The following is a 72,089-nucleotide window of genomic DNA, read 5'->3' on the forward strand; positions in this document are numbered from 1 at the left end:
TTATTAATAATTTCTAGTAAAGTTGATGTAAATTAATGTTTCTTAATTAAAAGGAAATAGTAATAAGTATTTAATCCAAAAATGTGAAATCGCAAATGCACATAGTATTTGGAATCCTTGAATACCAAGAAACTGCTATTTTCTTGTGCGAAATTGGTCATCCTTATAATGGTTGTCTCTTACATCATGAATCAAATTTTTTGTTCCTAGTTGAATTAATTTCTTGTTTTCGGAATAAAGTTTCCTTTTCACCCTTATTTTCCCGCACATACCTGTTGGTTTCCAAGTGTGAATAAAAATATTCAACCCTTTCCAACATTAATTATCAATCCAGGATCAACTGGTTATTGCAAGGCTAATGCACAATGTATATGCAGGGACAATTGTACAACCTAGAGTTGGCCAAGGATTAGTTAACAAATGATGAATGAATGTAACAGTAATGGAAATGAAAACAATGATTAACTGGAATAGAAAATAGAAATGACAATAGCAATTAACTGTAACATCAATTCGATTCACAACATTTACTTCAAACCATCACAATAAGGAAAAGAAATACATACAAGAAAAAGAAGCTAAGCACACACTATCTCAGCAACACGTAATCATGAGAGTGGGCCCAACTCCCTGATCAGGGATGTGATGAACTCACAAACCCATGGAAATATCAAAAAGCTATAAATTTCATTAATATAAAATTCACTGTTACAAAGCTCAACTCTCTTGTCTCCAACCCCCTATTTCAAACTCTCTATCCTTTCTTATACAAAAACAGTTCCTGAGATTAAGGTAATTGTTGCCTGTGATTACATAAAGGTTGTAATAAGCCCAAAACTGAATACAAAAGATAGAAAGAGTAAGTCTAGATTAGTTATGCCGTTATAGCTATAGTTCAATAATAGCTCTGCCAACTCAATGTTTAAACTTATCCATTTGACTTGGAAATTTGCACATAAGATGAAGTTTAGCAAGCGCTTTGGTCATAATCCCCTAGACTATGCTTCAATGATTAATTAATTCATAAAGACATGATTAGAGGTATACCTGCGCGATTTAGGATATGAAATGACTTAGTTAGGAGTGCAAATGTGAAGGAAAATAGGATAAAAGGAAAGTAAAAATGTGAAATTTTAGCTCCCAACATCTCCCCCAAACTGTTCTTTTTGCATGTTCTCATGCAACCGGTCGCCTTCACAGGTCTAGGTTAAATTGACTATGATCAGCATGCAGCTGAGCAAGATCATATTTTTTGGCCATATTTGTCCCTTGGGGTTTATATCCATCTGTCAGTAAGATATCTTTCCACCAATCATTGTTTACATTGTAGGTAAGAATGTATTGATCTTCTGGAAACCAAAGGATGGGAAATTGGAATCTCAAACCCATCCAATGGACCCCTCGAGTAGTGATGCAAGCAATATAACGTGGCAATATTTATAGTTCTCTGGCATAGTTAGGGGCTTCAAAAGGTTCCCACACTCTGACAGCCAATGATGACAACATCCATATCCTCTGACAACTATCAAGAACCTTGTCATGACAAGCAACCACCTGTGTCATGCATAACCTGGTGCACCATCTCTGAGTTACCAATATATGTTTTGGATGCCCCTTAATTCTTAAGAAGGTAGAATACCTATTATAAATAGTGTAAGACTAAAAATTCTCTCTTTAGATAAGAAGAGTCCTAGCAGACTGATTTGCTTCAAATGTATCAGTGACCTTCTTCCACTTGACTTGATTGATGGTGTAGGACGTGAAAGCTCTCAGTTGAATATCCCATACATAGGGGACTGGGTTGAATGATTTTTCATCTTCGAAGAAATAATCATACATATACATTTCACATTTTAAATTTTGGTTCAAGACATCATGAAGTTTTATAATACGGAGAAACTATATAGGGTCTTAGAGTTCATGGCTGATCTCGAGACGAATACTCTCCAGGCAAAAGAGAAGGTATTATTCATGAAGAAACAATGCATAGCTGTGAGCAGGGGGGCGACATGATCCAGATTTAAACAGGAACACAAAAAATTACAGAGATAACCATAAACACAGAGATGCAGTGGAAATAATACTTCATTTCATTCATGTAAAGTACTGAAATATTCTTACAAAGAACGATGGAAATAAACTAGCTACGACGATGGTAGGTTATCTCTGAGAAGAGATGTGGCAGCTACATGCCTTTGAACTATGTTACAATGAGGCTCGAAGGCCTATTTATTGTTGAGAAATAATGGAAAACCCTAAACATCCAAAAACCTAACCCTAGAAGATGAATCACCAAACTGTGGACCCTGTTTGGGTAAATTGGTACATCAACTTCCCGGAGTCATAACTTTGGCATACGATCTCTGTTTGACACGCACAATATCTTGTTATAAAGATCTATCCAAGAACAACAACTTTACGAAGAGAAATATTAGTCCATAGACCCATGTTGCTCCTAATTTTCCCAAAAAACGTCGTTTTGGGCCTCAAAATGGCTCCGGAAGTCTAGGACCTGAAAAATTGCTAAACCACCTGTGTCGTGCATAACCTGGTGCACCATCTCTAAGTTACCAATATATTTTTTGGATGCCCCTTAATTCTTAAGAAGGTAGAATACCTATTATAAATAGTGTAAGACTAAAAATTCTCTCTTTAGATAAGAAGAGTCCTAGCAGACTGATTTGCTTCAAATGTATCAGTGACCTTCTTCCACTTGACTTGATTGATGGTGTAGGACGTGAAAGCTCTCAGTTGAATATCCCATACATAGGGGACTGGGTTGAATGATTTTTCATCTTCGAAGAAATAATCATACATATATATTTCACATATTAAATTTTGGTTCAAGACATCATGAAGTTTTATAATACGGAGAAACTATATAGGGTCTTAGAGTTCATGGCTGATCTCGAGACGAATACTCTCCAGGCAAAAGAGAAGGTATTATTCATGAAGAAACAATGCATAGCTGTGAGCAGGGGGGCGACATCATCCAGATTTAAACAGGAACACAAAAAATTACAGAGATAACCATAAACACAGAGGTGCAGTGGAAATAATACTTCATTTCATTCATGTAAAGTACTGAAATATTCTTACAAAGAACGATGGAAATAAACCAGCTACGACGATGGTAGCTTATCTCTGAGAAGAGATGTGGCAGCTACATGCCTTTGAACTATGTTACAATGAGGCTCGAAGGCCTATTTATTGTTGAGAAACAATGGAAAACCCTAAACATCCAAAAACCTAACCCTAGAAGATGAATCGCCAAACTGTGGACCCTGTTTGGGTAAATTGGTACATCAACTTCCCGGGGTCATAACTTTGGCATACGATCTCTGTTCGACACGCACAATATCTTGTTATAAAGATCTATCCAAGAACTACAACTTTACGAAGAGAAATATTAGTCCATAGACCCATGTTTCTCCTAATTTTCCCAAAAAACGTCGTTTTGGGCCTCAAAATGGCTCCGGAAGTCTAGGACCTGAAAAATTGCTAAAAATAGTAAACTGTGCTACAATTAAGGAAACTGAAAAGTTGAAAGAAAAAATGGTGGGGGTCTAAGTTGACTTGGAAGGTGGCCACTAATATCCACCTGGATCATTTCTCCCTCCTTAGGAAGCAATGGTCCCCATTACATTGAGTTCCTCCATGAGATGAGGAAACTTCTGCTAAACTTGGTCCCTAGTGAGCCACTTGCCCTGGTGAAGGAGTTGGCTTGATTTGACAACTCAATACAGTTGGATATTCTACTAGTGAGTGTGCTTGATTTGTGTGTCCATGATTCGATCAATTGCAGCTTTATCCATGCAATCTAGATTTAACTCTGTGGGTGTTAGTTTTTTGACAATGTCGGATGTGTCTAGTAATGGTGGAAAGTATGGCCGAAGATGGTCCACATTGAACACTAGGTGCAGGCCAAGGAATGGGAGAATGCTGAGCTCAAATGCATTGTATCCCATAGCCTTGGTAATGGTGTAAGGACCATATCGGAGTGGTTTGAGTTTTTGATAGGCTCCGGTAAGGCGTTCCTTTTACAAATGCAATCAGACTATTGGCATTATGAGACAAGTGTTGTCCTTGATGGAAAATCACACTGATGACAAATCATAGTGCAGAAGGATAGCAGCAAGGATTTGATGATCAGACTACAAGTATGAAGAGAAAAAATATATATGCAGGTTCACTATATACCAAGTAGGGTATACACGCAGGTTCCCTATATACCAAGTCACGTATACGCAGGTTTGATATATACCAAGTAGGGTATACACGCAGTTTCATGCAGGGAAAAGAGCGTACATGTCAGAAAGCTTACTTTTGGTCCGTGGTAGTTAGTCCTCGGTATTTGAACCTATGGTTTTGGACCATGGTATCTCGACAAGTGTGTTGATCCCAAGTATTGGGCTCTTGGTATTGATTTATTATGGTTTTGGACCATGGTATTGAGCAAGGCCTAAGAATATAAAAGGAGAAGATCATTAGGCAAGGGTATCGAAAAAGTCTTGAATATCTTATGAAGGATGAGATCCAATATGCAGGTTATGGGTTGATGATGCATTGCTTGATCTGAGTTAAGGAGGGATCTCACTAGTGGATGGAGAACACGATCTAAGGATAGATCGGGATCAAATGGTTTGAAATGAACTATCTCTATATGATTGATTACGTTTATTCTAGATCTGTATACTGATGCATGTAATGATCTGAACTGGGTATAACTTAAGTTTGTAATTGCTGCAAGTCATGATTGAATATTTATAGATCTGTACGCGGGTTGGCTTTGGTGTGAGTGCGTATGTACACAGGTTGAGTTCATTGTAGTAGCATATACCTTTTGAGCTATGATATTTGAAGTTATAGGTGGTTCTGGTTGGTAAAAGGTTCTGATGACAGTTTAAAGGTGTCAATATTCTGCATATCTTGTTTGGTTGATTGTGTTTAGCTTCAGTATTGATGGATGAGAACTAATATTGGATCAGGATCATAATGACTCATAGTTATGAGATCTGATGGACTAGATCTGGGTGCTAACGCATATATTACACTTTTATATGTCATGATCTAATTATGTCTGAAGTCAGGAAGTGCAAAAAAGTTATGAATAACTGATTAATGACATATACGCGGGTTCCCTTGGATGAAGTAGCGTATATGTATCTAAGTATGGAAATGGAAAAGTTATATTGATCTGATAATACTGATTCACCCCCCCCCCCCCCCCCCCCCGCCCTCTCAGTATTATTTCCAACAATTGGTATCAGAGCAGGTCCTTTGGTAGAAGCTTGATCGCTTGAAGGAGATCTGTGGAACTATGGGAAAGAAGCTTAAGAAGAAAGCACTTAAGAAGAAGAAGACATCTCAGAAGAACTATGATAGTGGGAGAATCAATTGGGGATTAGGAATAAGAAGCTCTTCAGATTCAGAATCAGATTCATAATCATTTCATAATGAAGATGAACTATCAGGTATGAATTTGATATCCTCTGATGCTCCAGCTATCTATCCATTTGGAAAAGATGAAAGTGATAGCAAAACAACTGAATTTGCTCTTATGGGTGAACAAGAAAGATATAAAATAGAGGCAGAATTTAAAAGTCTGACAAACAAAATTAGAACTCAAGAAAAACTTTTGAACATAAAGGATGGTGCCTTCAAAGAAGCTGCTACTCGTCTAAAGACTCAACGAGAGTTATTCAAGGACAAATATCAAAAGTTGCAGGATGAAGTAACATCTCTAAGAAATCAAGTCATTGAAAATAATACAACAATCAAGGAGCTCAGAGATCGGTCCAGTTATTATGAAAGTCTTGAATCTACGACCCTCTCGCTAAAAGAAGAACTTGAAGAAACAAAGAAGCAGAATAAAGATCTACTCCAAGCTATTGAAAAACAGGAAAACGAAGTTATCAGCTTAAAATCTCAGCTGGAATGTGCGTTCAAAATTTGTCAAATGCAGCAGGATGTGAATGAAGAACAAGAAAAGGAGATTCTCAAACTGAGGCATCAGTTGGAAGAAGGAAGGAAAGCTGAAGAAGACATGAAGACGCAATGTCTAGAAAAGGAAGAACAACTTCAGGTTGAGGTAAATATCTTGAAAGGTAAATTAGAAGAAAAGGATAAACTGTTGCAATTTCAAAATAGTACTAAAGCCTTGGATGATATTCTTAGTAGTCAAAGGTCTCCTGCTATCAAGATTGGCCTTGGTTTTCATGAATCTGTTGAAGGAGAATCTAGTTCACAAGGTGAGGGAAGGAACTCTAAAGAGAAATCCAAAATGATCAACAAGGAGATGAGAGGTCAACCTCATCAACAATCAAGGAAAGAGATTCTTCAAAGAAAATGTCTTACTCCTAGCTATGGTCGACAATTTACTCAGATGAATAATATTGAATGTTATGAATGTCATAATCTTGGACATGTTGCTGCTAGATGCAGAAGAAGGATGGTTCAAGATCATCACACAGAAAGATCATCACATTCCAGGTACTTTAATGGATATTGTTTCTCTTGCAATATGTTTCGTCACAAAGCTGTTGATTGCTACAGGAGGAATATGAAACATGTAAGATGTTATGCATGTAACAAGCTTGGACATATAACAAAGGAATGCAGGAACAAATGACAGACATCACACCAAAAGGAGAAAACATCATCACACTTGAAGATATGGAAGAAGAAGGAAGTACAGTCAGAAAGATCTGGCACAACAAAATGTACTCAGATACAGCACAGCACAGACATAACAGACTCATAGGGAGCTAAAAGTATAAAACTTCAATATCCTGAATCTCATACGCAAGTTCCATAAATGGAAGTCACGTATATACGCGAGTTAGTCACTGCAAAGTTGCGTATATGTCAGTCTGAGGAAAAGCAGTGGGGACAGGCTCAGAAAAAGTGTCTGATATGATTCAGTCCATTATTTTCTCTATTGGTTAATAGTCACAGTCTGCTGAGGATGTGTGGAAATGTTTTTGATACTTAGAAGTGTTTTGATCCTAAATTGATGATGATGATGTCTTGATGCTTATTGCTGATATATGCATGATCAGATCTAACAGATGGCACAGGTTGAGGGGGAGCATATGCCTTTAATAATTCATTGTTGGCATTATGGTTAATAGTCCTTGGTAATGATGCTTATATGGCTAAATGATATATCTTGCTATGATGTGGTTATGAGTTGTCCATGACAAAATCTCATACGATTATTGGGGTTACATAGTTGATGTTCAGATCATATTTGTGGATTGATTCTTAGATGGTGCATATATGATGCTTACATGGTGATCTTCATAAGGATAAGGAAAAGTACAAAGCTTGAATACACATCTTCCTCACTTGATGATGAGTCACTCATATGCTGCTGTCGTCATATGCATAAAGATCATACAATTATGATGCAAGAACTCTTGTGGATAAGGATTGTTGTTGTTGATGATATCTAGAAGTTTTGTCAAATGAGCTTGAGCTCAAGATACATAGTGCTGATACATGGATGACTACTCAAAGCTGCTTTGTTGGAGACATGATGATGAGTTCTTATCTATATGATGATAGGTTGATATGTACACATGTTGATTGATGCAGATGTTCCCAAGTAATGATACTTGGATCATGTAGATCTTGACATTGATGTAATGGCTATGGTGGTTTCACATATAATGTGAATGATTTCATGATGATGTTTAAAAGGAGGAGTTGACATCTATGATCAGACACACCTTGTTACAGGACTTTTACAGGTTGCTGATATGGAAATGGTTGTACGCGAGTTTCATAAAGACTATCCTCGTATATACGCCTGTTTATGTGGATACAGTCGCGTATATGATAATTTGAAGAAAATCAGTGGGTCAAACTCAGAATGAGAAGATTCTGATATGGGTATGTCAGAGACCATCTGGCACAGGTTCAGGGGGAGCAGATAAACTTCCAATGATGCATTGTTGGCATTATCTTAGAAGCTTTTGGTTCTAGTTCACAGTTGTTGTTGGTTTCAGGTGAAACAAAGGTAGAAGGAGAACAAAAGGATCTCTTGGTTGCTGATCTGAATGGTGATCGACAGATGCTGGCGATATCAGTTATTGGTGACTTTCATAAAATCTTGCTCTAAATATTTCGGTCATATATCTCTTTTATGGTATATCTTTCATGCTGTCAAGGTCATGTAACGGCCTATATTGGTTTCCCCACTATGCCTGGGATGAAGATGTAATGTTCTTACTTTATCATGTGTAAACTTTTGATGCATCCCCACTTGGTTGGGTGGATGAGACAATTCTAGTATATCCCCACATGGTTGGGAAATGGATGTATGTATTGAGTCTTTTGGTGATAGGAAGGTCTCTTATGATGTATAAGTCATGGTTCTTCTTGAAGAACATCTTTTTACAGATCTTGCCTTCAGTCAGGAAGAGCATGAACAGCACACTTCAGCAGTACAGAGACTTGGCATGTACTCAGGGGGAGCATGGATAGATTGGTACACTTTGGCATATACAAAGGGGGAGCACATTTGGAGATTTCAGCAAGTACTCAGGGGGAGTATGGATAACATAATGTTTATCAAGGAAAGAGAATATCTTGGTCAACCCTTTGCCCTTGATGTCAAAGGGGGAGAGTGATTTGGTGTTGTTGCCATCAAGTCCAAAGGGGGAGATTGTTGGCATTATGATGCATGTGTTGTACTTGATGGCAACCCTCTCATAAAAGAACATCTCACTTACATATAACTAGATCAATCTACAGATGTGACTAAATGCATGGGATGCAGGTCAGCTCAAAGGAATAAGAAGATCAAGTTCTAAGTGTGACAAGTTAGCTTTGCCATCAAGTCCAAAGGGGGAGATTGTTGGCATTATGAGACACGTGTTGTCCTTGATGGCAAATCACACTGATGACAAATCATAGTGCAGAAGGATAGCAACAAGGATTTGATGATCAGACTACAAGTATGAAGAGAAAAAATATATACGCAGGTTCACTATATACCAAGTAGGGTATACACGCAGGTTCCCTATATACCAAGTCGCGTATACGCAGGTTCGCTATATACCAAGTAGGGTATACACGTAGTTTCATGCACGGAAAAGCGCGTACATGTCAGAAAGCTTACTTTCCGTCTGTGGTAGTTAGTCCTCGACATTTGAACCTATGGTTTTGGACCATGGTATCTCGACAAGTGTGTTGATCCCAAGTATTGGGCTCTTGGTATTGATTTATTATGGTTTTGGACCATGGTATTGAGCAAGGCCTAAGAATATAAAAGGAGAAGAAGATCATTAGGCAAGGGTATCAAAAAAGTCTTAAATATCTGATGAAGGATGAGATCCAGTATGCAGGTTATGGGTTGATGATGCATTGCTTGATCTGAGCTAAGGAGGGATCTCACTAGTGGATGGAGAACAAGGTCTAAGGATAGATCACGATCAAATGGTTTGAAATGAACTATCTCTATATGATTGATTATGTTTATTCTAGATCTGTATACTGACGCATGCAATGATCTGAACTGGGTATAACTTAAGTTTGTAATCGCTGCAAGTCATGATTGAATATTTATAGATCTGTACATGGGTTGGCTTTGGTGTAAGCGTGTATGTACGCAGGTTGAGTTCATTGTAGTAGTGTATACCTTTTGAGCTATGATATTTGAAGTTACATGTGGTTCTGGTTGTTAAAAGGTTCTAATCACAATTTAAAGGTGTCAGTATTCTGCATATCTTGTTTGGCTGATTGTGTTTAGCTTCAGTATTGATGGATGAGAACTAATATTGGATCAGGATCATAATGACTCATAGTTATGAGATCTGATGGACTAGATCTGGGTGCTAACGCATATATTATCCTTGTATATGTCATGATCTGATTATGTCTGAAGTCAGGAAGTGCAGCAAAGTTATGAATAAGTGATTAATGACATATACGCAGGTTCCCTTGGATGAAGTAGCGTATATGTACCTAAGTATGGAAATGAAAAAGTTTTATTGATCTGATAATACTGATTCACCCCCCCGTCTCAGTATTATTTCCAACATAGTCTTTGTTGCCCACCTGGAACTTGTGTGGCACCCGATGTTGATCATGTCGCTGCTTGTACTTGGCATTTGATTTCTCCAGAATGTCATGGACCCACTGGTGAATATGTTGGATGTGCTCAATGAAGTTGATTTCCATACCTGTTTCGGACTAGACATGAGTTGAATCTGCATGAGTAGCTACAAATGGCATGGTCACATCAATGGGACATAGTGGCTAGAATCCCAAGCCCACCTGAAAAGGGTTGTGGTTAGTCGAGCTGTGGATAACCTAGTTGTAGTTGTGCTGAACATAGGGGAGGCTCTCGTCCCATGTGCGTGGATTCTTTGAGTTGTACATGCGCATAATGTGTACGATCATCCTATTGACAACCTCTATCTGCCCATCAGTTTGAGGATGGAAGGCTATGGACTTAGTGAATTTGGTGTCCAGCATCAACCAGAGACTAGACCAAAATTTACTAAGGAACCTGATGTCCTGATCTGAGATGATAGACTGTGGGATCCCAAAGTGTACCCACACTTGTTCAAATAAGAGTTTAGCAGTGGATTCTACTGTGATATTCTTCCTGTAGGTTGCCATAATGGCCATCCTCAAGAACCTGTTGATGACCACAAAAACATAGTTGTTTCCATGCTTAGTGGAAGGAAGGCCTGACATGTAATCCATGGAGATGGATTCCCAAGGTCGACTAGGGGTAGGCAGCAAGGTATAGAGGCCTAGCTTCTTCATGGTCGGTTTGGTAATGGTGTAGGCAGTGCATGATCTGATGTACTTCCCGACATCCTGCCGAAGATTCAACCAATAGAAATACTTCTGTAGTACTGCCACCATTTTCTCGACCCCAAAATGCCTAGCAGCCTAATTGTAGTGTGCTTCCCAAATCATCTTGGCACACTCGCTTGAAGGAACACAAAGGTGACCCATGTGGCATAACAGGGCATCCTAGAGATGAAAATCTGGAACATATTGACCCTCCAAGAGTGTCTGGTATTTGTGGCCAAATTCTAGGTCGCTTTTGTAGAGAAGTGGCCAATCAAAAGTCTCGTGCCCACAAGAGTTGAGCACGGTGGTTAACACCATGATCGGTGTTCGACTTAGGAAATCTACAACATTATTGGTGTTGCCCTTCTTATACTTGATATTCAAATGGAATTGTTACAGGTATGTAGACCACTTCTGATGGTGATCATTCTGCAATTTCCCTTGGGTCTATATGAACTGCAGGGGTCGGTGGTCTGTGTGGATGACCATTTCCTTCCCCAAAATGTAATGCTTCCATTGTCAGTAGGCCTGCATAATGGAATACATCTCTTTTTCATAAGTGGGATACTTCCAGACTGTGTCTAAAAGTGTCTCACTGTGATATGCCACTGGTTGCCCGTGTTGAGTAAGGACTTCCCCAATAGCATAGTCAAAGGCATTTGTCTCAACCTAAAATGGTTGTTGCAAGTCTGGTAATGCGAGCACTGGTGTCGTGGAGAGGCGATCTTTCAACTTTGTGAATGCCTTTTGTTGAGATTCAAACCAAAATAATTTTGGTTTCACTCCTCCCTTGGTGACTTGACTCAAGGGCCAAGTGATATGAGAAAATCCCAACACGAACCTGCGATAGAAGTTGGCAAGACCTAAAAAGCTATGGAGCTCTATTAGAGTGGTTGGAGATGGCCAATCTTGAATGACTTTGATCTTGGCTAGATCCACATGCACCCCCTATTCATTAATAATGTATCCCAGATAATGAACCTGGGTCATGCCAAAAGTGCATTTCTCCAAATTGGCACATAACTTATGTTGCTGCAATGTTTGGAAAACCTATCGGATGTGGTGGAGGTGCTCTTCCCAACTTTGGCTGAGGATTAGGATGTCATCCAAGTATACCACTACAAATGAGTTGGTGAATGGCCGCAAGGTGTCATCCATTAGCCTCATGAAGGTTGCAGGAGCATTTGTCAATCCGAAAGGCATAACCAACCATTCGAAAAGGCCCTCCTTGGATTTGAAGGCAGTATTCCACACATCGGAGGGTTCGATTGGTACCTGGTGACATCCTAACTTCAAATCGATCTTGCTGAAACATTTTTCCCCCTTCAGTTGGTCCAAGAGGTCATCAATTTGTGGGATCAGGTACCTATTACGGACATTGATCTTATTCAGTGCCTGATAGTCAATACAGAGTCTCCATGTCCCATCCTTCTTTTGCACCAACACGATCAGGCTCCCACAGGGCAATGAACTTGGAAGGATGTGACCTTTCTATAGCAACTCCTGAATCTGCCCCTTGATTTCATCGTTCTCCAAAATGGAGCACTGATAGATTGGTCCATTGGGTAGTGGCGCGCCTGGGGTCAGATCAATGGAGTGCTTGACCTAACAGTGCAGAGGAACCCCTGCGGGGTAGGTGAAGATGTCCTCGTACTCCTCCACGACCTTGTCCATCTGTAGTTGTCATGTGGAGGGGCCCAGTTTGGAGGTCGTGGCCACTGTCTTCTTCTTTCCTTGAGGGCATATCATCAAGAAAACAAATTTCCTAGTTTTGGAAATGAGCTTACTGCATTGTTTTGTAGTAACCAAAGAGATGGCTATAGGCGGTGCTACCTCTGGTATCCTGTACAACTTATTTCCCAAAGTAACTTATGGTTGTCCTAATAATACATCAAAAACTTCAAGGGGAGCAATGTCACACAATACCTCATCCGTGAAGGGCTTGATGTTTTATGGAAGGTGACACTGCTAGCTCACGCGAAGATCCCATCCTTGGTGAAGCCACCTGATGGTGTATGGTTGTGGATGTGTTGTGGTAGGTAAGCCCAGCCACTTCACAACCTCTGTCGAAATGAGGTTCTTTTGGCTCCCGCTTTCGACAATGAACTGTAGCGGGGAGACCTTTACCCACATCTAGCAGTGGAAGAGACACTCCTCCTCTGGATCTTCAGGTTCCTCCTTCTGGATCTTCGTGGTGGAAATGGTAGCGTTGGGCTCTGCATCCACAATCTGCTTCCCTTTGTCATTCCCCTTGTCAAGTTCTGACTTAGAGTTGGAACATGCATCTGATTCTAAAACCTTTAGCTCGGCCACCAGTGACTGCTTGGCTCGACACTCACTTGTGTTGTGAGTGGAGCTCTTATGGAACTCACACCACTTTCCCGTGTCCTTTTTTGTCTTCACGGCATTGTTCTTTACTTATAGCTTTGGTGGGTTGTCTTGGGCCACCCCGCCTTGGATTTGTCCTTTGTTTTGTGGTTTGGGGGCACCTTTCCCTTGCTTTGGATTCGCAAATCCAAAGTCTCACTTCTTCTGTTTAAACTTTTGCTCGACCTTGATGGCATATCAGTATGTTGTGCCAAGCGAGGGGATGTTCAGGAATTCTATTTCTTCCCGGATGTACTTGCATAGGGAGTCATGCTATTTGAGTACCAAATGCTACTCCAAATCCTTGAGACCCAACTTTGTGTGAAGGGTATGGAAAATATTGGTAAACTATGGCACATCTTGGTCCCTTCTCTGCCGTAGCGTGGTCCACTTTATGTATTGATCCTCATAGCTTCCGACAGGGTAGTACTGCTCCTTGATGGCATCCCAGAATGAATCCCAAGTGGGTATGGCTGAAAATAGTGAGCCTATAATTTCATCCTTCTGCTCGCAGTAAGTTTCCCACTAGTCCTTGACATGGGGGGCTGCTTTGAGAAGAGAAAAAATAATCTTTTCCCGACTAGAAAAATCATGAACAAAATAATAACCCTCTGGAATATTTAACCATTTATCGACGGAATTTGCGTCTATCTAACCCTCGAATACGGGGATTTCAAAATTAACTTGTACCTTAAATGGTGTGGCATTTCCAGAGTAGTTGTTGGAAGAAGATGCGTTGCCCCTGGGTAGCCACTGAAGGATCTGGGAAAAGTTGTCCATCATCGTGTTCCTTTGTCGGTCGAGGGCTTCTTCGAGCAGGATTTTGATAGGATTTCCTAGCCCCTCATCTTTCTTTTCGTCTGCCATGGGAGGCTGTCAGGATTTGCGAGGCTGGTCTTGCAAAGGTTCGACCAGTTCAAGCCCTAACTCCTTATATCCCAACCTTGTTGGGGACATGCAAAGAAAAATAGAGAAAAAGCATACCGCTCTAATACCATTGATCCAGATTTAAACAAGAACACAACAAATTATAGAGATAACCATAAACACAAAGATTCAATAGAAATAATACTTCATTTCATTAATGTAAAGTACTGGAATATGCTTACAAACAACAATGCAAATAAACCAGTGAGGGTGATGGTAGCTTATCTCTGAGAAGAGATGTGGCTTCTACATGCCTCTGAACTGTGTTACAATGAGGCTCGAAGGCCTATTTATTGTTGAGAAACAATGGAAAACCCTAAACATCCAAAAACCTAACCCTAGAAGATGAAACGCCAGACTGTGGGCCCCATTTGGGTAAATTGGTACATCAACTTCTCGGGTTCGTAACTTTGGCATACGATATTCGTTTGATGTGCACAATATCTCGTTAGAAATAATTATCCGAGAACTACAACTTTGGGAAGAGGAACATGGGTCCATGGACCATGTTGCTCCCAATTTTCCCAAAAAAATGTTGTTTAGGGCCTCAAAACGGCGTCGAAAGTTCAGGACCCAAAAAGCTGCTAAAAATAGTAAATTGTGCTACAATTAAGGAAACTAAAAAGTTGAAAGAAACAATGGTGGGGATCCAAGTGGACTTGGTAGGTGGCTACCAATATCCACCTGGATCACAACAAGCCATTACCTGCTACGTTAAGGTAAACATTTCCTCCTTATAGACTTTCACCGTTCACACCTGCTCTTCTAGCTACTCGACCTTCTTCTGTTGTTTTTCTCGTTTCTCCCTCTACTTATCCAACTAGTCCACATAACCAGTAATGATTTCTGTAGCCTAGTTGTGCACTCTGTTTACCTGTGCTTGATGATCTTTCATATCAATTGTTCCCCGTTGAAGACGAATAGCCATAGCCTACCATTTCTGAATCCGGTAGTAAAATTAATTCCTGAGCCTCCCATAAATGGCCTATACGTTTTGTTTGCACCGCAACAGAAATAGTGGGATTTTATTCGATCTGATTTGCTGAGGGAGTAGCTCCAGTCTTAAGTATTGCAATTTTTATCCTGTAACTTCTTGCTCCCCTTTTCAAGCGCAACACCCTTTTCCTTAATCTCAGATTATATATTTTTAATTTCAAAAGTTCATTAAACTGAGATTGATACTTTCCTTAAGGGGCGTTCTCCGTCATGCACACTGTTCAATGAATTCTGTATTGATAGTGACCTCCTCCACTAGCCTTGTAGCTAGTGTCGGGGCTAGTGGGTCATCAGAACAGGTGTCGACCAGCTCCACCTTCACTCTCACTTCTTCTCTCTTCTTATCACCTTGAGTGGTGTCCCCTTCATTTCCTTCTAGAATTACCACGGTCGGGGGTTCATGATTCTCCACTTCTTTTTCTCTTGCTTGTTCTTCCATACGTTCCAAAATTGACTCTCGCTTCGATGGGTCAGTTTCAGCAGGAAGTAATTCTTGATTTATCTTAACAACCTGTGGAATACCATCCTCAACATTTTTCTCATGTGCTTGCTCTTCCACCTGGTCATCCATTCTCTATACGAAAGTTGACTCAAACCCTTATGGGGTGGTGTCAACAGGAATGCCTTCACCACTTCTTCAATCCATTCCCCGGTCAGCACTAGCTTTTGTGTAGCAGTGCTGACTCCCATGTTTTCAAATTGTTCCATTTGTCCAATGACGAGTGTCGACACTTGAGTGGCAACCTCAACCAGTGCATCGAATCTTGTACCAAAAAATTTTAAAATTGGGGAAATGACTTTTTCCTCCTTCAAGCATTGAGGAGTCTGAGATTTCCTCACCCCTCTTGGTAGAGTTGAAGGAAGGGAGGAATGAATAACATCGTCTCCCATTTCCATATGGACCGTGCTCCCTAAATCATGCCCCTCAACTCCTGCATTTTTTGCGGGAGCCAATTCTCCCTGTGGTTCCTGAAGAACCGTGTCAGTTGTAGGTTATTTTTCTTTTGCCAATTCTAGGGTTTCTTTTGTCATTGGCACTGGTTCTTGTGTGACATCACCACTTACAGTTTCTACTTTGGACCCCAAGTTTTCTTGGATGGGTGGTGTTGGTTCTTGTGTAACAGAACCAACTTCACTCTCTTCTTCAGCCGTCAAATTCATTTTTCAAGTGGTGGTGGTGGTAGTTCTCCTCGAGAATTATCAACTGATGTTGAGGTAGCATCAACCATGTCCTCAATTTCCATCCTTTCCACTTCAACCAGAGCCAATAGGTGATGATAGTTCTTTTGCATCAACATCGGTTGTAACATCTTCCATCTCGACTGAGCCAATATGAAATGTTGGTTCTTGTGGAGTAGCGTTTCCTATTTTGACTGAGCCAATAGGAGATGCTAGTTCTTGGGGAGTAGCATCGGTTGTGGCATCTTTCATTTTGGCTGAGCCTTCGTCATTCCCCTCCCTATAGGTATAATTCCCTTGAGTTCTTCTTCCGATAATTCAACGAATTGTTGCAAGTTTGAGCCAATGCTTGAATTACCAATAGTCGAACCAACCCGTGATTTGTGAGGACTGCTAATACTTGTCAAGAGCGGCTGGTGGATTGCACCATCAGTTGAATAGTTTTCCAAAGGAAGAAAGGCATATTCAACAAATGAATTTGAAGGATACTTGAACAGCACTATAAAACACCCTTCGCAAATAATGTATCTTAACACTAAGTATGAAACTTCACCCCAGGGATAAGGTAGTGACTTACGATCATATCCCATCCCTTTTTTAATTGTTGTTTCCCTAGTTTGTAAAAATACTTATGGGAACTCTAGCAAGGGAGCCTTCTGTGAAAACCACTTTTGCCCTTCCTGTGGCATTCCACTAACAGCCGAGATGGCTTCCTTTCTGACAAGGATATTGAGACCCCGAACTCTGGATTGATCTTCTTCCAAGTTCAATACAAATATAGGTGTAACAGTCTCATCAAACTCTTGTAATCTCTCAAAATATCTATCCCAGCCTGCATTTACAAAGAATTTCCTTACATCTACATTACTGCGGACCAAAATTGTGCTCTCTCATTTGTGTCTCATAACCGCTCCACCCATTCTACCATTCAGAGTAGCAGAAAAACTGTTATGAGGGAGTATCGACAAGTAATTTTTTGCAGAAAGGCATAGGAAATGGTGATATTGGGGTGTATGAATGGTGATTTTTAGAAAGATGGGAAAAATCCACGACATGTTATGGAAATATTGGCACGCCATTATGGTAATTACTCCGTAGACTCCAAAAGGATTGGTTCATCAAGTCCAATATCTATTGATAAATGTGCAGAGTAAGGTAAGAATCGTGGAGTGGACGTATTGGCACAATATTTTATGATGACGTCAGCAAATCATTTTTAAAATTGATTACGCCGGAATTTTTAAAAATAGTTGTACATCCCTCTAATTGCAAAATGACCATCCGCAATCACCTCAAGTCATGTCAAAAGAATTACTAATCAAAGCCTTAAAGTCTACTTGGGGCATACCTGGAACTTACCTAGCGGAGTGACATCCGTAGAGGAGTGACCACATTGATGGTGTAATGACATCAGGGGAGTAACAACATCAAGTACTTAGAAAAATTCTCATCACAGAGTAGCAGCACCAGAGGAGTAACAACACCGAAGGAGTAACAACTTTGGGTACTTAGAAAAAATTTCACCACGGAGTAGCAGCACCGGAGGAGTAATAGCATCAGAAGAGTAACAACACCGAAGGAGTAGCAACACCGAAGGAGTAACAGCACCGAGTACTTAGAAAAAATTTCACCACAGAGTAGCAGCACTAGAGGAGTAACAACATTGGAGGAGTAATAGCACCGAAGGAGTAACAACATCAGGTACTTAGAAAAAACAACATCAGAGGAGTAACAACACCGAAGGAGTAATAGCACCAGGTACTTAGAAAAATTTTCACCATGGAGTAGCAACACCAGAGGAGTAAAAGCATTAGAGAAGTATTAGTACTAAAGGAGTAACAACATCGGGTACTTAGAAAAAAATTTCTTGCCTCCATAGGACATAAGCACTAGTGGTAGTACCTGTAAGAAAACAATTGAGTGGTAAAAATATTTATTTATATGTATATATATATATATGTGTGTGTGTGTGTGTGTGTATAATCAGAGGATGCAGAGGAGGAATTCTCTGCATTAACAACATTCAAACCAGATTTATCAGAGAAATGTTTGATGAAGGCATCTTTAGAAGTCATGCGATGATACAGTCTGAGATGATGTCCATTTACAATAAAAGAATCATGTGTATCATCAATTGTGACAGGTCTAACAGTTCCATTATCAAATACCTCATCAACCTCGTAAGGCCCCATCCGGCGAGAGAAAATATTTCCCTTAAATTAATTAAAGTGAGAATCATACAATAATTCCCAATCCCCTTTATGAAACACCTTATTCTTAATAAATTTATCATGCCATCTGCTGCTGAATCATAGTATTTCTTTGGACATCCATTAAACGAATTTCATCTAGTTCATTTAGCTGTTCCAACCGATGTTTCTGGGCTTCTGAAAGGTCCAATCCAACTGTGAGAGTTTTTCTAAGCGTATTGATCTCAAATTCTATAGGAAAAAATGAATATTTACTGTATTCAAGTTCAAACAGTGAAAACCCTATTGTATCCCGCCATGATGTTTTTCATGCCCAAAGAGATTTGGGAAGTTTTTTAGCCCAATCTTGACGATGCTTTGCCACATTCTTTGTGAGAATGTTTTCTAATACCTTGTTCGTGCTTTCCACTTGACCGTTTGCCTGAGGATGGTATGGAGATGTTATTATGTTCTTGATCTCATACTTGTTCATAATCCTTGCTATCAAATGTGATGTAAACTATGTTTCCCCATTTGAAACTCTCTCTATCAGGTGCCATATCGAGCAAAAATCTCTTCAAACAAAAGGTCTAAGACAACCTATTCTATGGCTTTTTCATAGGCCTAGCCTCAACCCACTTTGTCAAATAATCTGTGTAGACTAAAGTATAAACTTTCTGATGCGAAGACGGATTAAATGGGCCAATGAAATCAATAGCCCATTTCTCAAAAGGTTCAAGGAGTACTTGAGGCTGTAACAACATTTCATCTAATCAACTAGGCTGATCCATCTGCTGGAAGCTACCACATCTTCAGACATAATCTCTCACATTATAAAATTTGGAGGGCCAATAATATCCCATTTGTAACACCTTATGTCCAATCCGTTTGTCTGCAAAATTTCCCCCACATGGGATATCATGAGTAGCCTTCAAGACATCATAGATGTCATCTTCTTCTACAGGGCATCAGATTTGTTTTTCGATTCTTATATAAAATAGATATCCTTCGATCCATGAATAACGGGTACTATGACGAATGATCTTCCGGTGTTCCCTGTATGAGAAATGCTTGGGTACCTTCCCTGTAGCAAAATAATTAGCAATATCTACATACACGGAGTGTGAGTAAAAATTGCAAAAAGATATTCATTTGGAAAGTTATCTTCTACGGGTGTACCTTCATCATTAGTATCTAATCTAGACAAAAAATCAGAAACTACATGTTCCCTGCCTGGTTTATCTATGATGGTAATGTCAAATTCTTAAAGTAATAATAACCACCTTGTGACACGCCTAGGGGTTACAGGTTTATTCATCAAGTACCTGATTTCTACATGATCAATATGCACAAAAGTAGGATATCCAGTAATGTAATATCGAAATTTATTAATAGCATAAATAACATCCAAAAACTCCTTTTATGTTACCATATAGTTTAATTCAACAGGTATCAAATTCTTGCTGACATAGTATACCGCATACAGCTTCTTGTCCTCTTGTTGTCCCAAAACTGCCCCTATTGTTGTTTGAGAGGCATAAGTGTGGATGTGAAATGGAAGTTCCCAATTAGGACCTCGCAAGATCATAGCTTGGCATATTAGTTCCTTATTTTTTGCAAAATCCTCATCACACTCATTTGTCAACAAAAATTCTGCATCTTTAATTAACAACTAAAAAAGTGGAAAAGCTATTCTAGAAAAAAATCTATAAAATGTCTATAATAGCCAGTGCAACAATAAAACTACAGACATCCATCGGTGTCTTTGGTACAAGAAAATGAAATATTACCTCTACCTTTCCTGTATCAACTTGAATACCAACAGCTGAAAGCAAGTGTCCCAGCACTAGACCCTCTTGTCTCATCATATGACACTTAAGTGTACTTACATAAACACGAATTTGTATGCATCTTTTAAGCACCTTCTCCAAGTTTTTCAACCCTTCCTCAAATGATCCCCCATATGGTGTAAAATCATCCATATAAATCTCGACACTATCATCGACTATATCAGATAAAATCCCTAATATTTCCCTCTGGAGGACAGCAGACACATTACAAAGACCAAATGGGGGGACCTAGTATGCGAAATTCCCCAAAGGGCATGTAAAAGTGATTTTATCCTGAACCTCAAGAGCTATTCAGATTTGGTTATGCCCACTAAACCCATCCAAGAAGGAAAAAAACTTCTTCCCATATAAGGTATCAAGGACTTGGTCAATGAAGGGTAAGGGAAAATGATCCTTCAATGTTGCTTTGTTCAACTCCCTATAGTCCACATAAATCTGCCACTTACCATTATTTTTAGGAAAAATAACTAGCGGAGACACCCATTGACAATCTGAGATAGAGTAAATAAATCCTACATCCAGTAACTTCTGAAGTTCGTCTTTGACAATGTTTTTTAGGGCAGGGTTCATTCTTCTCTAGGTTGTCTCACAGGCCAACAATATTATTTAATGTATATATGATGAGTGCATAAATCAACAGGGATACCCTTCATATCTGTATAATCCCATGTGAATGATTCCTTATGTTCATGAAGGACTTTCAGGAGTTGTTCGGTCTAGGATGGTGAAAGGTTTGGGTTAATATTCAATGTATTCCCTGGCTCAGTTTCTATAGGGATACTATCACAGGGTGCAATTACAAGAATATATTCATCTTCAATTCCTGATTCAATAATTTCCTATGTTTCACAGCTCATAACAGATTCTAGAAATTGATGAGTTGTATCAGAAATTACATGGGGGCTACTGATAAAAATATTAATAGTATCATATTCTATTTGATTTTTAAAATAGAGGGCTTGACTAATAGTAAGGACTGGTCTAGTTTCCTCACTTTCAGCTTCAGGCCCTTCCAAAGGTAGGGAATTTTGTTTAAATGTTGTTTTACCTGATGAACTTGGTTCTGCAGGGGGGTAAAGAATAAGGTTCTTTGTATTTTCCCCATTAGATATCACCATATTTCCTGATCGGCATCTAATATAGGCATCTGCAGTTGCTAGCCAAGGCCTTCCTAAAATCATAGGGTGACCACCAGTTGGGGATTGTGTATGTAATACCAGAAGATCAATGAGATAATGCCATGAGTCTACTGAAATGGTTATGTCTTCCAATTTTCCTATCGGCCTTACTATAGATCTATCTACTAATTCCAAGACAGTAGGAGTTGGTTTCAGATTTCGTAGACCTAATGTGAGCATAGTTTCATATGTGATAACATTAATTTCAGCCCCCAAATCTACCAGCACATTCGGGATGTCAACGCCGTTAATCTACACTGTCAGAATTGGGTGTAACAACCCACCTAAACTAATCCACTAATATAAAGTTTTAAACTTTATATTAAAAACAGATATAATAAACATTAAAACAAATATAAATCAAAGTTTAAAATAAATATGATTAAACTTTATAAATATAAATTTTAAACTTTATAAAATATATAAATTGAACTTTATAAAATTAAACCTTATGATAAAAATAAAATTAAAAAAAAAAAAAAAAGAAAACACCCTTATATAAGGGGCGCATAAACCAAATGGGATACATAAGAAAAGACATAAGACAGCAGGGGAAAAATATCTGAGAGCCGCAAAATGCATGGAAGGCGTGTCAGGAGGAGGGAAGGCGGTGGCTATAGGTAGGAGGGCGGCCACCGCCAAGCCCGCAGATAAAAACCAGAGGTCTGAACTGAGAAAGGGGTCTGGAAGAACAGAGTTAGAAACCAGGAGGAAGGATTCAGCAGTGAGAGAGGTCTGCCAGTGAGAGGGGTCTACCATTTGAAGAGCTTTAATCCATCTGAGGTTCTGGGCACGGGGGACAGTGAGCTTCTGTGAGAAGCTTACTAGATTGAGCAGCCAGTCTCTGCTTAGTCTGGCTGGGTGGAATTGGTCTCCCAGGTAATTGGAGCAGAGCAGTAGCAGCATCATCAACTTCACCGGATCAGATAGCAGTCCAGGTAAGTACAAAATCAAAAAAATTCTATGGTTTATGTTTTCCTGTTTTCCAGTTTTGATCTTTACATATGGTATCAGAGCCTGTCGTTCAAACCCTTCGGGACCTCACAGGCCCTACACAGCCGAATATATATATATATATATATATATATTTGCTCTGTTAAAATTCTGCAGCATAGTAAAAAAAAAAAAAGAAAAAAAACCAGGGTTCTCGTTATTCCTGTGTTTCTGCAAGTTTCTTTCCTTATTAACCCACTTTCCTGTGACTGGCTTAGTCTGATACGCTCGAATTTTTTTTTGTGTTGATCAATTTTCCTAGTCAATCCACTATGGAGACTCTATAAAGATATTTGAACCAAGGTTTTAACATTTATGGTTTGCAAACATATAGTTTAAGCTCACTGTCGGGAATGAACCTTGGTAGAAATTGTTGTCACTGGGTTGGGCTTCCACAGGACTGAAATCAGGCCGTAAGAGCTTTCGCTCAAAGAGAAGGTCTTCAGAAAAACGACGACGAGGTTTGTCTCTTAGAAGCAGGTGGCATGGCATCCCAACTTGTCCGTGAGTGGATGGGTATTCAACAGTTTCCTGTTGCTACTCAGATAGCACTGCATCGATTACTTGTCTGAGGCAATGTGACCCTTAATTTTTTCAAGGTCAAGAGTAGGATTTACACTAAATATAATTGACACCCCGGGGCTAATAGAAGGTGGTTTTCTTAACGATCATGCTCTTGATCTTATAAAAAGGTTTCTCATAAACAAGACTATTGATATCTTGCTTTATGTGGACCGGTTGGATGGTTATCGAGTTGATGACTTCGATTTGCAAGTCACAAAGGCCATCTTTAAAAGTTTTGGGCAACAAATATGGCGAAGGGGTATAGTGGTTTTGACACATGCTTAGTTGTCCCCACCAGATGAGCTCAGGTATGCTGACTTTTTTGACAGAAGATCGGCTATATTGCAAGCTGTAGTCCATAAAGATGCTAGATTCAAGAAAAATGATGCTCAGTCTTCAAAAATACGGCTTCTCCGTAGCCTGGCAATTGATGATAGAGATGGAATGGAAGTATGCTTTTTAGTTTTGTCTTTACGATGCCAGTTATGAGCGTTGGTCCCATCCGCTCAGTCGTCTACTATCTAGCTTTTGTCGCCCTCTCCGAATCTCGCCATTGCCATTTGCGAATTGCATATTGCATGAAAATATAATAAAAATGCTTATAAATAGTGCACCGTGGGGATTTGAAACCGCACCACCTCCGCCCAAACTTAGATCACTGCCAACAGCCCAAACTTTTAACAGATAATATATGACGCTTATTTTACTCAGATCCAATGAAAAAATTAGATGGGTCATTAGAAAGTTGTTTAGCTGTAAGTCAATGAGTTAAAATACGGCAGTTCATTAGCGTTGAGATTGGGGGTCCTTCAGTAGGACTCTATACTATGATTGTATATAAATATATGTATCTATGAAAAGAGAACATGTGTGAGTTTCATGTACACATCTTGTATTTACTGCAATCTCTGTGCATTTCTTATTTTATCATGATACAAAGCAGGAAAATGAGTGCTTTTGAGAACTGATCCTTGTAGTTGTACGAGACATAGGGTAGATTAGAGAGAGTAGTGTAGATTGTAGAATGTTTGTGAAGTTGAAATTTTCTGTTAGTTTCTAGCGTGCATAGAGTTTATTGTTGAGTGTGATAGTCCTATGTAGATAGCTGCTTTTGTTGTGCTAATAAATACGTTACCAAAAGAGATGCAGTCATGTGAAGGTTTTCCTGAAGTCAATTGTGTTTGTGAGGATTCACTTACATGAAGCTTCTAGAAGTAGTGCACTCCTCTCCAAAGTAGTAACAACATGTGCGTGAATAGATTTAAAGTGAACTGTTGACTTCTCAACTTAACTGAACTCCAACTGAAGACCATTGTTATTGGAACTGGATTGAAACCAACCATGTTTAACAGTTTGTACCTGTGCACACCCTCCACCCAAAATAACCTTAAAAAAAAAAAAAAAAATTGAGTATGCATTGATTTGACTGTAGACTATAGCAATGATTATATTTCTTTTTTTTGGACTGTGCAAGCCATTTAGAGCCTCAATGTAGTTATATTTTTGTTTAGCAATGTATTGCAATCAGTGCCATTTTTTCATACTCACCCTTACAATGTTATATAGAATATACATGATAAAAACTTTTGTATTTATATCTAATGGTTTGGATTTGAATGGATGTACCTGAATATACATAATTTTAATCAAAACTTGAAGGCTTTATATATTTCTTGGTGACTGGTTTTTGTGTCGTGTATTTTCCTAGTTCTAGTTTTGGGGTCAGCATGATTAGTCACATCCAGCTCTAGTAACATTGTTGAACACAAGTCAACTAAACTAAAGATAAATTGTTTTTACTTAGGTATCAAAACACTGAACTCCTCTTCAAGTAGTTCAGGTAGCTCCAGCTAACAGGTGGCATCCAAATCTCAGGGGAACGAGATCTTCTCAATTGCAAGAGCTACTCATATGGTCAACATAACCAGGAACTGATAATCAGAATGCACAAGTAACTAGGTTGAAACATCAACATGTAAATATGACATATTGTATCCTAGATTAAGTGTTGCTTCTAAGAGTGACAAAAACCTTATTTTGACTTGAGCATCAAGGTTGTCAAGATAACTTTAGACTTGACATCAATGTTGCTCACGATAATAGATACCTACAATATCGTCAAATCTAGAAAAAGCCAAGCCTCAATTTCAACATAATGTCCACAGTGTTTGGTTGCTAAAAAACATTACCCACATGTTGTATTCACTGCTACGTATCCAGTAAATATATATATATATATATATATATATATATATAAATATTGATTATCTCTAAATGCACTAGGCCTTGGAATTTCAAAAAATTCATTTCCATATTCATCTCCCAAAAGGATATCCAGATCTACTGCAAGATTTCTAATAATAATAATAATAATAATAATAATAATAATAATAACTAGGTTGCGGCGTGACGGGTATGTTGTCGATATTCATTATAACAAGGCGTTTAACATCTTCATTTGTGAATGTTATTTAGTAATAAATTTTCAATGATCTACCTTAGGAGCTAATGACCATACACTATTGCATTCTTCATATTAGGATAGAATACCCTGAATTAGGACAAGGAGGTCGCGAGACCACCCTCCTTGACCTCGGTACTAGTAAGATCCACCTAGCGGATAAAAATAGAAAAACTATACCCGTTTATGAATATGATGTTGCAAAAGAAACTATATGTTAAAATTCAACTATCTACCTCAAATTTTTATAAAATTTTGTGATATGTTCAGGAACCATTACAATGGTAGGGACTTATGAGCGACGACAACGTGATTGGGCAGTATCACCACCATTAAGGCCGCCACCGTCACCATCATCATCCCCATCGTCAGCACCATCAACATCAATCGCCCCAGCGCCAGAGTTAACTGTGATAAAGAACTCTTTGGAAGCCTTATTGGAGACATTAAAAGAATCAACTAAGGCTAAAACCAAAGAGGAATTTCAACATTTGGCTGCCAGTTCAGCAGAACCAAAGAATTTTGAGCCCGGAAGATCGAAAGAGGACATTTCTAGGGAGTTTCAGAAAATCAGACTCCCAGAATTCTTAGGAGGTCGAGCAGGTGAAGGCTCTGAAGCATGGTTGGAAGGAATGAACCGATGCTTTAGGTTAAGAGAATATTCGTCTTCAGCAAAAACAAAAATTTCTGTGTTTCAAGTAAAGGAAAGTGCCTTGATTTGGTAGGGAAATCTGGAAAAGCAGCTGCACCTTACATCGGATAATGTTCCTTGGGAACTATTTGAGGAAAGGTTCCGCGCAAAGTATTTACCTCCATAATTTCAACAACAGCAAGCCAAAGCCTTTCATACATTAATTCAAGGAAATAAAATAGTGGAAGAGTATGAGATAAGGTTTATGGAGCTTGTAAAATACATTCACTACTTAGACTCTGATGAACGTCAAGCTGAACGCTTCATATTTGGGTTAAACCCTCGCATTAGGGCATTCGTAAGCATGTGGAAACCGTCATCAGTAGCTGACGCGGTTGAATGTGGTCGTTATGCTGAATAGCACCTAGGAATCAAAAAATATATGGGGCCAGCAGGGCCTTTACAATAAGGATTTCTAGGGAAGGCTCCCCGGAACTTCTTCAGAGGAGGTAGCTCGAGGCCACCTTACGGTAACAGGTTTACCCCAAATGTGGGGACAAGAGCTCCCATGGCAGTAAACACTATAGCCGCAGAATCATCAAACACCAGACCATGGGCATCGCGAGGGACTGCTGGTAGAGGAAGAAGTGCGAGAGGAATCAACATGAGAGGACGAAGCTCGTTCTCTAGAAATTCACACCATGATTCAAGAGGATCAACGTAGCTCAATTGTTTGGGATGTGGGGGACCGCATTTTCAGCGTGACTGCCTAGAAGCTTCATCGAATATATTGCATAGGACTGGAAAGGATCCGATATCAACCAATCGAGGCAATCATAGAATTCATGCAGTAGTCAACCATGACCAAGCAGCCCATCAATCCATTGTAGTGGAATCTTCAGGTATTATCAATGGTGTAAAACTCAAAATTTTATTTGATACAGGTGCCACAGATAGTTTCACTTCGTCATATGCATTAAACAAATGTGGGTTGGCAGCTCGTAGACAAAATGATTTCCATCAAGTGGAAATGGCCTCAGGAGAACTCCAAACCGTGGGCTTGAGTGTGGATCAATGCAAAATTGACCTAGGGGTCTGTTCGACTAAACTAAAAGTTTATGTCACAGCCTTAGGAACGTATGATCTTATCATAGGTATGGATTGGCTAGAAGCTCACCAAGCTTGGGTAGACTATTATGGGAAAAGGATTCTAGGCATAAATGATGAGGGAGAAGTAATCCAAATTCAAGGAATCAAGAGGGAAGTTTCTTTACGCTACATTTCAGCAATGCAGATGAAGCGTTGTTAAGAAAAGGTTGTCAGGCTTATGCAATTCAAGAAGTAAGCCAAGAAAAAGGGTCATCCTTAGAACAATATCCGGTGTTATTCGAATTCTCAGATGTATTTCCAAAGGAACTACCTGGATTACCCCCGATAAGAGAATTGGATCTCACTATTGAATTAAAACCAGGTACCCAACCAATCTCTAAAACGCCTTATAGAATGACAGCTCCAGAACTTCAGGAATTGCAAATCCAATTGAAGGAACTACTCGATATAGGGCATATTCGGCCCAGTACATCACCTTGAGGCACTCCTGTAATTTTTGTGAAGAAGAAAGATAGATCCTTAAGATTATGCATAGATTATCGAGACTTGAATCAAGCTACAGTAAAGAATCAATACCCTATGCCTCGAATCGATGATCTTTTCGATCAAATGAAAGGAGCTGTTGTCTTTTCAAAAATTGATCTTCGATTAGGATATCATCAGCTAAGGATTTCTGAAAATGATATTTCTAAGACTGCATTCCGGACACGTTTTGGACATTATGAATTTACTGTGGTACCATTTGGATTAACAAATGTGCCAACCGTGTTCATGAATCTTATGAACAATGTTTTCCGTGAATATCTTGATCAATTTGTGCAAGTCATTTTAGATGATATTCTCATCTATTCCAAGAATGAGAAAGAGCATGAAGATCATTTGCAGATAGTATTGTCCTGCCTTAGAGAACGTCAGTTATATGGAAAACTATCTAAGTGTTCCTTCTTTCAGGAAAGGATTCATTATTTGGGTCACATCATATCAGGTGAAGGGATTTCAGTAGATCCTGAAAAGGTAAAAGCGATCATGGAATGGCAAATACCGAAATATGCACATGAGATACAAAGCTTTATGGGTTTAGCTGGTTATTACCGGAGATTTGTGGAGGGATTCTCCAAAATCGCAAAGCCAATCACAACCCTTCAGTGTAAAGGTGTTAAGTATGAATGGATGGAGGAATGTAATAAATCATTCTCTGAACTCAAAAGACTAATCACCAGTGCACCAATCCTAAGAGTCCCTGATATGGGCAAAGATTTTACGGTATGTACTGATGCATCCAAGCAAGGGCTGGGTGCAGCGTTGATGCAGGATAGGGGAGTGATAGCATATGCTTCCAGAAAGTTAAAACCTCATGAAGAACTCTATGCTACTCACGATTTAGAATTAGCCGTTGTAGTGCTAGCTTTAAAGATTTGGAGACACTATCTAGTGGGACGAAGTTTTACACTTAAAAGCGACCATCAAAGTCTACAATATTTGTTCACCCAAAGAGACTTAAATGCCAGGCAAAGGCGATGGAGTGAATTCCTAAGTGAATATTACTTCGAAATATCATACATTAAGGGAAAAGAAAATTTAGTAACCGATGCTTTAAGCAGGAGAACTCGGGTATTTTTCTCTCATACCCATTAAAGTGGACTTAAGACAATGAGTACTGGATCATCTTATGAAAGACAGCTGGTATTTAAAAGTGAGAGCAAGTCTTGAGGGTAAAAGGGCAAAAGAACCTAAATTTGAGGGATATGAATTAGAAAACGATGGAATCTTACGATTCCATGGAAGGATGTATATTCCTGATGATAAAAATCTTCGAGATACCGTCCTTGGGGAAGCCCACAGAGCAGTGTATTATGCTCACCCTGGAGTAGGGAAAATGTATGCGGACACCAAGAAACTCTTCTTTTGGTCAGGTATGAAGCGCGATATCACTCAATTTGTTGCAAAATGTTTGGAATGTCAGCAAGTAAAGGAAGATCATTGTCACCCAGCGGGCCTCTTACAACCCCACGACATTCCTATGTCTAAATGGGAGACCATTTCTATGGATTTTATCACTGGACTACCTCTTACTTCTCAAAGACACAATGTCATTTTGGTAGTGGTGGATAAATTAACAAAAAGCGCCCATTTCATTCTCGTAAGAGATACTTACGATGTTGTTGACGTAGCTCGATTATTCATGAATGAAATTATTAGATTTCATGGAGTACCTAAAAAGATTATATCCGATAGATATTCGCGATTCACTTCTAGATTCTGGACGTGCATGCAGATAGCCTTAGGTACTCAACTAAATTTAAGCATTGCTTACCATCCTGAGACTGATGGGAAAACTGAAAGAGTAAATCAAGTTCTTGAAGACATGTTGCGAATGTATGTGATGGATCAAAAGTCACACTGGGAAAAGTAATTACCCTTGGTTGAATTCGCATACAGCAACAGTTACCACAACTCGATTGGAATGCCTCCATTTGAAGCTTTATACGGCCGACCTTGTAGAACATTGTTAAGTTGGGACAGGTTAGAAGATCGAGTGATTATAGGACCCGAATTAATCCATGAAATGGAAGCATAGGTAAGACAAATTAGACAACTATTAAAGGAAGCCCATGATAGACAAAAGAGTTATGCTGATGCTCACAGAATTGATAGGAAGTACGAAGTAGGGGATCAGGTTTTTATCTGAATCAAACCAAATAAAAGTACTATTCGATTTGGAAAAGGGACAAAGTTGTCACCCCGATTTATTGGGCCATTTAAAGTCATGGAAAGAGTGGGACCTGTTGCCTATCGCCTTTCCCTGCCACCTCACCTGCATAGAATTCATAATGTATTTCATGTTTCTGTAGTAAGACATTATATAGCTGATCTATCTCATAACCTCTAGCGGAAGGAATTGCAAGTATCAGACGAGGGAGTCATAACGGTCAAACCGTTACATATACTGGAACATAGAGTTCATCAGCTGAGGAACCGCCTGGTGGACCAAGTTAAGGTCCAATGGGACAAGTATAGTCCTGGATCAACAACTTGGGAAAATACAGAGGACATATGTCTAAGATACCCTAATCTATGTCAATTTTGAAGAACTTTAAACTATGCTTAGTATATATTTACTTCACTGCAATCAGAGACTCAAAAACATTTTGAATGATTATAGATAAATGTGACATTTTGTGACATAATATATGTTTAATTTCTCTGGTACATGGATACCAAAATGATATATGTGGTTCATTTTACTAAATTATAGTTGTCAAGGTAAAGTTAAAAAACCATTGAATGATTTTACTTCTGAAAGAAATTAAGATATTATAGATCTGATTTATTTATACCTGTCAATATGACCAATGGAATAGAAATCGTTGAATGATTTTACTTCTGAAAGAAATTAAGATATTATAGATCTGATTTATTTATACATGTTAATATGACCAATGGGATAGAAATCAGGAAGTAAATACATTCTAGACGAAAGTCAAAAGACATGCATGGAATATGGCAAAATATGTTGTACTGTAGTATCATAGATGAATTCATAAGTGAATAATACGTGAGTTATTTTGAATATGCTGATACACATTTTACAAATGCATAGATAAGTGTATGATTGCAGGTAATAGACAGTTACTGGGATGACCACGTGATGACAGAACCTCAGAACAATTAAAGCTCGAAGTGATTCTATGATAGGGTATTAGCCCTAATTCTACTAGGAGGGGTGGAGGTGTTGCCCACCATTTATTCTATGAATCATGGAGTCATGGGAGGACTGTGTGAATCACACTCCCCTAGACATGTGATGATGACTGCCGGATGCCTACTGGGAATCAGGTCGGTATAACTGACATTGTCACCTTAGAGTTTATGAATGGTTAGGTTAGTAAAACTGACGCCATGGCATACTCCAGTAGAGGACAGATAGGATGGGAGCAGAAGAGATTAGGAAGGATAGGAGGATTTTAGAATAGCTTGGGGACCTGGATAAGGAAAGACGTGACCATTAAAATCTTAAACCTAAAACTCTAACTTCGGGACGAAGTTTTCTGAAGGGGGAGTGTATGTAACAACCCACCTAAACTAATCCACTAATATAAAGTTTTAAACTTTATATTAAAAATAGATATAATAAACCTTAAAACAAATCTGAATCAAAGTTTAAAATAAATATGATTAAACTTTATAAATATAAATTTTAAAACTTTATAAAATATATAAATTGAACTTTATAAAATTAAACCTTATGATAAAAAAAAAAAAAAAAAAAAAAAAAAAAAAAAAAACACCCTTATATAAGGGGCGCATAAACCAAATGGGATACATAAGAAATGACATAAGACAGGAGGGGAAAAATATCTGAGAGCCAAAAAATGCATGTAAGGCGTGTCGAGAGGAGGGAAGGCGATTGCTGCAGGTAGGAGGGCGGCCACCGCCAAGCTCGTAGATAAAAACCGGAGGTCTGAACCGAGAAAGGGGGCTGGAAGAATGGAGTTAGAAAGCAAGAGGAAGGATTCAACAGTGAGAGAGGTCTTCCAGTGAGAGAGGTCTACCATTGGAAGAGGTTTAATCTGTCTGAGGTCCTGGGCATGGGGGACAGTGAGCTTTTGTGAGAAGCTTACTGGATTGAGCAGCCAGTCTCTGCTCAGTCTAGCTGGGTGGAATTGGTCTCCCGGGTAATTGGAGCAGAGCAGTAGCAGCATCATCAACTTCATCGGATCAGATAGTAGTCCATGTAGGTACAAAATCAAAAAAATTCTATGGTTTCTGTTTTCCTGTTTTCCAGTTTTGATCTTTACATAGGGTTCCCTGGATCTCCATATTTCACAGCTACAGATTTTCCCAGCATAATGTATGATAGCTTCCCCATAACATGAATGGTTAGAGGATCCTTTTTTTTCTTTCCAGGCTTCTTGGAACAGTATTCTCTAATTGTCTTAGCATAAATAGGCACATCATTCATAGCTTGGAGTAAGGGAATTTTGACAAATAGATTTTGCAATTCCCCTAAAAGGTCAAATTCTGGTTAAGGATTTTATTTACTTAAGGCTAATCTATTGAGATAAGGCAGATCAATTGGGCAGCCCTGAGTAGCACCTAAATGAGGAAGGGGGTGTTTGACAGAATTTTGATTTGACCCATTCTCGGCTACTTGGGATTCTGGTTCTGGATCTTCATCACCAATATGTTCAATGATGATTTGTGAAGTCTGAGCATTCACCACTCGACCAAATTGTAGATTTATCTCATTACATTCTATAGTATAAATTCTATATGAAGGAAGGTTGAGAGTGGTATTCTACTAAACACCCTTATTATTAGGGTTTAGATTAGGTTGGATAGGAATCTGAGAACGAGGAGGAGTACTCGAGGGAATGTTGGAAGGCAGTTGTAACTGTTGTTGTTGCATAGGTTGAGGAAATTGACTAGGAGAAGGGGAAGACCCTCACCTATTCTGAGACCATCAAGGGTTTGAACTAGACTGAGGGAACCAAGACTTCCAAGGTGGATATTGATAAAATTAAGACCATGATTGTGGAAAAGGTATTGACTAAGGGCCCATATTTAAATTTCTAAAATACTGAGAAAGGTCCTAAGACATACCTTGATTTGATCTTGGTGGAGGTGGCTTCCATGGTTTTTTGGAACCCAAAAAGAATAGTTTCTTTACTCCTTCATTTGTTCCCTGGAATACTTCCTTTAGCCCAGGAAGAGATGAACATGAACTGGTGGAGTGCGCCTGTTCACATATTGCACAAGTCTCCATAGTATTTAATGGACAGTCCTTTAATGGATGATTCTTCCTGCACTGAGGGAAGAAGATGGCCATGGTCCTTTCTAACTCCATTTTCTTTTGTTTTCCCTATAATGTGTCCATCTAAGAGGAAAGTGTACTCAAGATGTTGGTTTTCAAATTATCCAGCAAGTTCTCATTTTCTGAGTTTTTAATTCCTCCGCTAGATGTTTTAGAGGTCTAAATCCCTTTCTTATTCCTTGCAGCCCCTCGTGAACACTAAATTAATAACTCACAAATAGATTCAAAGAACTCCTTAGATATATCACCCTTTCCTACTATATTCAAAAGCTCCAGAGAGTCCTCCCTTAGGTCTTGGAGAAAAATAATCTTCATGATATCCTTATCCAGGTGACTATGGCCAGATCTCTATAGGGTATATTTGAAATGTTCCACACAATCCTCCTATTCTCATCCACCTTCTACATAAATTTAAAAATTTCCTCCTTTATATCCCATGATTTACAATAATCCTGGTACTTCTCCAGAAAATATTTCTTCATCTCCTCCCATGAGGAGATAGATTTTCCACCCAGACCCAAAAACCATCACAGAGTTATCCCTTTTAGAGTAGCAGGGAATATTTTCAATTTTGGAGCATCAACTACGTAGTCATATCCCCTCCAAATAATATCAAATTCGAACATAAATGTATATGGATATTATGAGGAAATCCCATGGAAGTTAGGCAAAGTGGTCAGTGGAATGGGCTTCATCGATGCATCACCTCTAATGTCTCCAATTGGAAATTCAATTGAGGAGGTTGGCAGTGCCATGAATATCCTCCAATAATCACCAGGAATTTCAACAAGTTCCTGTTGTATGACAATTGATGATTGGGGTTGCTTAAAAACACTTCCCTAATCACGCGGTGAATCAAATCATCCCAAATTTCCTTCTGCATGTGCACTTGAATTGATTTATTTTTCTAACCCTCTACTCACTACTTCCTCTTCTTTTGTTGTTGAAAAGAGTACTTCTACTTTCTTTGATTCTTTGCTCTCTACTTCTTCTCCTTCTGCTATTGAAAGTGGTGTCCTTACTCCTGAGGGTAATATTTGTTGTTCAATAGACTTCCCCTCAGACTGGGTGTGAGTTCTTATCCGAACAGTGGCTCGAGAATATGCTTCAGCTTTAGATTTTGTAATTATTTCCTTAATGTAGGTATTTCTATCTAAATCCTTCATTCCTTTCCTTGGGGATCCTCCTTTACCCCTTTTATTCATATCTTTATTCATGCAATTAAAGCATTAAAAGTTCTCGTAGCTCAAGGCCTGGAGTAGGGTAATATAAATTCCCTCCCCAGGGCGAGAGAATGGTTTGGAACATAAAAGAAAACAAATAAGGGAAACTGTAAGCTCAAGGCCTAGAGAAAGGTAAGAAAACTTCCTTCCCCAAGGTGAGAGAGTGGCCCCTATGCAATCAATTGAAATAAAGACAGAAAAACCAAAAATAATACAGCTCAGAACCTAGAGCAGAGTAACAAAACTTCTCTCCCCATGACACAAGATTGATCCGGTGACCAACGTCGACTATGCTCTTGAAACTTTGATAGCCTCACTGGAAATGGTGCCAAAATGTTGGTGTCCAAGTGTGAATAAAACTATTCAACCCTTTCCCACATTAATTATCAATCTGGGACCTACTGGTTATTGCAAGGCTAAGGCGTAATGTATATGTAGGGAAAATTGTGCAACCCAGAGTTGGACAAGGATTTGTTAACAAAAAATGAACGATTGTAACAGAAATGGAAATGACAACAATGATTAACTAGAACAACAAATATAAATGGCAACAACAATTAACTTGAATAGCAATTCTATTCACAACATTTACATCAAACCATCTTTTATATACATATTTGGCCACTGCAACCCCAATCACATATGTCCATAAACCAAGGGCTTCTAAGTCCCTAAAAGTGTTGTTTCATACCCTAAAGGAGCAAGGTTAGTTGATTATATCATCTCCCAGAAGTTTTCCATGAAAAACCACTCAGAACGGGTCAAAGCAGGACCATACAGACTGCCCAGTGCGAAGGGTGTGATGCATCTCACCTGCCACATGCAAAAAGTGTGATGCATACTGGAAATCCCTTCTATAGGGTGCGATGAGAGAGAGAAGAGAAATGGAACAAGCAGTTTTCTAGGTGGAGACCCTGAGAATCTTCTAGAAGCTACTCATTTGACACTTGCCTCCCTAAATTCACCCAAGGATGAGTAGGAGATCATGAAATCTTCAAATCGAACCAAGAACTATCAGAGATATGACACTAATCAAAATCCCAGAAGCTGACTCACCCCCCTACAAATATCTATAAATGGATCCCTCATCCCAGAGATCCAAAGGTTGGAATTTGGCAATTTGCAAAGAGGTGCTGCTGGTTTCTCTTTGAAGACATTGTTGGGTGATCTTGCTTTGTGTTAGGTGAAGAGGGCTTTCAAGCTACGAGGATGGCGCTGGGTCAGACCAAGTGGTTGTAATCCTCTCTTCTACTACTTTTACTAATAAAGCTACTTGAGTTTTCCTCCATATTCTTGTGTATCTCTGAATATTGTGTTGATATATGCATTTGTATGGTCAATATATATCTGATCCTATATTGTTTACAGTGAAAGATCTCTATGCTTTGATGGTATTATGCTATTGTGAATCTACAGGTGCTCTTTGAAGCGAGATAAATAAGGAAGCAATGGCGAGATTCTGTCAAAGGGGAAAGGAAACAAGCAAGGAACCAAGCGGAAGACTGAAAGGAAAAACAAGTGACTTTAATCTATTTGTTTCTAAGATAGCTACCCGTCTTAGTGGGACTAGCAGTTCTGAATAGACACTAGATTTCCTAATAACAAAATGGTGACTCCACTGGGGAGCGATCAGTTTGATTGCTTGTCTCTATTTGTTTGATTCATAAACCACAGACGAAGCCTGAAGTTAAGCCAGCTAGCCTTCAAACTGCATTTTCTATGCAAGTGCAAAGCATATCAATGCTACTTCAGTCAATCTTTGGGTTTTTTTATGAACTGAACAATTGACTTTTAAACATCCTAAGTGCCCTAGAGGTATCTTGAGTAACCTCATTAGATCAGCCCCTGTACTTTGTAGTTACTTACTATCATTTGCTCGGCCTAAATCCCTGAACTAAGCTACAAACTGTGACCAAAAACCAAGTTAAAGTCTCGTCCCTAGACCATCGCACTTTCTCTTCTTGGCAATCTAGATGCATCACACCTCCCATGTGTAGCAGGTGGGATGCATCCTTGTTTCCCTGTGTTACAGTTGAGATGATTAGACAAGACTAGTTCTGCCTCCAGATTTTGGTTTTTTCTTCACTCTCTTCAGCTTTATTCAGGAGTTTTGTTGTCTGTGATCAGTAGACTGTTGTTGAAACCCCATTCCTTTGCATCATCCAACCTCCATTGTGCAAAGATTTGTGAATGTTTTTATGCATTTTTCGCCATTCACAGTTCTCATTTACAAAATGGTAGCTTAATCGAACTGTCATCTTTGGATTTGAAAGTGTCGCAAGTGTCGTTTTCAGTCAAGGAAACGAATCCTTCTCTTTTTGATAGTCAATTACACTGTTACTCTTGTATTTGATTTGAATTAATAGTACTTCAAGTGTTGAAAGCAGTTTTCAATTCAAAATTGCAAAGAGTTGTTTTGTCTCCCTTTTATTTTTTTTTTGAAAAGAAAATCGTTAGTATTGTCGCTTTGAAAGAAGATATAGTTCAGATTTGTGCTTAGCATTCTTTTTGTCATTCACACATTAAGAAAGTAGAAAACAAATACATGCATGTGCATTTGCATTTAGACTGCTTGTTGATTTTGATTTAGGACAGTGCATCTAGTGTGTGCTCTCTACTCTATGTTGAAAGGATTTCGTTTCTCTTTCCTTAGTAGCTAGGATTTTCATTGCAGAAAGAAGATTAAATGACTGTTTATCATCTTAGATTGCATATTTTAGGAATTTTATATCTACATCACATGGTGAAACTTAAAGGCAAACTTCTTAAGAAAGATCAACTGTAAAATAAATTCAGTGAACATAAAAATGCTTTGAAACCTAACGCACAACATGTAGAAGTCTAGGCTAGAGACGTATTCTGGCGTCGTAAATCCTGGTAACTATCGCTTTCATCATAGGTTGGGTGATTTCTCCTCTTTGAGACAACAAGTGCCAGTACGGACTTGTGCTCCCACGTACCATAGAGTATATATTGGGAGACCTCAATAGGCTATATCCTTTATCCTTAGGACGCCATGTTTTCCGCCCTATCGATCGCAGTGCACTGAACACAACATTCGGGAAGATTGACTACCGTACCGTAAAAAGTATTCTATAGTTTTGCGATTGGTTTGGTAATCCCTCTGTCTAGATTTCCAAAGTAGTCTCTTTCGTTCCTTTTCAGACTCCTTAAAGGAAAAGGTCCATCTGAGCACTTGTCACTTCAGGCTCATTAAAAATCGAAGGCGACTAGAGTCATCTTTAGCTCTTTCTCGACCCTTAAAAATTGAAAAAGAAAGTTGTGTCAAAGCATCTAAAATTCATTTAATTCAGAATAACATTTTCCCCTCTTATTTTGAGTTGATCAAATAATCCACAATCGTGGAATAAAGTCAATCAAAACCCCGTCATTCGTGGAGACTGACGAGTCAACCATCTTTGACTCTGAAAATGAAACCATTTCGGGCCAAGCGAACTCGTTTAACCGGGTCAAAGTCTCCTAGTTTGTTTGAAACTTGTGTTTCAACATCCTCTGAGACTCCAATTACTCCAACCATTTCTGGTATCCCTGCCTCTACAGAAGAAGTTCTGTAGTTACAAGAGGACATTAGAACTGATCTTAGTGTAACAGTAAACACTTCTATTCCTAAACCAGCTCCATCTAGAGTTGATTCGGAAGGTGTTACCCCTCCAGCATCTGTTGTTGTAGAATCTATACCTTCTTCGGCACCAGAAATATTTTACGGCCCTGACGGTCTACCTCTTCCACCTGGATTGATTGCTATAGAAGAGATTACGGAGGATCTTCCATCCAATACTCCATTGCATTTTGTAACCAGGATCCACCTATATCCTTCTGCTTCAGAAGTTAATACCCCTTCATTACAAGTTCCTATAGAATCACTAGGAAGTCTTTTGGTTAGACTCGATATGTCTGGACAACCATCAACATCTAGGACTATGTCATTCGATACAGCGGTAGCAGAACCTCATGCCACCACTCCGACGATGTTTGCTGGCATACCATTTGTCCCAACTAGCTCTCAACCACTAGAGGGGGTCCACTTAGGGACTGTTTTGATAGTATGGTCTGTTCCCGTTTGTTTGTCTGGAATGATATCTGGAATTTCTTATGTTGAGTCTCAACAAATTGGTCCTTCACAACAATATCAATTTGGGCAGTCTGGTCTCCAAAGGTCAATATTTCCTATGAGCACTGGATTGCCGCCATATGGGGGGCAGTATGCCCTTTCATTGTTCCCTTTGGGAGAACAACCATATGAGAGTTCACAACCGAACTCGGGTCAAATTGGAATCACATCTAGCTGTTGGGTGCCAATACTGCCTCAACAACCAAGAGTTGTATACTCAATGCAACCAAGTCTACTTGTGTCGAATATCCCCACTACACCAACTATTGTGATGGTGTCGCAAGTACAAGCGTTGCCCATTGTATGCCAACCTCAAGTTTCTCAGGTCGTAATACAACAACCTCTTGTCTCCACGATGCAACTGCAATCACCGGTTAGTGGCTCCTTAGCTAGAGCGACTTAGGCTCAAACGGGTATTATTACCCCTCATCTTGGTCAAACATCCAATATTGGGAAAAAGCAAATGGTTTCACAACCATGGCTGGTGCAACATCAACAACCGCAATTCTAGCAAGTGTACCAAGGACCTGAGCAACAAAACTTTCCAAGTAATGGGTAGCCATATATTCAAAACAGTTATCATCAGTTATCCCAAATTGGTTATGCCCAACAACCTTATCAAAGTTATCAAAATCAAATGCATTATGCTAGTATGCAAAGACCCAATGCTCAGGAAAATCCCATCTTATCCTGGGTATGCTTCGCCGAACCTGAATCAACAGTTTCCCTTCATGGTGACTTTAGAGTTACCGGATCTAAATTGGCTAACAAACGATCCAATTGCTTATTCCCCTTGGTGGCCAACGATTCCTCATAAACTTCCGTCAGATATTCCTAAATTTAATGGGAATCCGGGTGAATATTTGTCCAATCATGTGATGACCTTTCATCTATGGTGTTCCTCCAACACTCTAAATGATGATTCAATTAGGCTTCACCTTTCTCAGTGAACGTTAACTGGTCCAGTAGCAAAATGGTACATTGAATTTCCTAGAGCTTCGTTTGATAACTTCAGTGCCCTTGCCACCACCTTTTTAACCCATTTTCAGTTACCAATAAGGTATGAAACAGGAACAGAGCTTCTTATCAATTTCAAGCAGACGACAACCACTCATATATCTGATCATATTCATGAGTGGTGACGTCGTCGTTGAATGGTAAAAACATATGTTCCTGATCAGCTACTAGCTGAATGGTTTATTAAGTCATTGTTACCTTCTATTACAGAAGATGTGGCAAAGGGAAGAGTCGTCACCGAAGAGCAAGTCATTTCTCGTGCGCAATATCTAGACTTGATCTATACTCATCTTGGCACACTCTATGACAAAATCCCTGATGCTCCCTGTCAGGCGGAAAGAGTCGATTGTGCGGACACAACCAACCTCCCTAGGAGCCTAAGACTCTCTAGTGACAAACAAGACAAACAAGAGAAATCCTTCTCTAAACATGCATTTACTATACGGGAAATCAAGTGTTTAGATCCTACCTGTAATCCAACGCTGTTGTAGCAGTCCAGCTCCGCTGATCCGGATGAGCTCCTCCTTCACTTTGAAACCTGCATACACTAACAATCAAACGATTAAATAGCACTTGATAATCTCATAGAATAAAACATATTTAACACATAGACCAAGGAGTACATGAAACAACTCATAAATAACAAGTTATTGAGAAGAATGGACTCATTTGCATTAATAGGTAACAAAAGGAACAAATACAACCTGAGCCTTGGTGTTGTGCAAGTCCCTCCCAGGGTCCATCAAGAGTTCTCCTTTACTTTGACAAAGCTCATCCACTTCCAAATAGAACAAGCAAAGATGGCAATCTCTCCTCACAAGCCTCTAAATGGGAGTCCTAATTCCTGCAGCATTTACCCTTAGAAATGTATAGCTTTCAACCCCCTCTCCTTCTGGCCCAATGCCTGTATTTATAGTGCTCAAGAGGAAGTTAATCAGGTCCACCATCAATGGGATAATCCCCTCTTTGGATGGGATAACTCCCCTATTGATGGGATAAGTTCCTCTTTGGTAGGAGTGCATGAACCATTTGGAGGCGCTCAATACACGTCGAACAACCTTCTAGAATGCTCTAGAAATGACCACAAGTGACTTTTTAAAGATGAAACTTGTGCATTTTAACCTTTACAGGGGGACGCACCTGCCCCTTTACATACAGAGCGTCCAAAGACACAGCTTTTGTGAACATTGGGTGCGTACCCGCAGGTAAGGGTGAGAGAACCTGCGTCCCCAGAGATAAATACATTTAGAAAGACTTTCTCTCTTTTTTGGAGTTTGACATGGAGAGCAGAGGCATAAGACTTGCTTAAGAGGGTAGTATGACTGTTGATAGAGCCATACTAACTGTAAATAGTCATGGTGACATTTTTTAGTGTAACAGATTGCCCCCTAAAGTGCGAAGCCTGAAATAGATTAGGATTTTGTATTATCTAGGAAGGGTGAAGCGCTTTATCATTTCAAGGATTATCTCGTGGAGAGCCTGGTTAGAACCTGCAATTTTCAACACAAAATACATGTATAAGATTATATCATCACTGAGGTAGGCATTCCCATACTCAGATTAAAACTTTAACTAACAGACTAACTACTTTGATACAGGAATGATCTTGCAGTACATCATAATCATAGACTTTTGTAGACACAGTATGGGCGCAGCCATCTGTTTATGATTAGTCTACTTAGATAATGAATACAAAACTCCTCGCAGCCTGGATGGTGGAAATTAGATCCAGGGTCTTCATTTCTACTTCTCGAATTGGTACGATTCTAGCCATGCGAATAAATGAGTTGATGTCGAACATGGTAGAAACCACTTGATTACCAGTCGATGATGTAAAATGTTAACAAGCGTGAGAGAGACCACCAGTAATGTCAATGGTTCTCAAAGTACCCAGTACAATCCATGAGATGTGAATGAATGAGTTGATGTCGAACATTTCATGGAATCCTTTGATCGAAAGTCAATGATGTAAACTGACGTCAAAGGCGAGAAACCTGCCATTGATGCATGCAGACTTCAATCACCTGACGATTTCTAAGTCATCTCTCTAGATAATGTGCTGATGTCGATAGAAAGCGACCTGTTGCAGGCAAGCCCGTAACACGAAATCATTGTTCAAGTTGAAGAAATGTTGCTGTAAAGACTGACTCAGGGATGGTCAAATGTATGACAAGTATTTTGCAGATGAAAGTTTTGCTTGCAGACCTCTTGAACACATAACGACACGACAGATGGCTTGGTGCTGAATAACTCAAAGTTAATCCCCGGAACCCGGCTGAAGACTTTCAAAGTGGTTTGATCAACTGTGAGGTAAAGGATTTCCCAACCCAGGTGAATGAAAAGTGTCGTGTTCAAGAGTGGTAATAAAGTTTCTTCTGAGACAAAAGGTAACAAATAGGCTCATTCTTCTATCTTTTCCCCCACCATTTCTGGCAAGTACCTCTTTATTTTTAACAAGCTTGAGGAGGATAACATATGCTTGATTATAAGCTCATCCTTCGGATGAGTCCAACCCAGTTTTGATTCGAACCCTAGGAAGGAGTGGTTCGTTCCTGTTTTTAATTGAACAGGTCCTTTACTGTGAAATGTTTAACGAGCCCAGTATAGGAGAAACTCGGCGTTTTTCAATTTTAGAGAGTCTGAAAAACTTAAGAAGACTCCAAGTTGAACTTTTTCGTAGATTCGTGTCCCTCAAGCCCGAAAAAGTATAAAATAATACCTGGGGGAACTGCTTGACCTTGCGACCAAGGAGTACTTTCATAATTAGTGTCACTGACCTGAAAAGTAAAAAGCGATCAAGGACACGTTGTTTTATTTCCGTATCGAGTTTGAAACGACAAAAACCCGGCAATATTTTCCTGATTCTACGGTCAGAAAAGAGCTATAAGGGGACCGTCTTTTAATTCTATTTTAATGAGTGTAAAAGAAACGCTTGGCAATCTTTTCATTTTTTAGGAGTCAGAAAAGGGCTTAAAAGATGACTCTGATATTTTGGTTCGTGAAAAATGACAATTTTCCCTCTAAGTCCCTTTGTCCTGCACAAAAACAACACATTACTCATACCTGTTTAAGATAGGCAAAAATACATCGAAAAACATCCTTCCATGGTGAAAAATGAACAAATTCATCCAAAAAACCTATAAAAAGACTTTTTACCATGTCATTTTCACCATTTTACTGTTCAGGTTGAAAAAAAGGGCTTTTGGCAAGAAACTTCCCGTGGTCGCTGCGGAAAATCCGACCGTCAGAATCGAACGCCGTCTCTTCCAGGTATTTTACAACATCCTACTCTTCAATTTCATCCGATTAAAATTGTATTTTAGGTTTTAGTTTTGTTTTTTGGGGGGGTTTAGGTTTCAAAATGCGCTCTGCGGTGGACGCAGGTGCCCTTCGGGTGACCTGCGTCCCCCGACTTTTTCCTATACAGGAAAATGGTCGGGGGACGCAGCCCACCTTCAGGCCAGCTGCGTCCGGACGCCCTGTGTTATAAACGTGGGGTGCGTCCTCCGTGGAATGTGGAATTTGAAACCCCAATCCTCACAAACAACCATTCAAATTTCCCCAAATTAATTCTAATCATTGTTTCTTGGTGTGTAGGGCATTCACCATGTTGGATTGGAGAGAAAGAGAGCACGAGGACGTTGATTTAGCTGCAATTGAACATCAACCTTCCATTGATGCCCTAAAAGCATGCGGGCTATATAAATACTGGGCCATACCTGGCATGAGGGCTCAGGTGAGATTCTTAGAATGGCTGGTTGAGAGATGGAACGTTCAAGAGCAATGCTTTTACATAGGAGGGTACCAGCTCGAGATAGAGCCCTCTGATGTATACTTTCTCACTGGCTTGCCAAATAGAGGCGAGCAACTCAATCTAGCCGGGACTAGGCCGGGTGGCCAATCCCTTGTTAGTCTCCGGGAAGATTGGTGCACACACAATGCACACCATGCGAAAGGCGTGGAAATCAAACACATCTCTCTGCGTGAACTCAAAGTTATAGCTTTCACGGTTACCAGAATTTGTGGCGCAACCGCTTTACATATTGCTTCCGGGTCCCAAATGCGGATGGCGATTGACTGTTACCAAGGCACCATTTTCAACTGGTGTGATGCTGTGTCGGCTAATATGAAGAGCCAACTGACTAAGGCAAAGAACGGACGACTGAAAACTTTTGGATATGGGCCTTTAGTCGTGAGCTTTGCCTTAGAGAGAGTTCCGATGCTGATCCCTCAGCAACTCACTGTTGATATCTTGGGTCCTCGGGAGCCAAAGCTGGTACGATGGGTTGCGGTGATGGCCCGGCATCCTGACGAGGGCGCGACGGTTGTTCGATTCTCTGATAGTTATTTTCACTGGTTAGAGGACCAGGTTTTCTCGATCCAGGACTTTCCGTATGCCAGAGTAGATTTTCGAGGTGATCCAGACACGGTTCTTCCACAGGGAGAACAATGGGATGACAGAGGTACTTTATTTTTCACAAGTTTTTAAATTATGTATTTTTTTTTTGTTTTTTATATATATCGTCTCAAAACTGACAGTAAAAATTTTCAAAATGCAGATGTTGGTCCACAGCGCCCAGCCAACCTCTGGCCTTTTGAAAGGAGACATCCAGTTGCACCGGTACCGGCCCCACAGGACGCGGCTACAGAGGTACTAGCTGAGTTGGAGCATGATCTAGAGCGTCTGACGGCGGATATGCCTGAGACTACTATGGATGATATTCCTATCAGGCTTCAGCGCTATGTAGTCGCAGTCCCTAGACCGTTTAGGAGATTTTTGCGTAAGGTAGCCCGTGCAGTGGTGTCGTATAGGGAGCACCACCAGTGATTGGCTAGTCACTTTGTAGACACATGCGACATTTTAGACTTTTTGTACTTTATCATTTTTGCCGATCATAAGGTGTTTTTCAACCTATGATCGAAGACGATGTATATTTTTTGACACACTCCTATCTATATATATATCACTATTACCGGCTTATCTTGTTTAACATATGTGATGAAATGCTTTTAAATTTACTTGCATGATTTATCGTAAATGTCTGTCCAACACTCGAGAAGCAATTGCATCTACTAATGTATTTAAAGACCTTGGAATATGCTGATATTCAATGTAATCAAATTCACGTTCCAAGAGACGCACTCTCAAAAACAACCTTAATAACACAGGATTTCTAATGGCATAAACTCTATTAAGCTGTAATACAACAAGTTCAGAATCTAACCTCACTATCAAACATCGAATTCCAAATGAAATAGATTCGGATAATAATTCAACCACTGCACTGTATTCTGCAATGTTGTTTGTTGTTTGATCGAGGCTTACCCCATGCATAGAAACTAACTCGTCAGAGGGTGAATAGATAACCCAAGCTGCGGAAGAGATATTCTGTGTACTATGACAAGCACCATCAACAAATCCAATGTATGTTTGGAGAGGCGTCGACATCTGCAATATCAAGAGTAAAACCAAGATAAGCCAGAATAACGACAAAAAACACACTCGCTAAGCTAAGCACACTGACTAACTAACAAACATACTAGCTAGAAAGAAAACCTAACCTAACTAAAACTTCTCCATACCCACCATTTAAGCATAATACCTCTTTAGGTAAAGTCCATTTCTGGGTTTACCCAAAGAGTCCCCATCAAAATCTACCAGCTCATAAGCCCCTTTTGCTAGCTTTCGCTTTACAATATAGGGTCCATGCCACATAGGAACGAATTTTCCAGCACCTAGCTTATCGTTAGCTTGATCATATAATAGCACTAGGTCTCCCTCCGAAAAACTTCGAGGGGTCACATTTCTATCATACTGAGCTTTCATTCGCTTCGCGTGAGTCTCGATTGCCAATGCAGCGTCACGTCGAGTCTCATCTAATTTAGCTAAGTACAATAAACGTTTCTCCTCTTCGGAAGTAGCTGGGAGTAATTCGACAACCATTTGAAGTGATGGGATTTCGCATTCAATGGGTAACACAGCTTCCAAGCCATAAACTAGCTGGAAAGGAGTGAACCCTGTTGAAGTTTTCACTGAGGTTCGGTATGCCCATAGCGCCGAAAATAACATGTTGTGCCAATTCGACCGATGAATACCAATGGTTCGTCGGATCATGATAACCAGAACTTTGTTGATAGACTCAACCAAACCATTGGCTTGCGGATAATAAGGAGTAGAGCTATCGTGGCTCAAACCAAGCTGGCTTGTAAGCTCAGTCATCATGATGTTTCGAAAATGGCTCCCATGGTCAGTAATGATTGCTTGTGGGACACCAAACCTAGTTATAATATGATTGAATACGAAAACTGCAGCTGTTTTGCCGCTTGCGTCGAATGTAGGCATCGCCTCGGCCCATTTAGTGAAATAATCAACCGCGAGGATGATATACGCATGCCCCCCGGCCGAGTGAGGGTTACAAGTAATAAAGTCGATACCCCATTTGGCGAACGGACCAACGGCAATTATAGGGTGGAGAGGAGCAGGTGGTGTGCGCATCTTTCGATCAAACACTTGGCAGTTGTGGCACTTCCAGACTGCAATGATACAATCTTTAAACATAGATGGCCAGAAGTAACCAGCGCGCAACACCTTCTGAGCTGTGGCATACCCAGACATATGACCGCCACATGCTCCAGAGTGACAATCATTCAAAACCCTCTCAGCCTCTTCGTGAGTTAAACAACGTCGAAAAACTAAGTCTGCCCCCCGGCGATAAAGTGTATCTCCAATAATTTTGTATTGCTGGGATTGAAACCGAATTCTTCGACGTTCCGCCTTTGAAGCTTCAGGCCGAAAGGTTTGGGTTTGGAGATAGATGATTATATCCCTATACCACGGATCTAAAGTACTGATAAGAAACAAAGATTCGTCCGCAATGGACTCCTCTGCCACAGTCTCTGTGTCAGCACGCGGGAAATCACACATCAATTCTGCAAAAACTAAGGATTTCTTAGACTTAGACTTCTCGAACTCCAAGTCGAACTCTTGTAGGATAACGATCCATTTAGAGTACTTGCCGCCTAGCAGTTGTTTTGTCAAAATGTAAATCATAGGGTTGCAATCCGAAATAACTGTAGTTTTACGTAGAAGAATGTAGTGACGAAAACGCTGGACAGCTTGAACAGCTGCCAGGGCCAATTTGTCCACATGCGAATATTTTAGCTCAGTGGGATTTAAGGTCCTACTGAGATAATATATCACATGTTCTGCTCCGAATTCATCTTCTTGAACTAACACCATTCCAATGGTGGAATGCGAAGCTGCGAGGTATAAGAAGTAGTCCTGGTTGTAGTTGGGAGGATGCAACAACGGTGCATGGGTCAACGCGTGTTTAAGTGCATCAAAATATTGTTGGGCAATCTCGTCCCAAGAGAATTGAGCGTTCTGTTTCAACAACCGTGTAAAACCTTTAGTGACCTCGGCGTATTTTGGGATGAATCGGCGTAAAAAGTTCGCTTTCCCTTGCAAACTTTGGAGTTGGCGCAAACTCGAAGGAGGAGGCAATTTGATGATAGCTTCGACTTTTGAGGGATCGACGCGAATGCCGGCTTTTGAAACAAAAAATCCCAGCAATCGTCCTGTTTCTATACAGAAAACACATTTGTGGGGATTCAACCGAATTCGATAATGCCTACACCTCATAAAGATTGCGCGTAAGTGGACAAGGTGATCAGCTCGATGTAATGAATGAGCAGGCAAATCATCGAGATACGGTTGCACAATGTGCTTGATGTCATGAAATGCGTAAGACATTGCCCGTTGAAAAGTGGCCCCGACATTCTTAAGCCCAAAAGGTAATTTGCAATAAGCAAATGTCCCCCATGGACAAATGAATGTCGTTTTTGGTTGGTCGGCAGGTAGAATATTGATTTGATTATAGCCCGAAAAACCATCCATGAAGGAAAACATTTCACTTCCGGCACAATCATTAATAATTTGATCGATATAAGGCGTAGGATAGTTGTCTTTTGGACAAGCTCGATTGATATCCCTATAGTCGATACAGATTCTTATTGTTCCTTGTTTCTTGTTGACCGGAACAATATTCGATACCCAATCTGTTAACGGGATCGGATAAATGAAACCTGCTTTCAACAGCTTTTCGACTTCTGCTTTAATGGCAGCCGCTTTTCGAGGGTGAATCTGACGCAACCGTTGTCGGACGGGTTTAGCATCCGGGTATGTCTTTATTTCATGAACAACAATGGCAGGATCGATTCCCGGCATTTCCTCGTAAGACTAGGCAAACACATCACGAAATTCTTGGAATAGGGCCTTGTAAGTGTGGATTTCATCTTCTGTACATGCAGCACCTATATGAATGTTCTCCTCAATTCCGGGCTTCATTGAAATATCAACGGGAATAGTGCGAGAAATATTCCCTAAATTCAACTCTGAATCAGAATGTTTCGTTGGATCCTGAGTGTCTTCGACATATTCAGTGGTAAAGATAGATGAAAAATCATTTTCAAATGCATCATCCTTAGGTAAAAACGAAGATCTGTGATGGAGATCCTCCCATGGTAGATCGTCTACACTTAGGATTTCGCGAAGTTGTTCGTCAGATGACACGACTTCGGGAAACGCTATCCGTTCTAAGGTTGAGGTGAAAAGTGATTCTTCACTGACCACATTCATTTGGTCGAACTCGGTTGAACGAGAGTCGGTAAAAGACATGACAGCTTCATAAGCAATTTCATATGGACTCAAAGGCATAGCATCACCGAATGAGTCTATCTCAGAGTCAGATGGGACAATCCAAGGATCATCATAAATAATGTTTTCTGATGTAATCATATGAATTATTGCAAATGAAGGTTCTACGCTGAGTGGAGGGAGAGGAAAAGTTCCCAGTAAACTGGAATCTTTAACTAAACCTACACCAACGTCCCTATAAGGGATTGTCGTCTTACCGACATGCTGGATACTCTCTGAAGAGGCTGGGTCGGATGAAAAGTATATCAGCTGATCAATAGTCACGATCTTACCGTTATGTGGAAACTTAATTACTCTGAAGACCGATGAAACGACCGCCGTCATAGCATATGACCAACTTCGACCCAAAAGAAGGTTGTAGTCTAGAGGGGCATCAACCACTTCCACATCCAGACTAACGGTTTTACCTTCTACCCCTATAGGCAATTCTTGTAGAATACCAAACGGACGGAACCCACGGCCATCAAAGGCCTTAAGGATGGTGGGGGATTGGTTCAACGAAGGAGAACCAAGGGATCTCCAACATTGAATCGACATAATACACGTAGAAGCTCCCTCATCAATCACAGTCCTATGAATAGGCCTGTTTTTTACTATCACTGGAATTTGGAAAGCCATTTGATGGGGGAGACGCGGTGTACTATTTTCTAGATCGAAGATTATTAGATTCGGGTCGTGAACATCAACAACTCCTATAGCCGACAAAAGTAATTTTCGTTGTGCCGGGCATGATTGCAGCACTTCTAACGCCGACATTGCTGAGGGTGAAACAGCTAAGTCCTCAACAATGTTGTAATTCTGGGCTGCTCTCGCATGTGGATTGGAAGCAGACCTTCGAAGTACACCCTTGGCGGGCGGTTTAATTACTAAGTCCGGGTTAGGTTTCTCGATCTGTAGTGGATCGGAACCAGGAGCTGAGGTTGATGGGTTAGAGTGAGAAGATTCTGCTTCCTTACCATCAACAGGATTCTTACTACCATAATCTTGCGATCGAGTCGCAATCCTCACATGAGACATCATCAAAATGGGTTCTTCACTGGCATTCGAGGAAGAACCTATCATCTTGTTCTCCTGCTCCGGAAATGGATTTTTTAACACAGCAGGAGTGGGAGAACCTTTGACTATTTTCACAACCTCGGCCCGATGAGGGCAATCTCTCGTAAAATGATCCTCTTCACAAATAAGACAAGGATATCGAGGTTTGCGCTTTTCGTCATTGGTTTCCAGCTTTTTTGTTTTCTCCTTCGGAGCCTTGTCTGCTTTAGTCTTCTTCTTTCCTTTCTTCTTTCCGCCTTTTTTTGATTTGGCCGTAGATGACTCTACAGCGTGAATATCGGCGGTAAGTTCAGGAGAAGACTCTCCTGTCGGGGAATCAGGCAAAGTGATAATAGGAGTAGTTGAAGCCTTGGAAGACTTCTTCTTGCTCTTTGTATTCACGATACCAATCATACCATCAGCGGCATGAGATCCCGAAGGAGCAGCAGCGATTTGATTCTACTTTGGAAGATCCGGAATCTTCTCGTGTAACGTACCCGACTGAGTGTAAACTAAGTCAAGGTATTGCGCCTGAGCAATGACTTTCTCCTCAGTAACTACTCCAGCCTTAGCTACATCTTCAGTAATCTTCGGTAATAATGATTTAACAAACCATTCAGCTAAGATTTGGTCCGGGATAAAAACTTTCACTAGCCTTCTTCGACGTCTCCACTCATGAATGTGATCAGAAATATACGTGGACGTTGATTATTTTAGTGAAGTTAATAACTCTGTGCCGTTATCGTATCTGACCAGCAACTTGAAGTGAGTTAAGAACGAGGTAGCTAACTGGTAAAAAGAGGCCCGTGGTAACTCAATGTACCACTTGGCCGCGAGACCAATGAGTGTACGCTGGAAAAGACGTAAGCAGATCGAATCATCCGAGATAGAATTTGAAGCACACCAGAGGTGGTAAGTCATCACGTGATTGGACGGATCCTCTCCAGACTTACCTTCGAACTTGGGTATATCGCTGGGCAACTTATTTGGCATTGGCGGCCAGAACGGAAGATATTGAATTGGATCGTTCGTTAGGCGCGTTAAGTCTAGTAAATCCAAAGTTGCGATAAACGGTAACTGCCGGTTAGGATCTCTAAAACTCTGGGTCACAATACCGGCCCCAGGAGGAGGATATCCAGGATAACTAGGAACAGGAGTCGCATTTGGGATATTATATCCTCCTGGAAAACCAGGATTAACCAGACCGTACTGGGGTTGTTGAGGTTGTTGATAAGTGTACCCAGGATACAGTTGATACTGGTAAACCGGTTGTTGGACAGCTTGCCCAGGTTGGTACTGTCCCTGGTACGGTTGGTGAATAAATTGAGGTTGAGTAGTGACAACCGTACTTATACCAGGCTGGCCTGCAGGCATCTGGACCGTGGTTTGAATCGTAGATCCAGACAACGGTAAAGATGTCTGAGGAGCAGTTACAGAGACAGTAGAAACCGGAGCCGTCGATACTCCAGAAGTAAGTATGGTAGATGTGGCGGTAGTTGCAGCAGCCGTTTGAGATGGAGTACTAGGTGCAATTGGCGGCTGAGTAACTACCGAAGTTACAGAAGTTTGAGCACTTGACTGGACAGGTTGCGGTTGCTGGGGTGGACCAGAAACTACGGTTTGTCCAGCTTGAGGTACCAACTGTATACTTGGCTGCAACACCTGTTGACCCTGTGACGGATCCCACACTAACATTCCAGGGTATTGACCCGTAATAGGTTGAGGATACTGAGATCCATAGCCGGATTGAGGATAGGATTGATAATTGTAAGGTGCAGTTCCCATACCTTGACCATATGATTGACCTTGAGGTGGTTGATAACCTTGACCTGAGTATTGACCTTGAGGTTGATAACCTTGAGGTAAATACGGATACTGGGGTTGACCTTGACCTTGAGGTTGGTACCCTTGAGGTTGATACCCTTGGGGTTGATACCCTTGGGGTTGCCATCCTTGAGGTTGCCATCCTTGAGGTTGATATTGATACTGAGGTTGACCTTGGGGTACATATTGAGGCTGGGGTTGACCTTGAGGTATGTATTGCCCCATAGGCGCGTACTCACCTTGAGGTTGCCCCCCAGACACAAATGATGTACCTTGAGGTTGCCCCCCAGGCATTAACTGAGGTTGCCCCCCAGGCGGTAATTGGCCACCTTGAGGTTGGGAAACGGGAACTGAACCTGACATCATGTAAATGTCTCCTACACCCAATGGTATATTACCACTGTTTCCAACTAATAACCCATGATCAACGGGTTGAGGAGATGCCCCCGCAAAGGTACCAGAAAGAGATTGATACCCAGTGGGAACAGAAGGACCGCCATGTAAGAAAGATTCAGGACTTTGAGTAAACACGGATGACGGACCAGCCATATTTACAGGAGTGTGAATACCTCCAGGTGGAAAAGGAGTACGAGGTGTAGAAAAACCTAGCCCAAAGTTGTCTAAATAATTGGTTAACGAAAGGTACCAAGTAGTACTTCTAGGAGGACTGTAAAAGATAGATTCACGCTCCCTTAGATCAATAGTAAGTTGATCTTCAAGGTTAGAGACGCCTATTTCTTCCTCTGGAGCAAGTTCTTCGATAGCAATCAAACCAGTAGGAAGATTTTCGGTGATAATTCTTTCTATTCTCGGTGAATCAGGAACACTAGAAGTCGGAGTAACAGGTTCTTATATTTTTGGTTCTTCGCCTGTATCACTAGCAGACGAAAAACTACCAACAAGCTCAGAAACTTTAACAGCTTCGGGATTATAACTTGTCTCTAAGCCTTGGTAATCTGAATGGACTACCAAGGAAGATTCTCCTTCTTCAGGTGAACCTACTCTACTGCCACTAGGAGGAGTTACAAGGACCTTTAAACCTTCTAGATTACCTGGGTCGTCTCGAGGAGGTGATCCCCTAAGCCTACGAGATCTTCTCAACAATTCGGCCACAGAAACAACTTCAGGAGACTGGCCCCGAAGTCTACGGGACTGTCTCGGTAATTCCGCCACAGCTAAAAACTTTTAACTACTACACACAAAAACAAAATAAAATTTCAAATCAAACCACCTAAAGTCTCTAAAGAACCAAACAAATTTGAATCACACACCTAAAGAATCTAGGGCGTCAAACCAAGCACAAACAGTAGCCTTCCAGACCGAAAGCGCTAGTTGGTGATGAAGCCCAACATCGCTGGATTCGGTACAGAAGTGGCGGGTGGAACAGTTACCCCGGCAACCTACTTAATGAATAGACTGGACCAAGTTCCTCCACTTTAACCGTCTCGAGTGAAGTGAACCCCCCAGAAAATCCAAGTGAGTCTAGCCGACGTCTGCTCCAGGTACAGTGGGACCTTCCCTCCACCGTCACCTCAGTAGAATCCTAAAGATAATGGTCACTAAGGTTACCAACCGCAACAAATGCACCTGGGGGAATAGTCTAAACTCCGACAGCACGCAAGGGCAGAGTAGCAAGCTCAATCCCCTTGCCGGCTCCTTGACAATAATCCAAGGTTTACCGACAAGTGACCCCTGGCTCCTCGACAATGGTTAATCCGAGGTTTACCGTTTGTAATACGTGCGTGTCTGGCGTTGTTCCCAACGAGGGGGGATTGATCCCCTCACTGGTTCGGACACGAGCTCGTGCTTCTCCTTTAAGAGGAGCTTTCCCAGAGTACAAGTGAGACAATTGGATTTATTCTATCACAAGATAAGCTACTTGTTTGGTTTTGTTGTCTTGGAGAGTTAATTACTCACCTACTCCAAGACACTAGCCTGATCTAAATTGGTGTTTCAGAGCCCTAGTAAATAAAAGTTACTACGTCGATTTTACTTTAAGCGTTAATTTTATAGTTTTCTTAAAGACAAAAGGTAGCGGAAGTGAAACCAATGGTGTGTAGACTCGACTCAAACCACTACAAAGATGCACCTAAGATGATTTACGCTACTTTCCTTCTTCAATGAAATTCTTGACTAAGAGAGTTGAGAGATGTAAATTTTATAGAAAACCACTTCCTTAGAAAAGACAATCAAAGAAACAATTCTCTTTATCTTTTCAAGCATACAAACATGACCACTCCTTACGTGCACGAAAAACTCTTTTTCTTTCAAAACTTTTCAAAGCTACTTGAAACAAAACTTTTCAAAGGAGATGTTTTTGCATTTTCTCTTTTTAATTAAGCATATAAACCTATCTTAACAAAAAACAATCTCAAAAGCTATAAAATCTATGAAAACTGGACTCACAAGCAAATCAAAAGGGAAATTACTCTAAGCAAACCTAACAAGGCAAAAGCTCACAAAGATGATTCTAGGTTGTTTTACTTGACCAAAATCAAATCAAGGACCGGCTAATGCAAAATCAAAAGACTAGTCAAAACAAAACTCAAATCTTTTTGTTCTTTTTGTAAAATGGAATTCAAGACTTAAACAACAAGCACTTCGAAATTTGCCCAAAGAGGCAACTCAATGGTAAGTTGCTCTCACAGGTAGACTTTATGACAGGTCTGACTTCTTAGAATGCTGACAAAACCAGAGAGATCTAAGGCTTGACAACTTCTACCGCCAAAGTCACTACAAGACCTACTCAAAATCAAACCCTAGGGCTTAAACTTCCATGAAATCCACTAAAACACTCAATGCTATCGAAACAAGTTCAGGTGAAGATCTTTGACAAGGGACTAATCAATCTGGGCAGTAAAAACTAAGAAAAAACAAAATCTAAGAGCAAAATTGCAAAAAATGGAATTTTCTCAAATTTTAGCAGGGGACGCAGGCGACCCATTAGAACAGGTGCGGGCCCGCTCTGTGCACACAGCGACAGTGCGTCCAGGGACGCACTGTGCAACACTCAGAGGGTGCGTCCTACTGAAAAACTCAAGAAAAACCAAAATGAATCTAATCCTAAGCTAACCCACCCAAAGACAATGTCACAGAGCCAAAACCAGAAAAATAAACCAATTTTCTCAGAGCAAAGTTCACACAAAGGAAAAGACTTTTCACATCAATGGATTCCCCAGCGGAGTCGCCAATTTGTCAGGCGGAAAGAGTCGATTGTGCAGACACAACCAACCTCCCTAGGAGCCTAAGACTCTCTAGTGACAAACAAGACAAACAAGAGCAATCCTTCTCTAAACATGCATTTACTATACGGGAAATCAAGTGTTTAGATCCTACCTGTAATCCAACGCTGTTGTAGCAGTCCAGCTCCGCTGATCCGGATGAGCTCCTCCTTCACTTTGAAACCTGCATACACTAACAATCAAACGATTAAATAGCACTTGATAATCTCATAGAATAAAACATATTTAACACATAGACCAAGGAGTACATGAAACAACTCATAAATAACAAGTTATTGAGAAGAATGGACTCATTTGCATTAATAGGTAACAAAAGGAACAAATACAACCTGAGCCTTGGTGTTGTGCAAGTCCCTCCCAGGGTCCATCAAGAGTTCTCCTTTACTTTGACAAAGCTCACCCACTTCCAAATAGAACAAGCAAAGATGGCAATCTCTCCTCACAAGCCTCTAAATGGGAGTCCTAATTCCTGCAGCATTTACCCTTAGAAATGTATAGCTTTCAACCCCCTCTCCTTCTGGCCCAATGCCTGTATTTATAGTGCTCAAGAGGAAGTTAATCAGGTCCACCATCAATGGGATAATCCCCTCTTTGGATGGGATAATCCCCTCTTTGGATGGGATAGCTCCCCTATTGATGGGATAAGTTCCTCTTTGGTAGGAGTGCATGAACCATCTGGAGGCGCTCAATACACGTCGAACAACCTTCTAGAATGCTCTAGAAATGACCACAAGTGACTTTTTAAAGATGAAACTTGCGCATTTTAACCTTTACAGGGGGACGCACCTGCCCCTTTACATACAGAGCATCCAAAGACGCAACTTTTGTGAACATTGGGTGCGTACCCGCAGGTAAGGGTGAGAGAACCTGCGTCCCCAAAGATAAATACATTTAGAAAGACTTTCTCTCTTTTTTGGAGTTTGACATGGAGAGCAGAGGCATAAGACTTGCTTAAGAGGGTAGTATGACTGTTGATAGAGCCATACTAACTGTAAATAGTCATGGTGACATTTTTTAGTGTAACACTCCCATACCAGAATTTTCCATTCCTCCTCCTCCTAAATCAAACAAAGACTCTCATGCTGGCGATGGCGTGATAGGTACGACAAGCACGGAATCGAAAAAGGCTACATCTAAGAAAACCCGTAAGGTTTCTGGTCAAAATTCAAATGAAGAACTTCTAGCCTCGGAGGTTAATGTTATGTCGACCGACAAAGGCAAAGAACCAAAGCAACCAGGGGGAAAGAAGAAAGGGAAGAGAAAAAAGAAGAAACAGGACGATTCGTCTCCTGAAAAATCTTTTGCAAACCCTTCTAGGAAAAAGAAACCTAATCAGCCATGCCTCATATGCGATGAGGATCATTGGACGAGAGATTGTTCATATAAAGCTGAAGTTAAGAAAATCTTTAAGAATTCAAGAACTTCAGCAGTATTGACTGACCCATTTCCGAACCCAGGAACCAATCTAGTTGCTAGCGACAATTCTTACCCATCCCAAGTGCTTATGTTTTCCATTTCAAAACAGAAAAATGATGATTTGATATCGACAAGGAATAAATATTACGGGAATCCATAGCTATCGAAGAACAAGGCTACTGATCAACCTAGTAGTCGGAAAACAAATTTGACCGAAGTTGTGCCACCCATCATTCCTGAGCTAACGATAAGGCCACCAAAGGGAGTAGTACACAAGTCGACATTTAATCCTCATGCCAAAGTGGCACAGAATTATAATATAGTAGAGGACCTGGCCCAATCACTGTCTGCTATGTTGAAACTTGAAGTACTGCAAAATTGCCCCTCCCAAAAGCAGTCTCTATCATCAACAATAGGTGGGATTGACCCAACAAATTCCAATATTGTGGCCCTTAATCATAAAGGATATGAACCTCAGTTACCAGCTCAACTCGCTTTCCTCATTCAAGTGAAATCCCTCAACAAAACTGTTCATCGAACAATTATTGATGAGGGGGTATCTACATGTATTATGTCAATGAGTTGCTGGAAAACTTTAGACTCACCACTCTTGTCGCGATCATCAATGATGTTAAAAGAATTTGATGGACGAACATACACTCCATATGGGATTTTAAGTAACTTGCAAGAACTGGGGGGAAAACAGTAGAAATTGATGTTGAAGTTATCGATGGAAATCTCGATTATAACATCCTACTGGGAAGGCCTTGGATTTATGCTATGGCCGTTGTTGTGTCGACATACTTCAAAAAGATTGCATTTCCCTTCCAAGGAGGAATTACAATCGTCGACCAACAAACATTTCTCCCCAATAGTTCACAAGTTACGGGAAGCATTCTGATGATCCATGGAAGTTCTCAGTCACTTCAAAATATTGTAGTAGGCCTACTAAAAGACCCTACATTGATGGGTACTTTTTCCCTACCACCTCCAAATAATCTGGCGGAAGTGACCATGGTGGGAACCTGCAACATGATATCTTCTATATCTAAAAGATCGAGAATATTCCTGAACATTTTGACAGCATGGATCATCGCCATTTTAGAAATATTGTCTCAATTTTCTTGGCCTGGGGGACAAACCCAAATCAACGCTCATCGAGTGTTTGGATAGATAGGTCTAAGGAATATGGTGCCTCTTTAGATCCTTGGTTGCATGTACATTATATAGACGAATGAATTGTTCAGTCAATGATCATAGAAGGGGCACCATGGGAAGATTACCACCATCATTCCCATCTTCCAGATTACCGCGAAGATTATTCCAGCAACCTTAATCATCCTTTGATTTTTTATTTTCTATCAAATACTGTAAATACGGTGGATTATGAGGATAGTTCTTTTACTGTGTCAACCTCATTAAAAAATGAAACAACTCCCTTTTCAAATCGAGTCTTTGATTACGATCTCATAAAATCCAAGTCGAGTCTTTCAAAGATTTCGAAGGTAAACATTCATTCCAACCACCGTGTTGAATGCAATGAAGCTTGGGGGCATGCACCTCGATTTGCGTCATTATGCTGGGGGCATGCGAACTTATAACAAGAATAGTTTCTCATTTCAAGCTTGTGTAAACATGAAACCGAATCCGAGCAGTGTTACCGCAGGGTTCAAGCTCGTTAAAAAATAAACCCACCACGAGCAGTGTTACCGCAGGGTTCAAGCTCATTAAAAAATAAACCCACCACGAGTAGTTTTACGCGAAGTTCAAGCTCATTAAAAATTAAACCTAGCAATGATAATATGTTCCACCAAAGTTTAAGCTCATTAGAAAATGAACCCACCTCTGGTAAATAACCATTGCGAACGCATTATCATCAGCCTTTGAGCCTTGGTTGTGTTCTTACTATCACCTCCACTCTGTTTTAGCCGATCATATGCCTCCATTTGATTATTTAACCCTTTTGAGGAACAACTGTGACGAGTGATTCTGTTAGCCATCTTCTTAACACTGTCGTGATTGGAAAGTTCCAACCCTTACTTGGAACCAACTGCTACCTAAAAATATCACTCGTTCCTCAAAAAACGAGTCTCCTTTAAGATCTTTTCATCTGACTCGTAAAATATGAAAATATTGCCGAGTAATTGGCCTCTCCAGCTCATTAAAGTGATTGGAAGTGCCATCCCTCCTCTAGATTTTAATCTTTTTTGGACCTAAGGGATTATTACACAAAAATATCGAGCGTTTGTCTTGTTCGGCTCGTTAAAACTATTGAAAAGTCATCCCTTTTGCATTGTTTTATACGTTTTTGGACTTAAGGGATTATACTATGAAAAATGAATATTGGAGTTTCCTTTCCATCTCTTTTTAGACTCTCTAAAATTGAAAAGGACCGAGTTATCCTTATCGTTAAAATCGTTAAAACAATACCGACAAACTTGTCCATTCAGACAAGAGTGAGTTTCACTGTCGCTAGGCTCGTTAAAACATAGTGACGGGTTTGCCCGAAGGGAAAATTATAGAACAAGCATATGTTATCCTCCTCAAGCTTGAAAAAAATAAAGAGGTACTGGTCAGAAATGACTGGGAAGAATTGGGAAGAAAACTTGAAGAAGCTTTAGTGGTAGCAGGTCGCTCTTGAACATGACACTTGCACTCCATCACCATGATTGAGTCAGGTTGGATTATTCCATTCACCGGTCATACCACCATTGGTCCACCGTACCATCCACTTTTGGGGTTAATGCTACCAATCCATTCCTGTGTCACCAATATGTTCAAGAGAAGTTGCTCAGACAATTCACCTACCCAACTCGTGTGTCATCCGCTACAATACCTTTATGCTTCATTCTTTCATGACCGCCACCCTCAACCTTGTATCATCAGATTGTTTTCACCTCTACAAAATATTTTGCTCTGTTCTGTGTCGTAGATGTGGGATCCATTAATGCCCTCCTACGACGGGTCACTTCTTGTCGACATCAACTCATTATCCAAGAAGCCGACCTAGGGACAACCCTTCCAGTATTTTGAAGCTTGCATGCCTCAATGGCAAGTTTCTCACTTCCGGTGACAAGTTTACACTAATGGCCTTCGACTGAAAGATTTTGTGTGGTGTTCGACATAAACTCATATATTCACACCACGTTAATTGTACTGCAGTACCTTTAGGGTCATCATCATCATCGATGATTCCTCTCGCGTCTGTTAACAGCTTACATCATTGGCTGGTAATCAAGCGATGTCCTTCCATGTTCGACATCAAAACATCTTTTCACATGGATCGACTTGTACTTTTGGGCGAAGATTGAACGAGTTTTGAAGACCCCGGATCTAGTTTCATCCATCCGAGCTATGATATATTCAGGAAAATAAAGACATCAAATGTGCATCATTGCTTCACAGATAATCATCCAAACTAAGGGATGATGGCTCTACCAGAATCATCATTCTGCACACAGACGGTTGTCTTTCCTATGCACATGAAAATGAATTTATCAAGCTGAGCATGGGAATCCCTGCCTTAGCTAGATCATGAAAATATTATGAAGATAATTTATTGTATTGTATCTTATTACAGATCACCTTCCAGTGTGAAAAACCTCAAATCCTCATTATAAATCATTTCACCCGACATCAAAAGATTTACGACCTCATGATTTAAGGGGCAACTATTATAGACATATTTGGGCACTACAACCCCAATCACATATGTCCATAAATCAAGGGCTTCTAAGTCCCTAAAAGTGTTGTTTCATACCCTAAAGGAGCAAGGTCAGCTGATTACATCATCTCCCATAAATTTTCCATGAAAAACCACTCAGAACTGGTCAAAGCAAGACCATACTGACTGCCCAATGCAAAGGGTGCGATGCATCTCACCTGCCACATGCAAAAAGTGTGATGCATACTGGAAAGCCCTTCTATAGGGTGCAATGAGCAAGAGTAGACAAATGGCACAAGCAGTTTGCTAGGTGGAGACCCTGAGAATCTTCTAGAAGCTACTCATTTGACGCTTACCTCCCTAAATTTGCCCAAGGATGAGTAGGAGATCATGAAATCTCCAAATGGAACCAAGAACTATCAGAGAGATGACACTAATCAAAATCCCAGAAGCTAACTCACCCCCCTACAAATATCTATAAATGGATCCCTCATCCCAGAGATCCAAAGGTTGGAATTTGGCAATTTGCAAAGAGGTGCAGCTGGTTTCTCTTTGAAGACATTGCTGGGTGATCTTGCCTTTTGTGAGGTGAAGAGGGATTTCAAGCTGGGAGTATGGCGCTGGGTCATACCAAGTGGTTGTAATCCTCTCTTCTACTACTTTTACTAATAAATCTATTTGAGTTTTCCTCCATATTCTTGGTATCTCTGAATATTGTGTTGATATATGCATTTGTATGGTCAATATCTATCTGATCCTATATTGTTTACAATGAAATATCTCTATGCTTTGATAGTATTATGCTGCTGTGAATATACAGGTGCTCTTTGAAGTGGGATAATTAAGGAAGCAGTGGCGAGATTCTGTCAAAGGGGAAAGGAAACAAGCAAGGAGCCAAGCGAAAGACTGAGGTTGGTACTCTCTGCTTCTTTCTCATCTTTCTCTCATAAAGGAAAAACAAGTGACTTTAATCTGTTTGTTTCTAAGATAGCTACCCATCTTAGTGGGACTATCAGTTGTAAATAAACTCTAGATTTCCTGGTAACACCATCACAGCAAGGAAAAGAAATACATACATGAAAAAGAAACTAAGAACACACTATCTCAGCAGCACCTGATTAGCAGAGTGGGTCCAAATCCCTGATCAGGGTTGTGATGAACCCACGAACTCAAAAAAAGATAAGAAAGCTATAAATTTCATTAATATAAAAGTCACTGTTACCAATATCAACTCTCTTGTCTCCAACAACCTGTTTCAAACTCTCTAGCCTTTCTTATAGAAAAATAGTTCCTCAGATTAAGGTAACTGTTGCCTTCGATTACATAAACTCTGTAATAATCCCAAAAATGAATACAAAAGATAGAAAGAGTAAGTATACATCAGTTCTACCGTTACAGCTGCAGTTTGATAATATATCTATCAACTTGATGTTTAAACCTAGCCATTTGACTTGGAAATCTTCACATAAGATGAAGTTTAGCAAGCGCTTTGGTCATAATACCCTGTACTATGCTTCAATGATTAATTAATTCATAAAGACATGATTAGAGGTATACCTATGTGACTTAGGATATGAAATGGCTTTGTTAGGAGTGAAAATGTGAAGGAAAATAAGATAAAAGGCAAGTAAAAACATGAAATTTTAGCTCCTAACAATACCCCATCCTCCGCACATACCTAATTCCTCACAGATTCACAGCTCTATGCAACTGTTCTCCCGCACAACTAAATTTGTAAAAATTTTCAATGAAAAGGAGCTTAAAATGAAATAATAAGAGATAAATGCACTATCAATACATGTCTTGTTGTTATTTTCAGAGCGCTAACTAAAGAAATTCTATGTCTCTCTGCCCAATGATGCAAGAACATCCACAATTGTATTACTATTTGGTTTAGTAATAGTGTTGTTTGTGAGAATTCTGGTTACTAGTTTTTATCCATAATCTAAGAATGCCATCATTTCAGTATACATCAAGATGAATTATGTTGGCGACTTCTATCGGATTTTGACAATATCAACATTTTAGTGGTCACTGTGAAAGATAAAAGTGATAATACAAAGAAAACATAGCTTAAGTCTCTTTGTTATTTCCTCTGTTTCGATAGTCATCGGCAATAAGGTGCTCATTAGCAAGTTCGATTATGTAAATAGACAATAGGGTTTTCCCACTGAAATGGTTCGCATATTTGATTATGTAGATAGCGAATACTTCAAATCCTATTTGGCTAATGATTTTTCAGTATGTTTATTTAGCCAGGAAATTCGTCGACTCAAAACTTATCCAAAAAACCACAACATTGCAAATGAAAATTTATGTTACACTCAAATAAAATAGTTTCAACGCACTTTAATGTTGAAGAAAATGTTATAGTCACTAGCAAGGAAAATATGAAATATTCGTTATTTTTAGTTTACAAATGGCTCTTTCTAATTGTGCCTATTACATTATGAATTAAAGTTTTTTTTCCTAGTTAAACTAATTTTGTGTCTACAAATTAAAGTTTATGTTTCTAGTGAGATTAAATTGCTCTCCCACACAGCTAAACTTGTCAAATTTTTAAATGGACAAGAGTCTAAATTTATTTTTTTCCTACTGAAAAAAGTTGCCTCTACAGCCCAATTCTTCCACACATACCCCTTCATTTGTATATCTTTCATTCCGCACAGATTCACAACTATGTGAAACTATGCTCCCATAGTTAAATATGTAAAAAACTTAAATGGAAAAAAAATTAAAATGAAATAATAAAAGGAAATACACTAGAAATACATGTCTTGTTGTCAGTTTCATAGTACTAACCGAAGAAGCAACCCTCCCCAATCTCCCGCACATACATCATCCTCTGCATATCCTTCATTCTGCACAAATTGATAGCTTTATGCAACTTCTCTCACACATAACTAAATCTGTAAAAGTTTTAAATGGAAAAGAGTTTAAAATTAATTTCATGTCTACACTTGTTCTCCTACACATACCCCATCCTCCACACATCCTTATGGATTCACAATGTTTCGTATCTCTAGATAATAGAGATTAATTTTGCAACATGTAGAGGAAGGAGAAACAGTGTGTGCATGAGTGGAAAATTTTTGTACGATAGAGTTTTACATTTGTAGTAGTATAATGTTCTTGCTTTATATATATCTTAATTAGGTAGATAATAGTATAGTTTAAGTATTAAGATATAACATCCTTATATATCACCTTCAATTCACTATATAAAGGACTTAATTCTTTGTACTAAATGCTAAAAATTGAAAGTTGCTTTCCATGCATGTTCAATAATTAATGTTTTTACCACATTAATGATAAACATTTTAATTGTATGTGGTGCATAAGGCTAGTGAACATTTTCAGTCTGAGGAGTACGAAAGCAGAATCAAAAATTTTATTATACAAAACGCAAACCGAAACAATCCTACCTCAATCAATGTGTATATTAATCCTGACATACCTTATAATGTGTAATAGGAAAATGTGAAGATATTTGTTATTTGTAGTTTACAAACAACTCTTTCTAGCTATACCTATTACATTACAAATTAAAATTTATTTTCATAATTGAATTAAAAACACATCTATGGAATAAATTTCCCTCCACACCTTCATTCTCCCACACATACCCAGACTTCTACACATCCCTCGTTCCACACAAAAGAGTTTAGAATTAATTTCATCCCTATTATCCCGCACATACTCCACCCTCCGTACATCCTTCATTCCGCACAAAATAGTTTAAACTTAATTTTGTCCCTATGGAATAAAGTTCCCTATGCACCCCCATCCTACTACACATACCCTATCCTTCGCACATCCTTCATTCTAGACTAAAGAGTTTAAAATTAATTTCATCCTTATTCTCCCACACATACCCCATATTTTGCATATCTTTCATTCTACACAAAAGAGTTTAAAATTTACTTCGTCCCTATGGAATAAATTTCCTCTGCACCCTCATTCTCTCACACATACCTCATCCTTTACACAGTAAAAGCTTTACACAAGGAAATCTTCACATAAGGAAGCTCTGCACAATGAAACATAATAATATTAATTGGAGATTTGTTAAGCCACCCTTCCCCCCCCTCCCCCCCCCCCCCCCCCCCCTCCCCTACACCTATGTAAAGGACTTGCAACCGCACCAATTTTTGCATCATTAGGTAGAGCAATAACATAATAGTGTCAATGTCAGTTTTAGAGCACTCACCAATGGAATGACCATTCACTTTATTTTTTTTTAAATGAATTGTCAAGCACTGAAAAATACTGGAAATAGAGCACCCTCCACCATGGGAATTATGTCCCATCAGAGCTCGCTCAGCCAATAAATAAATAGAAATAAGATTTCAAAGAAATTAGAAAAATATTTTTGAATTTACAAAAAATAGAAATATTAAGCATTTTCTCGAAAATTCAATTAAAATTGCAAAACCACAGCAAAATAATGCAAAGTCAACACACTTTTACTGTGAGGAAGATGCTATAGTCCCTAGCGAGGAAGGGACTAATAATATTAATAGATAATATATTTTTATAATTTATATATTCATTTTATTTACATTAAATTATTTTTATTTTTATTTATTTCCATGTTGTTTGTTACCATTTTATTCTAATATTTAATGTAATTCACTTTAATTTTAGTATTTTAATATAGACATATTCGTAAGATCGTTACTTAAAATTGTATCATCATTAAATCGTATGATCACTTAAATGAACACTCAAATAATTTTATATCATATCATTGTTTTTTTTTGGTTAGTCAACAAGCTTCTATTAATTCATCGAAAAGTTAAAATAGATTTTCATGAGAAGCACTAATCTCCCAGCCTCACTCCTACCAAATTTGTTGGCTGGGAGGGATACACAAAAACTAAGTGTAAAAAATGAGAATTCACTTAGGATACAAAAATAGAAGTACCACAGAACACAAAACACATATAATATGAGAATACAACGCACTTCCATCAAATTTCAAGAGGAATTCTTGGCATTGGTCCGACACCAAGTATCTTTGGGGGTTTGGGATCACCATGGACATGGAATTCTAGGTGGGAAAGATGACCCTCTATTTGCTCAAGTCTCTTATTTGAATTAATTTTCAACTTCTATTTTAATGGAAGCAACCTTCTTTGGATGAATAGGATAGAGGCGTTGTCGCATTGGTTTGACATCAGGATACATTTTGATTTCATGTTCCCCTATACTAGAGTCAACATCTGGCATATCCTCATATGACCATGCAAATATATCTCAGAATTCACGAAAGAGAGCATGGTAAATATCAAGTTCTGATGGAGAACAATATTTGCCAACATGAATGTTTTCTACAACTTTAGGTTTGGTCGAAATATTGATAGAAATAGTTTCTTCCATATTTGACAAGTTTCGCTCGGAATCTACTATATCTATAAAAACAAAATTTGAAAGAAAATAAACAACTAAAGGATGCTTAAGTTCATTTGAAAAATCTTCTATGTGATTTGGAAGATGGGAACGATGATGATAATCTTCCCATGGTTCTTCTTGAGTCATCATTGATTGGATGATTCCTTCATCAGTAGAAAATATACGTGAAAAATGATCAGAAGAAGTACCATATTCTAATGAACGATCTACCCATACAATTGGCGAATATGGATTTGGGTTCGTCGCGCAAGCCATAAAGATTGATTGCCATGCAATCTCAATGGGGATTAGCAGCATGATTTCATTATTACCATCAACTTCAGAACTATTGGTAATCTTCCTTAAATCAGATGAAGTGGAAGATATCATGTTACAAGTCTCAACTTTTGCCACTTCCACCATGCTTGATGGTGACGGTAGTGAGAAAGTGCCCATTGGGGAAGAATCCTTGAAGAGACCTACACCAATGTTTTGAAGAGACAGCGGGGGTCCATGAACTAACAGAATGCCTCTAGTAGCCTGTGAACTAGAGGTGAAGAAGGTGAGTTGATCGATAACTATGATTCCTCCCGTATGAGGGAATGAAATCATACGAAATTATGTCAAAACCATAGTAGCCATAGCATATACCCATGGTCTTCTTAGCAAAATGTTGTAGTCAAGGGGTCCATCAACAATCTCAACTTCAACAGTTACTTTTTTCCCCCTAGTTCAATTTGCAGATTACTCAAGATTCCACAAGGCGTATATGTGCGATCGTCAAAAGCTTTTAATGTTGTTGGTGAAAGTGAAAAAGGAAGTGAAACAAGTGCTTTCCAGCAATTCATCGACATAATACAAGTAGATGCCCCTTCGTAAATAATGGTTTAGCAAATAAGTTTATTCAAGGCATTTACTTGAATCAGGAATGCTAATCGTGCCGGTAACTATGGCGTATAACCTGCATGGTTGAAAACCACAAGATTGGAATCTGTTGGATCGATTCCACCAATCGCTGACAACAAAGCCTACTTTTGGGAGGGAAAATTTTGAAGCACCTAAAGTGTCAACATAGCAGAAGGTGACTGAGCCAAATCTTCTACTATATTATAGTTCTGTGCTACTCAAGCTCAAGGGTTAAATGTTGATTTATGTACAACTCCCTTAGGTAGCTTTATTGTTAACTCTGGTGTAATAGGTGGTGGAGTAGGATCAAACGAAGTCAAAGTCGAAGGATTAGGTTGATTATTGGCCTGGTTATTCGATGATGACAGTTTATTTCCATAATATTTACTTCGTGTTGACACCAAAACATCAATTTTATGCTTAGAGGCAGATAGCATAAGCACTTGGGAAGTGGAAGCATGATTTGTAGCAACCATTTGTGTCTCTGGGTCCGGAAAAATATCAATCAACACTGCAGATGTATTAGAAGTCATAAGAAGCTTTGAGACTTCAGAGCGGTGAGGACAATCTCTCGTAAAGTGCTCAACGTTACATATTAAACATGGGTAATGAGGTTTCCTAGATAAAGGAGAGGAATCAGATGATTTCTCTTGAGGGGGATCATTTTGTTTCTTCTTGTTTTCCCCCTTCTTCTTGCTTCCTGGTTTCTTTTCATTCTTGCCTTTTTTAGATGACACGGCATTAATTTTGAAAGCAAGAGTGTTATCAAATGCATTTGGAGTTTGATTGGAAATGGCAAGTGTTTGTGATAAGCCTCATCATTGGGTAATTATATGGGCCTTAATTCACCTCCTAGCTTAGTCAAACCAAATATTCTCACAACTTATTGCATACTTTTGATTATATTTTTCTTATGAGATGAGTTAGAGTTGGATATTTTGCTTTGTGGTCTAGTGTGCATGTAATGCAGGATTAAAGGATAAAAGCAAGGAGTTTTAGCAAAGAGCTTGGTCAAAACTCGAATGGGACAAGGGAGAGTAATTATAGGAGGTAAATCCTCCTCATTTACAACGCCTCCATTCAAATATTCCTTCATCAGCTCGGAGTGCAACCATCCAAATCATGAGGACTAGAAGGCAGCCGAGCAAGTGAAAGTCAAAGCATCAGCTATCTCGAGTTTGGGAGCCGAGCCTCCCTAATTTTAAGGAAGTCGCTAGAAACTTCATTCATATAAGTAGAGAGGCCTAGGACCCCAGTAGGATTTAGACTTTTGATTGTAAAACTCTCTTTTATTTTCAAGCTGCAAAACTTGTGACAGTTCTTGATGTAATCCATTGTTTTGATAATAAGAATGAGTATTGTTTTGAGCCAGCACAGAGTTAACTCAGAGGGCTGAAGATCTTGGGTTAGGGCCCAACCATAGAAGCTAAGGATCCTCTTTATTGTACATGTATGTTAGCGTAGATTCATGGTTTAATCATTCATTTTCTTAAGTATTTGCATTTCCATTACAACAATGTAGTGCATAGATTCATGGTTTAATCGTTCATTTGCTTAAGTAGTTGCATTTCCATTACATTAGTGTAGCATAGATTGGTTATATTTTAGTTTTCTTTCATTTGTGCCTTTTTCTTGAGTTAGCAGGTTAGCAAGGATTATACCTGTATATTTTATTTCACAACAACCTTGACCAACCACTGTCAACCATGTGTCGCATAGCTTCTTCGTATTCATTTCAAAATTTTACTTTATGCGCTTCAAATCTCCACCGTCGATTTTTCTAGCTTGATCTGATGGCTATCACGTCATCTCGGTACTTTATGTGCTCCAAATCTCCACCATCGATATTTCTAGTTTGATCCAACAGCTATCGCATCATCTCAACACTTTATGCGCTCCAAACCTCCACCGTTGATCTGTCTAGCTTGATCCGATGGCTATCACGCATTTCACGTTGATTCTTGCATGACTAATATCTGCCCGAGAGCATGCGAGAAAAGTGGTTTTCTCATGCTACGTGTCACCCAATTAGGCTAATCACGCAAAAATTTGCAATTCCTCTTACAGCCTTGAGGGCGCACGAGAAACTACTTACCGCCTACGGAAACCCGCTCTATCATTCCACATTTTCTTTTAGCCTTCTGTCGCCACGTGACTTGATGTGATCCACCCATCTATTCACTTCATCTCCACAATAATATCTCCACCATTCATCTCTCGTTTAACCCTGTTCATCCATCTATTCACTTAACCTATGCGATAAGATCTCCACCACACATCATTCGTTAAACTTGTTCGTTCATCTATTCACTAAATAGCCTGTGATAAGATCTTTGCCATTCATCTTTCTATTAGTCTTGTTCATCCATCTCTTGACTTGACCTCCTGCAATAAGATCTCCGCCATTCATCTTCCGATTATTCTTGTTCGTCCATCTATTCACTTAGCCTCCCACGATAAGATCTCTGCCAATCATCTTCCATCAATCTTATTCGTCCATCTATTCACGTAATCTTCTGTGATAAGATCTCCGCCGCTCATCTCCCATTAATATTGTTCCTAATTGATCCAATGGTTCTTATGCACTTCTACTTCATTACGTCCACCTTTCACTGATTTCGATCTTCGCTTGCTCTTCTACTTAACTCCTTACATGCTTGATTTTACCAAAACACCAAAAATGCGAAAACAGACATAGTTTAGTTTCCTTGCTTACACATTAGTTTGGTTTGATGCTCTTTACGTATGTAACTTAGATAGCAACATTAGGTTAGTGTTGATTTAACAATTCTTCTTAGTTTAGCTATTTAAATGGTTAATTAGGATATGGTGTGATTTAGCATTACAAGTTTTTTTCTTCATCACTGCAGTAGAGTAGCTCTCTTAGAATAGATTTGCTCTTCTTCCATCAAAGAATCAAGCTTCTTATGACTCTATAGAAGTCTGGCTTAGAAGCCCTGGGGTCCCTTTCCAGATGAACAAGTGACAACAGGCAAGACCTTCACTTCTACTTGTGCATATAGCACCGTCACCTCCAAGTTTGTACGAAGCCCGGGTTGATAAGTAAAGATGGTAGCCCAGGACTTGTAGCATCCTTGCTGCAATACTAGCACTCATCACTTTTTGGCACTGTTGTTGGGGAGGTGTTAGAGTAGAATGTGAGTACTACTCTCTTTTCTTCTATTTCTAGTCTGCTTTCTTTTCTTCTATTTCTAGTCTTCAACTTTCTTCCATTAGTTTATTTCTGCAAAAGTAATCTAGTAGCTTCCTTTCTTTCATTTATCATTATCTTCTCTCCTTTCCATTATGCAAGTAGCTTTTCCTTATGTCAATAGTTTTCATTCAATCAGCAATTTCATTTTTCTAAAGTACTTTCTTGCTAAAAAATCTTCCCAAAAAAAACCCAAAAACATTTCCTTTCATGCCTCATAGGAGTAGGGACAATTTAGGAAATTCTTGCCAAATACCCCCAATGCATCCAACAACCAACCTTCTCTCTTCTTTGGTGGCTGTGAACTGGAGGAACCCTTAGGTGAGAAACCTGACATATTTGAAGAACCTATAGGGGAAGAAGAAGAAGAAGAACCCATTCCTACTGAACCAATGGTTGAAAATCGAAATGACATAGGGAATAGAGAGAAAGTTGAGGGTGCCTTCCCCATCAAGGAAACCAATGGGGACACTAAGATGAAGAATATAAGCCCCTCTACTCTACCTCATCTCCATGGCCTAACCATGGAGGACCCTGAAACTTTTCTATTTGAGTTTGTTGTTATACGTTGAACCTATGACTATCCAGATGATGAGTACAAGTTAAAACTGTTTCCATCTACCCTGAAGGATTCAACATTGCACTGGTTCATGGGTTTACCTGGAGACAGCATCACAACTTGGGATCAGATGCAGTGGGATTTTAACAACAAATATAGGGAGTACTTTAGGTTAAAGGATACTAAAGAAGAGATTTTCAGGATGACCATGGGCCAGGATGAATCCTTAGAAGACTATGAAGAAAGATTCCAACTCAGTTACAAAAGGGTTAGGTGCACACTTGACCCTGAGGGACTAAATTTGGTCCTAGTTAGAGGAGTAAGGGAAGATATTTTGGATACCTTACATCTATTAGCAGGAGGATATATCTACCAATTACCCTATGATGATATCAAGACTGTCTTTAGAAACCATTGTAGGGCAACTAGGAAAAAGGGTAGGAGTAGTCAACCTATGGCCAGTACATCATCTTCCAACTCATCCATCAAGGGTGAAATTGGAAATATGCTGGAAGATTTCAAAAGTGAGATGTTTCAAACCCTTTCCTTGCAATTGGACACCATGAATATGAAAAGGAAGCAAGAGGAAGTAGAGAGAGCCATGGCCATCTTTTCTCCTAGATGCACCATGAGGCATCCTAGGAATGAATTTCCATTGAACTGCATTGAAATTTGCTCGGTCTGTGAAGAAAACCACTCCACAGACAAGTGCCCTTCTTTACCCAAACTCAAAGTTGTATATCAAGGAGTTGAAGGGGTCACTGAGCAGCTTTGTTACATCAACCAAAGGAGACCTCATGGGCCTAGACCATACCAGCAGGGTATGCAAGGGGCATCCCATGCACATTACAACCCCAACCAAACCACATCTATACCTTCTTGGGGACCCCCTGCTCATCCTTCCTAATCTACACCCCCTCCTTGGTCCTATGCATCTTAGTATCATTCCCAGCTAGCCAGCTAGTCATTTCAACGTTATGTTCAGCCACAACCTCAGTGGAATACCCCACACCAGGGGTGAAGGCCCCAATACAACAACTCTCCAGCTCTATTGCCTCCACCACCTACCCAACCACAAATCCTACACTCTGCTCCACCCAAGAAACCCCAGATGCCTACCCAGCCAAATCTCAACCCGAACAATAGGCGGGCTCAAAAAGTATACAGTGGAGAGACATCATACCCATCTTATGCTATAGAAATCCAGGAGATCAACCTAAGACTTGGGAGAATTCTCCCAGATAACCAACCTCCCTCCCCACATAGGGAGGTTGAGGAAGAAAGAGAGGAAATCAACATTAAAGTAAATCCACCCTTTCTTGAGATATTATCCAACCACTCCAGCCTACCCTAGAAGAACTTGAACTTCTGGGAGAATTGAAAAATATATGTGTAAAGATCCCCCTTCTCCAAGCAATAAAAGATGTTCCCATTTACAATAAGTTGATTAAGGAGAAGTGCTTCAAGCATCCAGAAAGAAGAAAAAGGGATGCCCCTACCATTAATGTCATTGGGAAATTGTCTGACTTAATGCTGGGGTAGGTAATATGTCCAAAATACTTGGACCCTAGAAGCCCTGTAGTAGATGTGCACATCAATGGAACCATTGTCCCACACACTTTGATTGATCTGGGGGTTTCCATTAATGTGATGACCAAGGACACCATGCTCAAGCTCAACTTCCAAGGGTCATTGAGGAAGACCACAACAGTTCTGCAACTTGCAGACCATTCCACAGTCACCCCTGAGGGAATTGTGGAGGATGTCATGGTCTCCATTCACTCCTGAGAGTACCATGCAGATTTTCTAGTTCTACAGCCTAAGGCTAAGCTTACTGGTTACCCTCTCATCCTTGGGAGGCCATGGTTGGCCACAGCTGATGCTTACATTAGCTACAGAGTTGGGAATATGACTATCAAGAATGGGCATCTATCCAAGCAGTTAGTCCTATACCCTCCTTCTCAACCTTCTCTAGAGCATGATCTACCTTTATGGTTGGAGGAGGATGAAGAAGATGAGGCTTATTCAACACAAATTTATGCTTTGGAAGCAACCATTGGAGGAGGACAGCAAGATGAGGATGACTTAATTGAACACCTGCTCCAAATTCCAACTCCTAGTTCATTATCATTAGAAGAAGAAGTAAGGGAAACCCAGAACAATCATCCAATTGACTTATGCTTGGCCAATTCCAACCCACTCCGTGTCAAAACCATAGAATTTGGCCTAGAGAAAGCTTTGGAAATTAATCCATCTCTTTCCGCTCTTGAAGAGGAAAAGCTATGCAACATGTTGAGAGAAAACCTAGAAGCCTTCGCTTGGAGTTACAAGGAAATGAAGGGAGTACACCCCTCAGTGTGTACTCACCACATATACATCAAAGAAGGTTGCAAGCCAGTCAGGAAACCACAAAGGAGGATGAATCCAGCTCTTAAATATATAGTCAAAGAGTAACCAGGGAGAAACTAAGAATCTTCTCAATTTCAATTGGTCTTCAAGTATGATGAAGAAGATGAGAAACAACCAGGTCCAAAGTGGAATAATTGTCTAACAAATGAAGCAGCGGTGGAGTTCCTATAATCAGTCTCAAAGTGTGAAATTGTTGGGTGTGGAGCCTAATTATCTTCTGTATTCAAATGTATCGTCACATTGGACCCCAGTTCACAATGGCGCAG

This window comes from Pinus tabuliformis, chromosome 7 (genome assembly GCF_031772625.1).
Source record: "Pinus tabuliformis cultivar Carrire ecotype Pingquan chromosome 7, CPIR1, whole genome shotgun sequence".
In the NCBI taxonomy this organism is placed as follows: Eukaryota; Viridiplantae; Streptophyta; class Pinopsida; order Pinales; family Pinaceae; genus Pinus; species Pinus tabuliformis.